The 72,089-nt window shown below is 34.9% G+C and overlaps 5 protein-coding genes across 11 annotated transcripts; 2 read left to right on the top strand and 3 right to left on the bottom strand.

Annotated features, from left to right (window-relative positions):
* Positions 1-17,450: 17,450 nt before the first annotated feature.
* LOC131654925 (uncharacterized) lies at positions 17,451-18,383 on the bottom strand. Its single transcript, XM_058924850.1, has 3 exons — positions 18,159-18,383; positions 17,952-18,069; positions 17,451-17,688 (listed from the first exon to the last, which is right to left on the bottom strand). Exons 1-3 carry the CDS (start codon positions 18,268-18,270, stop codon positions 17,586-17,588), a joined length of 333 nt encoding a protein of 110 aa, XP_058780833.1. The 5' UTR covers positions 18,271-18,383; the 3' UTR covers positions 17,451-17,585.
* A 20,221-nt stretch (positions 18,384-38,604) lies between these two features.
* Positions 38,605-40,753, top strand: LOC131657570 (uncharacterized). The gene is made up of 6 exons (XM_058926954.1): positions 38,605-38,745; positions 39,477-39,744; positions 39,893-40,114; positions 40,226-40,316; positions 40,404-40,542; positions 40,631-40,753. Exons 1-6 carry the CDS (start codon positions 38,605-38,607, stop codon positions 40,751-40,753), a joined length of 984 nt encoding a protein of 327 aa, XP_058782937.1.
* A 4,845-nt stretch (positions 40,754-45,598) lies between these two features.
* Positions 45,599-47,346, bottom strand: LOC131654924 (WUSCHEL-related homeobox 8-like). The gene is made up of 2 exons (XM_058924849.1): positions 46,579-47,346; positions 45,599-46,502 (listed from the first exon to the last, which is right to left on the bottom strand). The coding sequence occupies exons 1-2, from the start codon at positions 47,174-47,176 to the stop codon at positions 46,441-46,443; spliced, it is 660 nt and encodes a 219-aa protein (XP_058780832.1). The 5' UTR covers positions 47,177-47,346; the 3' UTR covers positions 45,599-46,440.
* Positions 47,347-55,918: 8,572 nt separating this feature from the next.
* On the top strand, positions 55,919-66,767 carry LOC131660338 (putative 12-oxophytodienoate reductase 11). Of its 7 annotated transcripts, none has more exons than XM_058929564.1 (7): positions 55,919-56,101; positions 56,259-56,358; positions 60,816-60,961; positions 64,906-65,028; positions 65,112-65,252; positions 65,448-65,578; positions 65,707-66,767. In XM_058929564.1, the coding sequence occupies exons 3-7, from the start codon at positions 60,954-60,956 to the stop codon at positions 66,459-66,461; spliced, it is 1,158 nt and encodes a 385-aa protein (XP_058785547.1). In that variant the 5' UTR covers positions 55,919-56,101; positions 56,259-56,358; positions 60,816-60,953; the 3' UTR covers positions 66,462-66,767. The 7 variants fall into 7 exon arrangements, with proteins under 7 accessions (XP_058785547.1, XP_058785545.1, XP_058785546.1 ...); XM_058929562.1 differs by having other exon boundaries at positions 59,243-60,961; XM_058929563.1 differs by having other exon boundaries at positions 56,262-60,961.
* A 3,126-nt stretch (positions 66,768-69,893) lies between these two features.
* LOC131660337 (HMG1/2-like protein) lies at positions 69,894-71,797 on the bottom strand. Its single transcript, XM_058929560.1, has 8 exons — positions 71,629-71,797; positions 71,478-71,532; positions 71,131-71,250; positions 70,776-70,833; positions 70,645-70,689; positions 70,477-70,557; positions 70,297-70,392; positions 69,894-70,209 (listed from the first exon to the last, which is right to left on the bottom strand). Exons 2-8 carry the CDS (start codon positions 71,522-71,524, stop codon positions 70,192-70,194), a joined length of 465 nt encoding a protein of 154 aa, XP_058785543.1. The 5' UTR covers positions 71,525-71,532; positions 71,629-71,797; the 3' UTR covers positions 69,894-70,191.
* Positions 71,798-72,089: the final 292 nt, after the last annotated feature.

The raw sequence follows: 72,089 nt of genomic DNA, 5'->3' as shown, positions 1-72,089 counted from the left end.
CTAAGATTCAAAACTAGGGTTTTTGCCTGAAAAGTCAACTCAACTTTGACTGATCATAACTCTCTCATCCTTCATCCAAAAAATGTCAACCAAAGCTCATTTTGAAGGAAATTCAATTATCTTTCAAATGCAATTGATCCCATGGTCATAGCATTCACCATTTGAAAAATATGGCCAAAGACATTACAGGTCATTTTCAAAGTCAACAAAAAGACACTTTTTTCAAATGGACACACAAGGAGAACCAAAAATCATTTTGATATGAGACCAAAGACATTGGTTAGAGGACTCTTTGAGGTTTCCAAAAAGTGCAAGATCTCCTTCATATGACAAAAATTGAAGGATTTACACCTTGTTGAAGTTGGCTAAATTTTGGGAAAATGCATGAAATCAACATTGCTCAAAAATGTTTTTTTTCCAAAAGATGCCAAGTTTTTATGGTCCAAACATCTTTGCCATGTTACTATGGGCCTCCCACGACCAAGACAAAGCCCACATCTATATTATCCATTTTTGACATAATTTTATCTTATTTTAAGATTAAAATTAAAGGAAATTGCATGGATAATTGGTGGCTTGATCTCCAAGCATGACTCACCTCCAAAGTATTCAATTTTCTGCAGAAGATTGATGCCCAAGGCAAGAGCATTGAATGTAGTCAAGGCTTGGTCAAAAATTCAAAGTTTTTTATTATTAAAGAACCAAAACTTTCAACAAAGGCAACCAAGTTTCTTGCTTCACTTCCAAGCAGCCTATGGGCTATAAAAGGAGTAGCATACTTCAGCAACAGAGAGAGACACGAAGAGATAGCAAGAGTATAGCAAAGAAACCTCTAAAAATTCTCAAAATTCTCCATACTTTGTAACTTTCGAATTATATATTTCAATCACTATCAATACAAACCAATTGCTCTAATCATCTCCTGGCACTTAATATAGTAAGTTAGAAGCAATAACCATGGCTACATACTCATAGAATACGTATTTCAAAAATAACATATTCATGCATATTATCAACTTGTGATATCTAAACTATAAGCTTATCTAAACACAATCTAATGCCTTTGCCATCCATTTGAGATCATATGGGGTAGATCTAACGTTTAACATGTGAGTTTAAAGCCCTGAATCGTGGGGTGCCATGGTTGAAGCTCAAAGCTTCAACCTCTTCGTGTTCATACTTAACGTGGTCAAATGAGAAAACTAACCTCACCATTGGACTCAGGAGGTCATCTTTAGTAGATCTGGGTCCTTGTGGTTTTTATTTTCATGCGTTTTTGTAGGTTTCAAAAATCCAGAAATTCGAAGGTGAAATCCGCAGGTAAAATTGCAGGTAAGTTCGCAGCTAAATCCGCAGGTAACTTGGAGAAGATGATGAATAGTGTTGTTGAATGTTTGACTGCACGCGTGGACGCATCTGGCTTCTCCATTGGCCAGCTTTGGCGCGTGTGGACCCCATCAAGAGTTTGAATTCATTTTGAATTCAGTGCATGCAGTCTTATCATTATGTCATGCTCTCTTCAATCTGGGCCATAGATCTTCATTAAAAATGAATCCAACACACCATAACACACAACCACACCATGCACCTTCATCTGACTTCCACACCAGATTAGTATCCTTTTTAATTTTCTATTTTATTTTATTTTTATTTGCAAAAATAATTAAAAATAGTTAAAAAATCCCAAAAAATTCACAAAAAATATTTTAAACTTCTAAAATAATATATTATTTTTATGAAACAAAAATATTTTATTTTTCTTCAAAATTTCAATATTTTTCATAATTAATTAGTATGTATTTATATATTTGCTTATTAATTATTCTAGCCAATCAAAAAATCATAAAAAAAATTGTTCTTTGTGTTAAATATTGTTTATATATCATAAACTAATTTTGTACATATTTAGGATAATTTTATCATCAAGTTTTAATTATTTGTGTAATTATTTGCATAATTATGTTTTAATTAACTTAAAAAATCCAAAAACAAATTTCAAAAATTCCAAAAAAATTAGTTTTGTTCTAAAATCAATTAACAAACATTTTGTACATATTCTAAACTTATTTTCTAAGTTTGATCATTTTTTCATCTTTTCTTTATTTTAAAATTAATTAATCATGCATTAATTATATTTAAAATAAATCACAAAAATACAAAAATATGCCTTTTATTTCTTGCAATTTAAAATTCCTAGATAAATGTATAGGATGTCAAATTCATGTAAATAGGCTAGTTTACATTTCCCGCACAATCGATGTAATAGCGTAGATTTACTTTCTGCACTTTACATTTCCGCATTTTAATTTCCAGCACCCATATAAACTGCGTGTATGTCAAAGATAAAACTGAACCGTCAGATCACTAACTTCAAAGATAAATACCTGAATTCAATCACAATCACATTTGCACCTCCTAGGGTAACCCCTTTTCACTCTTTTCAAAATCAAAGTTACATTTCTACTGTTTCGAGTACAAAATCGAACCTTTTGTTTATATCCGACGAATGGATAGATTTTTAAAGGGAACAAGGATAAAGACCTCCTAACTCAGGGTAGACCTCCTAGTTTGCTTGCTCAAAATCAAAACAAACAAAATTCTCATATACTGTTGTTTTTCAAAATAAACTTTCCAAAAGACAATATTTTGTATACATCCAGACACGGATCATTACAAAATTAACAATCTTTTCAAAACGTCTTTCGAAAGATAAAAAAGCATTTGTATATATCCGCACAAGGATCATTACAAATTCTATTTGCAAAGGTATTTCAAAAACACAGGTAAAGCATTCCGAATCAATTGAAAAGTAAAGCAAATGAGCTAAGCAAACTAAAGAGCCCATGGATAACCATGGATACAAAGGGTGCTAACACCTTCCCTTTGTATAACCTACCCCCTTACCCAGAATCTCTCAAAGGTCTTTTTTCTGTTTCTTTTATAAACCTTTCCTTCATTGGATAAAATAAAAGGTCGGTGGCGACTCTGTAAACTTTTTTTCAAAAAATGACGCGAAAGCGTCCGATCAACAAAAAAAGAGTCAGTTCACGTATCCCACCCACGGGAGGGGTATGGCCCGAAAGGACGGTCCACAGTACTCTATAGGTTTCTTTGTTTTGTTTTTTTTTATTCCATGTTATTGAGAGGTTCTGTTGTGAAATAGGTGGGACCTAAGGTGTTTGTTTGATTATGCTCGCAAAGATCATCGCGATCCTCTGCATACATATCCCTTAGAGGGAATCAGAGCATCTGTAGCTCGGGGTCTACGGGTGCTAAGGTTTGAATGGTTTTTTTTGTGTTTTGTTTTGCTCGCCAAGGATCGACCTTGTGCCTACGTATTCTCAAAGGGATGTTGAGAAAGTCAGAGCAATCGTAGTTCCCACTTATGCTAGTGGAAGCAAAGGAAAATAGACAAATGTCGTCTAAATGCTAGATGTATCTAATCTATATCATCACATACATCTGTTTGTTTTTTGTTTGAAAATCTTTTCATTATAAGCCCGGGGCCATGCCACTTAGGGTGCTTAGAATGATAAAGATGTTTTTGTTTAACCAGCCTTGTGGCAAAAGTTTCAATGAAGTCAGCCTTGTGACAAAAACTTTGATTAATCAGCCAGCCTTGTGGCAAAAGTTTCAATGAAGTCAGCCTTGTGACAAAAACTTTGATTAATCATCCAGTACGGTGGTAAAACAGTTTGATTGATTAGCCAGCCTTGTGGCAAAAAGTTTGATTGATTGATTGATTGTTTGTGATGATATAGAAAAGATACTCCTAGCATAGAGATGAAAAATGTCTAATCTCCTAGGGTATTTGATTTGGATATTGGGGGATGCTTATAAGAAGCCCGTGGGTCCTTGTACGAAGCCCAAGAGGAGGCTATCCGAGGGTCCTTGCATTGTAAGCCCAAGAGGAGGCTATGGGAGGGACAATCCAGGGTCCTTGCATTGTAAGCCCAAGAGGAGGCTATGGGAGGGTCACTCGTTTGTACAAAGCCCAAGGGGATGCATGGTATAGTTGGTTTGAGCTCTTAGAGCGATTTCACCGGAAAACCATACTCTATGTCCTAACCTAAACTAGGGAGATTCTTTGCACGAAGCCCAATAGGAGGCTATGGGGAACCTAGTGTTGTACTAAGTTGAATAAGCATATAACACAATCACAAGTATGAACAAGTACGAACAAATATGAACAAGTACATGAACAAATATGAACAGTTATACATACATGACAAAGTGTGTGTGTATATAATGGAGTTTATGAAGCAAATATACCTGTAAGCATGATCCATTTGTATACACAGGGCTCGGGACTTATACTCGGAGAGAAGTCCACTTGAGTTTATTCAAAGCTATGTAAACAGGTATTTACAAAGGGGCTTGGGACTTATACCTACATGGAGGCCCGTGGTATATTTTTGGGAAGATTTAAAGAAAACCTTCATTTTTGGTTTGTTATTCAAAGTTAAAAAAACAGATTGAGATATGTACAAAAATGTGTGTGTACAATGAAATACCTAATTTCATGTACAGGAATGGGTATGTACAAAAGGGCTTGGGACTTATACCTACATGGAGGCCCATGGTATATTGAAAAGCTTTGTTTCTTTGAAGTTTGGTTGTTTTGAAAATGATTTGAAAATTGTTTGAAAAGATTTTATTTTGAAGAAGTTTTATTGTTTAAAGAAGAAAAAACTGTATAAAAGGAAAAAGGAGTGGGTCTTATACTCTCTAATATTCGAGAGGCCCCACATCGTTTTGAAAATCAATTGATCAATTAAAAAGATTTAATCAGTAGTTTCAAAAAGAAATGGTTTATCGTTTTTTTTTGAAAAGAAACGCGATTGCTCGTTTTAAAACGATTTGAATTTTGAAAGAAGTCAATTTAATCAAGATAAACAAAAGATTATCCTCAATTAACACTTAGATGATTAGGGTTTGCTTCAAAAAATATTTACAAGTGATTAACTTTGAAAATCAAATGAAAAATAATATTTAAAAGTATTAAAATTACTTAAAAACAAGTCATTTTAAAACTATTAAAAAATGTATCAAATAAATATTTTTTGATGATTTTTTTTGATATTCTTAAAATATATGTGTTAAACAAGAAGTGTGTAAAAAATGAATGAAAAATGAATTAATTTCATTGGTTAAATAATTAATTAAAGTTGTTAAAGAAAATGAAGAAAAAATAGTGTAAAAAAAATGGTTTGGCCCCTAGGAGTGTTGAACTCGTGACCTTGAGGTTATTATCCAAAAACTTAGCCAACTGGACCACGCGCGTGGTCTGTTAATACTTGCAACGAATTAAAATATATTTTGAGATGATTTCCAAATTTCAGTTTCAAAAATATGGCGCCAAGAACACAACCCTAATATGAATTTGAAAATTCTGAAAACTGGATTGTTTTGATCAAGTGAATAGCCTATCTTGCTCGATTTTCCACAAGGAACATGATGGTATCATTTAATTTCATTTATTTTCACTCTAAGATCATTAATTTTCTGATGAACACGAAGAACCCTAATTCCCTAATTCAATCTGAAATCGTGTTTGTGCAAGATAATTGGCAATTGATTGAGGGTTAATGATCCATGCATGTGCAGAAACAAGATAGTATGGCAGTTTTTCATTTATGATGCATGTATGATAGAGTTTGAAGTTCAAGAGAGCTTACCTTAAAAATGTCAAAACTGGAAATCGAATTCTGCAAATGAGGGATTCCAGATGTTGTTTCTTGATCTGAACACCTTCAGTGGACCTTATGGAACATGTTTGAAGTCTTGGAATGAACTGAAAACCTTTTGATCAGTTTGTGGCACCCGATCTGCAGAGCTATGGTGTGAGGATCGAATTTGATGATTTTGATGTTTCAGATCATGGATGATGATTGGGATAGTTCATATATGGTACATGGATGGTGTTTGGATGATTAACTTGGTCAGAAATGAGCTTAAATAAAATTTGGCATGATAAGTCTCATGTTATGCATATTTGGAAAGTGAGGTAGTGATTTTGAGTTTTAGGTGTTTTTGGGGTGTATGGATGGTTCAAACACATCATATGTGATGTTTATGGTTTGTGGGAAGCATCACTTTGGTCAGAACTTGCAAGGGATGGAACTTGCATTTTCTCCTCTTTGAAACTTTATGAAACTTGTAATTCAAGAAAGAAGAGAGAAACCTATCTTTTGTGAGGTTTTGGTGTGAATTTGAATGAGGTAAGGACCTCTATTTATAGGCCAAGGTTTCTGAATACAAAGCTTTGCAAGTTGATCAAGAATTGGTGATTTGGCATTTGAAGATAAAATGGAATCTTTACATTTAATGCACATGGTTAAAAGTGACTAAACCATGGTTAAAACTCTAGCTTCTTATCCTCTTCCATTCTGATCTCAAATCAGAAAAATATCTCCAATTATTGCATCTATGCATCATTACTTGGATCATTTGGCAAAATGGTTCATAACTTTGGCAAAATGACTTGAAATTTCAAGTGAAAAGTTCACTAATGTCAAAATTCAAAACCATGGCTACACTCCATATTTTTTCATGCTCTTTGACATTTTGGAAAGCTCATGTTACACACTTCAAAATCCTAGTTGAAAGTTTCCTCAAGTCTCTTAAGGAAATGGGTGAAAAAGTTCCATGAACTTTGAAGAAAATGAAGTTTTAAGTGAAATTTTCATAAGATACCAACTTTGAAGCTCCATATCTCTTAAATGGTTGATCTTATGGAAAAAAATTATATGTGTCAAAGTTGTTTATTGGATCAAAATCTACAACTTTCATGTTGGAAGTTTTTTTCAGTTTGTAGGTGAAATTTTGAGTTATTCCATCCCCTCCAAAGTTTGGAAAAAACCATGAAAAACACTTAGAAAAATTTCTAAGTATGAAAAGTCAAACTTTTGACTTTTTGATTCTTGATTGATTTTCTTGATTTTTCTTGATCAAATGACTTCTCATATTATATTGATGATTTAAAACTTCAAAAGTCATGGTTGACCAAAATTCCTCAAAAGTCAATGGTGTTCTTGTACAGTTGACTTTTTCAGTCGAACCGCGTTTCTGGAGATTTCAAATGAAACAGGCTACCCTCACCAAATGAATGGTATGAATGAATCATATTGAAGCATTAGAGGATATTGAGCCATGGTTTGAGTTGTGGCACCATGTCCTGATTAAAAAGTCAGTTGTTCAGTGAATTAGGTCAAAAACCCTAATTGTCGACCTGATGAAATTGATGTCTGTGGATCTTGAATTGAGACACAATCTTCATTGGATATTATCATAGGGATTATTTGAAGATGATTGAAACCTTTGATTGACTTCCTGGGGGTTTTTAGGGTTTCCCAAATGTGATCCCTGATTTCAGTCCCTGATAGTTCAAAACCCTGATCTGAGGATTTGTCTGATCAATCTTTGTGTAGGAGATGTTATGAGCCAATGGATTAGGTCAAAATGATGCACTTGAGGTCTTGATATCATGTCCCAAGCCATTAGGTCAAATTCTGAGCAAAAGTCAGGAGTGTGCTGTCTTCAGTCAAAATCCTAATTCAGTCGATTCAAAGTTGTTGGGCTTGTTGAAATGAATCTCTGAGGACCAAATGTTGATTATTGATGAAGATGATTCATTTGAGATGAAGGGAGAACAAAACCCTAGTTGATTGTTGCTTGTACTGATGAGTGATTTCTTGATTAAATCCCTGCTGAGTCACAAGTAGCAAACACAAACTATGCAATTTGTTAGAGATGCAAATGATGCATATGCAATGATATGAGGTGGTATCTTAGGTCAAAAATTGGGGTATGACAGATGCCCCTATTTAAGTTTCTTCAACCTGAGATATGAAGATTGAAAATCTTCGTTTTGATAGGGTGGAAGAGACTTAAATATCAGAAGACGCGAATTTTGGACCTAAGATACCAAAATTGCGAATGATGCAAGGATATCTTTACCGAGGGGATATCAAGAACTGACTCCACTGGGGAGAAGAGACCGGGAAGGATGTCTCCATCCGTTTTAGGAAGAGAATCTGTTTTTCCTTCGGGAAAGCAAGTGTATGCTTCACCTGGGAATGATAGCTTTGTAAGGAAAGCTTACCTATCGACATTATCGACTATCAGCATGGGGATAGACTTGTTTAATAATGCGAAGGTGAAAGGTATGAAACTGTATTACCGACTATCAGCATGGTGATAGACTTGACAAGGTAAAAAGAGTTTCAAAGGTTCGGTTAATATTACCGACTATCAGCCTTATGATAGACATGTTGAATAATATAACCAGAACAAAAAAGGTACCGACTACCAGCCTCGTGATAGTGGTTCTGAAGACAAGATCAATTATCAGCCGAGTGATAAAATGATTTTGGAGACTTTGCTAGGGGAATTACTGGATATTCAGCCTTGTGAACAGTAATAAGGCCCTGATTGTCAAATGGTCTTCATGATTGATTTCCTTGAGAGGAAAAATCTTTTGGAAGAGACATAAGCTGCTCAGATGATGAGGCTATTGCTTATGGTTCAATTTTCTCTTGACTCTATTTGGAGAATCGGAATTTGAATCTTTGGTAAAGACAGGGTTCTAACCATGAATGAATTGGAAAGAAACAGTCAAACAAAACTTTGTACCCATGAGGAATGAACTCAACTGGGGATTTTCTCCTTTGTTTTGAGAGGAGAAACTAAAGCAACCTTCTTCCACGAGGAATGATCTCAGTGGGGAACTGGAGAAAGAAGATGTTCTTTCTGCTTATGGGTGACAACCTACTGGAGAGATGACACGCCCATACTTGTTTCTTTTTTCTTTTCTTTCTTCTTTTTTCTTTCTCTTCCTTTTTCTCTTTTTTTTTGGGATAGATATATCCTGAACAAGTGATTATTGAAGCAAACATTGAAAAATGCAAGAATGCATAAATGATGCAAATATGTATGAATGATGAATGTCATGAATGTAGCATGCATACTGACGAAACTGACAGACAATGAAGTATATACTGGAGAAGGACCGACGTCGCAATACAACTAGATACTTGGCAAATGTTTTTCAACACGTTGTAGATAGCACGGGTGATGAATGGTGCTGCATGTTTTAAACTTCTCTGGGGAAGATGAGCATCTTTTCTCATTGAGATGAAAGAACCTCCTCACTGGAGATGGAAAATCTTCTTCACTGGGGATAAAAGACCCTCTTCACTGGGGATAGCAGAGCTTTTCCTATCATAATCTTTGATTCACCCTACGGAGATAGCTGTTGATGTTCCTTCTGTTGTTCACAGCTCAAAGGAAAATTTCGCTTTTTATTTTGAAAAAGAAAAGTAAATTCATTTAAAACTTTTTCTTTTTTTTCAAAAACGAATAACACAGTTAAAGCGTCATTTTGCAAGCTAAAAGAAATTAGAAATTGCAAACAAATGGGCACAAGGCTCAAATTTATTTAATAGGATGGTAATCAGCTAAAGGCATGATTCCATGGAGTATTTACAAAAGTTGGAAATGGTAATTATGCGGAAAAGGCTACATTGAAAGCAATAACCACTATTTCCCCCAACAACTTTGAGTTCCAACTGTGCTTGTTGCTTCAGATTGGTGATGATTTGATTGAAGATCCTTTGATGAAAAAGACTCCTCAGGTGACGAAGTACGGACTGATGCAGTTACTTTGTCATAAATCCCTAATTTTTGCCTAGATTGCCCTTTCAGGTTTTCAATCTACCAGGATGAATTTTTTTTCTGTTTATTGTCTCTAATTTTTGCCTGGACCGCCCTTTCAGGTTTTCAGTCCACCGAGACGCTCATTTTTGCCTAAGTCGCCCTTTGCGGGTTTTCAACTTACCGAGCTGTTCTTTTGTATCTTTTTTAGACAAAGTATTTCTTGACTGCATCAGCATTCACAGGATGTGGGAGTTCATCACCATCCATGGTTGCAAGAGTCATGGCGCCGCCAGAAAATGTTCTTTTGACAACATACGGGCCTTCGTAATTAGGAGACCATTTGCCCCTAGAATCTGGTTGAAAAGACAAGATCTTTTTAAGCACGAGGTCGCCTTCTTGAAATTCACGAGGTCGAACCTTTTTGTTGAAGGCTTGTTTCATCCTTGCTTGGTATAACTGTCCATGGCATAGAGCAGTCATACGTTTTTCTTCGATTAAGTTCAACTGATCGTATCTGCTTTGACACCATTCAGCCTCTGATAACTTAGTCTCCATGAGGACTCTCATTGACGGGATTTCAACTTCTACGGGGAGCACAGCTTCCATGCCGTATACTAGAGAAAAGGGAGTTGCCCCTGTTGAAGTACGCACTGAAGTACGGTACCCATGTAAAGCAAATGGCAGCATTTCATGCCAGTCTTTGTAAGTGACGACCATTTTCTGGACGATCTTCTTAATGTTCTTGTTGGCAGCTTCAACGGCGCCGTTCATTTTGGGTCTGTAAGGAGAAGAGTTATGATGCTCAATCTTGAATTCCTCACACAGTTCTTTCATCATCTTGTTGTTCAAGTTCGAACCATTGTCAGTAATGATCTTGCTGGGAACACCATATCGGCAAATGATGTTATTCTTGATAAACCTCACAACCACTTGTCTTGTAACGTTGGCATAAGATGCTGCTTCGACCCATTTGGTGAAGTAATCAATTGCCACTAAGATGAAACGATGACCGTTTGAAGCTTTCGGTTCGATCATTCCGATCATGTCGATACCCCACATGGAGAAAGGCCATGGAGATGAGAGAACGTTGAGTAGAGTCGGTGGCACATGGATCTTATCTGCGTAGATCTGGCACTTGTGACATCTCTTCACGTGTTTGTAACAGTCAGATTCCATTGTCAACCAATAGTATCCTGCTCTTAAGATCTTTTTGGACATTGCATGCCCATTTGAATGAGTTCCAAAGGACCCTTCATGCACTTCATGCATTAACATGTCTGCTTCGTGTCTGTCCACGCATCTGAGCAAAACCATGTCGAAATTTCTTTTGTATAGCACATCTCCGTTCAGGAAGAAACTGCCAGAAAGCCTCCTTAGAGTTTTCTTATCTTTGTTTGATGCCCCAAGTGGGTACTCTTGAGTTTGAAGGAAGCGTTTGATGTCGTGGAACCACGGTTTATCATCGATGACTGCTTCAGTTGCAAACACATAGGCGGGCCTTTCAAGGCGCGTGATTCTGACTGTAGGCATATCGTTCCAATGATTGACTTTGAACATGGAAGATAGAGTAGCCAAGGCGTCTGCCATTCGATTCTGATCTCGAGGTATATGATGCAATTCAACCTTGTTGAAGAAAGTCAAAAGACGTCTTGCATAATCTCTGTAAGGAATCAAGCCAGGGTGGTAAGTTTCCCATTTGTCTTTGATTTGGTTGATCACGAGGGCTGAATCTCCATATATGTCGAGGATCTTGATCCTTAAATCAATGGCTTCTTCGAGACCCATGATACAAGCTTCATATTCTGCGATGTTGTTGGTGCAATCAAATAGCAATCTGGCGGAGAATGGGATATGAGTACCCTTAGGAGTGATGATAATTGCCCCAATTCCATTGCCAAAAGCGTTTACTGCTCCATCGAAAATTAGGCCCCATCTTGATCCAGGCTCAGGACCTTCTTCAGGTAATGGTTCGTCACAATCTTTCATTTTCAAGTACAAGACATCTTCATCAGGAAAGTCAAACTTGAGAGATTGATATTCATTAATTGGTTGATGCGCCAAATGATCGGCGAGAATGCTTCCTTTGACCGCTTTTTGAGCACGGTATTCAATGTCATATTCAGATAACAGCATTTGCCATCGGGCAATCCTTCCTGTTAAGGCAGGCTTTTCAAAGACATACTTGATCGGATCCATTTTGGAGATTAACCAAGTAGTATTGTTGATCATGTACTGGCGGAGACGTTTTGAAGCCCAGGCCAAAGCACAACACGTTTTTTCGAGCATGGAGTAACGAGACTCACAATCTGTGAATTTCTTACTCAGGTAATAGATGGCATGCTCCTTCTTACCGGTTTCATCTTGCTGTCCAAGCATACAGCCCATGGATTCTTCCAACACAGTAAGGTACATGATTAATGGTCTTCCTTCAACTGGAGGAATCAATATTGGTGGTTCTAACAGGTACTCTTTGATACTGTCAAACGCTTTCTGGCAATCTTCAGTCCATACAACCCCTTGATCTTTGCGGAGAAGCTTGAAAATTGGCCCACAAGTAGCAGTCATTTGAGAGATAAATCTGGAGATGTAGTTCAATCGTCCGAGAAATCCTCTTACTTGCTTTTCAGTTTTTGGTGCAGGCATCTCTTGAATAGCTCTGACTTTGTCGGGATCTACTTCAATACCTCTTTGGCTGACAATGAAACCCAAGAGTTTTCCAGATCTAACCCCAAAAGTACATTTGTTAGGATTCAAGCGAAGCTGATATTTCCTTAGTCGTTGAAACAACTTCAAAAGGTATTCAATATGTTCTTCTTCTGTGCTGGACTTGGCTATCATGTCGTCCACATAAACTTCAATTTCTTTATGCATCATGTCATGGAAGAGAGTAGTCATTGCCCTTTGGTAAGTTGCGCCTGCATTCTTCAATCCAAACGGCATCACTTTGTAGCAAAAGGTACCCCATGGGGTGATGAAAGATGTCTTCTCCATGTCTTCAGGAGCCATCTTGATCTGATTATAACCGGAGAACCCGTCCATGAAGGAAAAGACGTTGAACTTAGCAGTGTTATCAACCAGCATGTCGATATGTGGTAATGGAAAGTCATCTTTTGGACTGGCCTTATTCAAGTCACGGTAGTCAACACACATTCTGACTTTGCCATCTTTCTTCGGAACTGGCACTATGTTGGCCAACCATTGAGGATACTCCGAGGTGACTAGAAAACCTGCGTCGAGCTGTTTTTGAACTTCTACTTTGATCTTGTTAGCCATATCAGGGTGAGTCCTTCGCAATTTCTGCTTAACTGGCGGACATTCTGGCTTCAATGGCAAGTAATGCTGAACAATATTGGTATCCAACCCAGGCATGTCTTGGTAGGACCAGGCAAACACGTCAACATATTCTTTGAGAAGGTCTGTCAACTTACTCTTGATATCAGCATCAAGCAGCGATCCAATGGTCACTTCTTTTTTGTCTTCTTCAGAACCCAAGTTGATCTTTTCTAAAGGCTCTTTGTGAGGCAGAATGGCTCTTTCCTCGTGCTTAAGTAATCGAGAGATCTCGTCCGGGATCTCCTCTTCTTCCTCTTCTTCGGCTTCGAACACAGGAAACTCAAAGTTGGGAGAGGGCATAGGGTTATTGCATTCAATGGGTTTATCAATAGTAAATCTGCACATGTGATTTATATTTATTTCAGAAAATTTATGAATGCAGGAGTGTATGCAGATTTTTTTTGAAAAGTTTTTTTTTTATTTTTTTTTTTTTAGGATTACCATTTCCAGAAAAAGCAAAAATAAAACATATAATGTAGGGAATTCAAAATGACACTTTATTTATGATTCATTTTTGAAACAAAGCCCTAAACACAAACTCATTTGTCTTGGGCAGGACAAAGAGGGAAACTTTTAAAACAAAGCCCTATACACAAAGTTATTTGGGCGGAACATTTAAAAGAAAAGCCCTATAAAACATCTCTCTGCTTTGGGCAAGGCAGGAGGTCAAAATAACAGCGAGGTGATTACTTTGAGCGGCGAACAACATTCGGAACGTCGACAGCCTTCCAGTAGCAACGAACTCCTCTGTGTATTATGTATTCAGGAAAGTTCTCCTCAGAATTATCTTCAGTATTGACATTGACCGCTGGTCGAGCAGGATTTGAAGGTCCTGGTTTGTCAACCTTGTTCTTTGTAGAGTTGAAACGGTCTTCTTCTACTTCTTGAAGAGCGTAAGACGAGTCACAATCTTCAGAATTTTCAGGATGTATTTCCCAGTCTTCAGGATGAAGAGACTCATTGTCAGCGACACTTTCTGAGTCAGTTGCGGGACCATCTTCCCCTTCATCTTCAAAAATGGCATTTATGTGATAATAACCATCTTCAGGATTATGAACCTTGGCAGATGCATTGAAGCTGAAATCTTCAGTAATTTCAGGCTGCTGAGAAAATTGACAGGGCTGATAAGCCTCTTCTGGTTGACTATTATATTCAAAGGGATCTCCCCATCCAGTTGGTTGGATGTCTTCAATCGCAATCTTTGAACTTTCAGGTGCAGTGTATTTCACCATATAATCAAATTTTCCACTTGGTTGTCCCAAGGTGTCCCAGATCTCTGCAGGAACAGGCTCAGTTTCTTTGCCTTTGGGTTTCTCCGAAGGAGGATATGGTTCTTCCTGAGATATATATCCCGAGTCATTGAGATAACATTTCCATTCTTCTTCAGGATCAGGTAGACCTTCTTCAATGCATTCTTCGATAAGGACATTAACCTCTTGAGGAATTGGGTTAAGGAATCCTCCACTAATGAATGTTTCTTTGATCGGTCGAAGGGTTTCATCCTTCTTGGTGCAGTTTGAGAATGTTGGTGAACATCCGAGACCTGCTCTGGTTTCATTCTTGGTCGGGATCACAACTTGCCCCCAGCCAGTGGTAGTTCCATCTTTCACTACTTTTACCGCCTCTTTGTAAGAAGAGATTGATGCTTTCTTCTTGGAAGATTCGTCTTCTAAAGAGAGACCTTGGAACTGAGTTCCTTCCACATCATCAGCACTAATGAAAGAGAAATTGGATAAATGGCTCACCATCAAGGCTTGTTCTCCACTTATTGTTACCAATTTTCCATTTGTTACAAATTTTAGCTTTTGATGGAGCGTCGAAGTTACTGCCCCTGCTTCATGGATCCATGGTCGTCCTAACAGACAGCTATAAGCAGCTTGAATGTCCATGACCTGGAAAGTGATTTGGAATGTATGTGGACCAATTGTCATGGGAAGGTTGACTTCGCCAATAACAGATTTTCGCGATCCATCAAATGCTTTGACAACTACACCACTGAACTTCATAGGCATTCCTTGGTAAGACAAGCGAGCAAGAGTCGTCTTTGGCATCACATTCAAGGAAGATCCGGTGTCTACCAACACATTGGACAAAGAGTCTGACTGACAGTTCATAGAAATGTGCAAAGCAAGATTGTGATTTTTACCCTCCTCGGGGAGTTCTTCATCACAGAAGCTTAAATTGTTACAAGCTGTTATGTTGGCTATTATCCCATCAAAGTGATCAACAGTCACATCATGATCTACAAAAGCTTGATCCAAGACCTTCATCAGGGCTTCCCTGTGGGCTTCTGAATTCAACAGCAATGAAAGTATTGAGATTTTTGAAGGAGTCTGCATAAGCTGATCCACAATCTTATATTCACTTCTTTTGATAAGCTTCAAAATTTCATCAAAATCAGGATTCACATTGGTTCCACTGGATTGACCAACATCAGTGTTTGTATTACTGACAGGAGTTTCCATAGGATTCCCCACTGGTGTATTAACAGGATTTTGCCCAGTTGCAGGAGCAACAGGCTGCTTTGAAGGTAGTGGAGTATACACACGTCCACTTCTTGTTACTCGACTCACATCAGCGATGTTTTCGACAGATGAGAGAGTTGGTAAAGGAACTTCTTGTCCATCCTTTATCATTGTTGCATTGTAGTTGTATGGAACTGCCTTGTCAGAGTCATAAGGAACAGGTCCAGGTAGACAAATGATCAAAGGAGCAATAGGAACCTTTGGCTTGTTGTAAGTAACTTCCATGCGCTCAGGCATGTTGAAATGAGGAACGATGACGTTAACTGTAGGCATTTCCGAGTTGATATCTGAGACTAAAAGCTCATGCGGATAACATCCTATCATGTTAACTTCATTTTCATCCCTATTTCTGTAGATCTCAATAGTACCATTATCTAGCAAAACTTGGAGATCTCTTCTCACAATTGAACACCCGTGAGGATCCACACAACATATTCTACATGAACCGTATTGATGCTGGCGAAAATTCTGCCCCCGACAAAGAGTAGCGTGCATTTGTACCAAATCTGCTCTTGAGAAGTTGATATTATAGACTCGGTATGGACCAGGACATCCATTCACCATGTTTACAACATGCCCTCCATGATTGGGCAGTGGATTTGCTTGCACATTTGGATTCAAATTTCTGAACGAGAGGAGATTAGATTTAACCAACCTCTGAACTTCATATTTCAAGGCTATGCAATGCTCAAGATCATGTCCAGGTGCTCCTTGATGATAAGGGCATGAGACCTCTGCTTTGTACCACCATGGGAGTTTCTCAGGTACTGGTGGTGGTGCTCTAGTTTGAACGAGACCTTTTTCAACCAGCGCAGGGTACAATTCTGTGTAGGTCATTGGAATCGGATCGAACTGTGGAGCTCTTTGCACACGATTCTGATTATTGTTGAACTGCTGAGCCTGTTGTCGAGGCTGTTGTTGTTGAAACTGCGGGGTAAATCCCGGATTTGGTGCTGTATTAACGACTGGCGCAATAGCAGCAATCTGTTGTCGACGATTGACGTTTCCTCTTGGCCTCCCTTGGGATACCATGTCAACACTTTGTTCCTTCTTCTTTGGGAAACCACTTCCGAACTTTTTGGTTCCACTCGAAGATCCACCTTCTTTAGTCAGACGTCCGGTTCAGACTCCTTCTTCTAGACGCATCCCCATGTTTACCATTTCGGTGAAATCACTTGGGGCACTAGCAATCATGCGTTCATAATGAAACGGACTGAGAGTATTCAAGAAGATCTTTGTCATCTCTTTCTCTTTTAACGGTGGATTAATCTGAGCAGCAGTTTCTCTCCATCGTTGGGCATACTCTTTGAAAGCTTCATGATCTTTCTGAGCCATGGACCGAAGCTGATCTCTGTCTGGAGCCATATCCGAGTTGTATTTGTATTGTCGGACAAAGGCCTCACCTAGATCGTTGAAAGTTCGAATATTGGTGCTATCCAAACCTGTGTACCACTTCAGTGCGGCACCAGTCAAACTGTCTTGAAAGTAATGGATAAGCAACTGATGACACTACAACAAAATTGGCTTTAAGCAACAACCAAAAACCGCGGCTTAATGTAAGAAAACCGTAGCATAAAGGTTTAGGAGGCGGTTTATCAGGCGTGGAGTAAACGGCCGTTGCCTATTCTCATAGAGGACGGTTTTTTCACTTTAGCCCACATTAATTGAAAAGCGCAGCCTATAATATGTGAACAGACCACGGTTTACCATGACAATTTAGACTGCGGTTTTTTTTAGCCACAATTGTAGAACCGTTGCCTCATATATAAGCTATGGTTATAAAAAATTTTAAGCCACAATTTATGTTTATTTTTGGCCACGCTGTAAGACCGTTGCATTAGGTTTTTTATTTTTAAAAAAAAATATAAAACACATATTGTTGAAATTATTGAATATGCAATAAAATTTTAAAATAAAATATCCAGAAAATTACTATTGTGCATAATATATTGGAACCTTGTTAATAAGTAAAACACAACACTCAATTTGTAACCTTACAAATCTGTGTAAACAAAAAATCATGGTGAATATATCAAACCATTATATAACATTGCATTCATTGTATTGAGATCATGATAATAATAATTTTTTTATGGGATGATAATAATCATTTTGAAGACTGTTCATCATATCAAAAATCATTGTCATCTTGGGAATATTCTTCGTTTCTAACCTGTAAATATAAAAATAATATATATCAAAATTAAAATTAATCAAAGAAACAAATCAAAATAAAAAAAGAAATAAATCAAAATCTCTAGATTCTAGAAAAGGAAAAAAAATAACAAATCAAAGTCAAAAGAAATAATATATAAAATAAACTCTTTCAATATCTCTGTTTCTAATTTGCTTCTCAATTAGAGCTTATAATCAAATCATGACAGAATCTTTAAAAGTTAATAAACAAAAGGACAAAAATAATTTTAAAAAACATACCTTCTCGTTCCACAAGGAGACTTTCCAGTATTGGTTTGAAAAACACTAGTTGGCATCCTAACATATCTCTTCACTCTAAAGCGCAAATTCTTGGCACCACAAACAAAATCATCATAAACTAATAACACCAACAACAAAAAGATTTCAGTTTGTAATGATATCAACAAAAACATAAAGAATGAAACATGAAAGAAGCGATGAAAGTACCCTTTTCCAGATTTTTGATTCGCTTGGTTGGAAGAAAAGATGATCGTGATCTTATGGATACATTGATCCTGAAAATCCTCCAAATCAGGCTTCGTGGGTTTTGCAGTAGCATGCGCCGTTTCCTAAAAACCTAGATCATGGTTGATACACGATCAGATGAAGGTGAGATAGTTGGGTATGGATAGATTTTTAGGTTAAAATAATAGGCCCAACCCATCTCACTCTTATTTTAGTAAACTTGTATTTTTATTTTTATTTTAATAAAAAAACCATATGCTTTTAAAAAGATATGAAATATAATATATCATTCTATTGCACACAATCTTTAATTCAAATAAAAACTAAATTTACCTATTTTATAAATATAAGAAAATATATTACAAATACTATAAACAAAATTTATCAAATTTATAATAAATTATGCTTTAACTATTTTATAACAAATTAAATTTCATTATGGATTGTCACTACTTTTATAAAAATAAAATTTTCTCTTTTTTAAAATTTAATTTATTTTAGAATGAATTTTGATACAATTAATTTCATTTCAATTAAAATAATAAATTTTAAAAATTTGAAATTTATTTTCTCAAGACCATGTATTTTAAATTGTGTTGTGTAGTTAAGAAATAAGAAATATCTACGTAACATTGTCAAATAAGAAACTCATGTTGCTTTTTATTTGAAATTCTTTTAAATTAAAACATGTGTATAAAAATGTAACAGGATGTAAAATTGTCATAAACTCAAGTTGGCTTTGATGGTAGCAAGGATATTGATGAAAGCTTTATAATAAAAATGCAGGTGATCGATCCATATGGGGTTCAATTTTTTAAATCACATATATATTTAAGAGAGGGATTAATGTTTGGATTGACAGGACAGGGGTTCGAACCCCCGTGGTATCATATATATATATATATATAAAGTGTATATATTTTATTTTAAAAGAAAAAAGAAAAAAATGGTGCAACCGTAGTCTTTAAGGCAAAACCACACTTTACAGCCGCTGCCTTTTCAAATAAGAAATAACTACGTTTCCATAATTGTGGTTATAAGTAAATAAGCGACGGTTATCTAATAAGCACAGTTGCAAAACCGTAGTTAAAAGTGAATATGCTACGATTTTATAAAAAAAAGTTAGAAACTTGCCTACATCTAAAAAACTGCGGCTTTTACCCCTTTAGGCTACGGTTATTTAGACGTTGCCTATTCGTCCGTTGCCTAAAGTAAAAAATGTTGTAGTGTGATTATCTGCATAAGTAGACATCTTTCTGGCATACATCACAAGATGACTTTGTGGACAAGAACTACCTTTGTACTTCTCAAAGTCAGGGACCTTGAACTTAGCCGGTATTTGTACACTGGGAACCAAACATAGCTCCTGGGCATTCTTTCCAAACAAATCTTTTCCACGGATAGCTTTAACTTCCAACTGCATCTTGTTAAACTGCTCTTGGAGATCTCCCACAAGATTACGCTGATTTGTGCTATCACCTTGATCATGATAAATCTCATTGCCATCATAAGGAACAGTGTGAACCGTAGGGGTCGGAACTGTCATAGTGGGTTGAGAAAGTGCCATAGTGATTTGGGAAAAAGTTACCCCTGAATGTGGAATAAATGCCGAACCTTGTGCAGCAGGTGCTTCAGTTGTAGCTGTTTGAACCCCAGAGAAATTATGACGGAAACCTGTACCAAAGCTGAAAGGCGGGCCCCAACCTTCTGGCATAGAGAAAGATGGAATACCGAATGCAACCGTAGAAACTGGAGTAGTGACTTCAGATGTTACTGTTGCTTGACTGTTGGGTGGCGGCGGCTGATCCTGTGCGGCCATTAAGGAGTCAACCAGAGTAGTGAGACTTTCCAACTTTTCCTGAAGAGTGGTCACTGTACCACGAAGCTCAATATTCTCTTGTTCAGAGTGTTCCATTACTCTTCTTCTGCTTGAACGAGTATTGTATCTGTGATCTGATTGCGAGCGCGGTCGAGAAATTTTGAGACGCGACAGCTTGACGATCTAATGGAGAAAGATCCAAAAGATGAGACTCTATATAACAGACTCGATATGCAGAATGATGTATGCAAAAAGAAAATTTATGATTTTTCCAAACATTTTAAAGATTATTTTCTTTGCAAATATTTGAACACAAACAATTCTTTTATTGAAATAATGGGAAATGTTACAACATTGGAGCGTAGCTCCTTACAGAATCAAATGATACATGAAAATCTAAACAAATCCTAAACATCTTCATCAGACGAAGAACCAAATGCATTGTGCAGCTTGAGCTTCATGATTTCTTTCCCATAGTAAGCTTTCAACTTGGCCTTTTCAGCTCTCAGCTTGTCAACCACATTCTTCCAATTGTCAGGAGTTGGAGCGTTGCTTGTTGAGCCTTCAAGCTTTTTCTTGCTTTCTTTGATGTATCTTCTGATTGCGGCATCTTTCCGACGGATCTTCTCATCTTTGTTCATGAGCCATCCATCTTGATAATAGAGAGTTTCTTCATGTCTTTGAGACCAACGTAAACCTTCCCGGTTTTCCGTGAAAATGGGAGACTTAGGTAAGTGTGAAACAATCCATTTAAACAACAGAGGTGCACAACATACAATAATTCCACCACCTTGGTGATTCCTATGATGGACAGAGAAATACATGTCACCAAGCAGAGTCGGAACGGGATTTCCATTCAAAAAGACCTTTATAGCATTGATATCAACAAAGTCGTCGATATTGGGAAACAGAACCAACCCATAGATGAGCAAGGCTAGTACAGCTTCAAAAGCTATCATGCTACCAGTCTCGATGAAATCAAAGGCTCTCTTTATTAGAAACTGTGAAGGCAAACCTGGAAGGTTTCCTTTGGTAGTCCAATTACTCTCTATTTCAGATTTCTTCAAATGGGTACCTGTTGCAATGACTGGTGACTTAGGAATGGCTTCCAAACCATTGAAAGGTATTTTGTCAGACACAGGAATACCCAAAAGATTGGCATATTCTTCCAAGGTTGGTACCAACTGATAGTCTGGAAAGGTAAAACACCGGTAGACGGGATCATAAAACTGAACCAGAGTTTTGAGAAGTCCTTCATCAACATGAGTGTTCAAGATAGGCAAAAGCTTTCCATGGCTTTTCCTAAAATCGGAAGGATCTTGTACAAAAGATGCTAACTCTTTCAGTCTTTCTACATTAGGAGCTTTGAAACCGTACCTCTTGGTATGCCTTTTTACCCACTCCATAACCTAATCCTATAATGTTTGCAAAGAAAATTCTCTAATTGTTTGGAAAAAATCATGTTTTTATGGAAAAAGATTTTTATTTTTTATTTTTTTATGGATGTATGAATGCATGGATGCATGGATGCCACATATTCAAACATGGTAAAGCGAACATGGTAACGCAATGTCATACCCCAAAATTTGCCTATTATATTTCATGATAATTGAGCTCTATTAATCTCCACAGGCTCACCCTCCTCCTAAGTAATGAAGGTGAAAGTATCTTTTAGAAGACTCTTTGAGGTTTCTAAAATGTACAAAAAACGCCTTCATGTGATAAAAAAATGAGAGAGATAGGACTTGTACAAGTTGATCGATTTTCAAGGAAGGCGTAAAAACCTAAGTGAAGAAGTTTGCATTTTTTAAGTAATGGGCCATGGATAATGGATTGTTCACGTGATTTTAAGGTTAAAGAAAGCCCAAAGACCACTTGGATTGTATTTTATGATTTTATTTTATTTGATTTTAGGATTTATTCATATAAATTCATTATTAAATCAAATAAAATCAAATAAATCCAAATAAATTCAAAAAAAATCATGGAAAATCATCATTGATTAAATGAGGTCCAAATTCATCCAAAATGGATCGTGAAAGTTGCATGAAATAGAATGCAATCCAAAAAAGGGAAGATTTCATACACTTTCAAACCAATTATTTTTCCATTCAAGACGATGTTTCTTTCCATTTTCTTTTAAACCCTAATTCGTGCTACTATATAATCATAACATTGCAGCTCTTGCAGCCACGAACCCTAGCCTCCAAGTGACTACCAAAACCTTACGAAAAAAAAAAGAAAAAAAGTGCAAATCGTGTTCTTCATAGCAGCCTCACTCAGGTCAAAAAAAAAACATCCAATCATCCTCCTAAGGTAAGTTAGAATAAGCATGAACTAATACATGACCCATGTCACGTGAATACATACGCCATAATCATCCATATTATATCTTCTTTTTTTTTAATTTCGTTTTCGTATTTTTATTATGTTTTAATGAGATATTATGATTTGTTTGAGTTTATGATGCATTTTAGAGTGGAAAGGAACGATCGTTGGTGAATTCAGGGGCCAGAAACATGAGATGCCATGGTTAGGGCTTAAGAACACGAGTTGTTCATTTTCCATCATGCAGGCCGATTCACTGAAAACAAACCTCACCATCGAATTCAGAAGGTCCCTTTTAGTGGATCTAGTCACCATTAGCCATTGTCTAACGTGTTGTTTTTGAGCTTTCGTGTTTTTAGATTTTGGTTAGAAAATCCGCAGAAAATTTCGTGGAAAGAATCGCAGCTGAATCCGCATGTCTGGAGCTTGAAGACAATGAATAGTAGCCTGGGAAACGTTGGTTCCACGCGTGATGATGTGAATGGCCAGTCAGCGCGTTCGGCTTCTCTCTCACACTATGATTGGTTGGTCAACACCTCATGGGGCCCACGCGCGCGCTTGTTTTGAAAACCAAAGGAGAACATTGTTACAAATATTATCCAACGAACGTGATTCAATTTCAGCGAAAAATCAATGGCTCGCATGGCTAAAGATGATTGTTGGCAATATGAATGTCATCAGTTCGATCCCTACTGGCCACAGTTGGTCATATTTTGCTTTTTCTTTTTGTTTTCTTTATCTCCTAACCTAATTTCCTCACCTTTTTTCTATTTTTATTAATCTAACATAATTAAATTAAAACTAATTAATATTAAGTAATTTATTTTAGGTTTCAGTAAATTAATTAGTTTAGTTATGACTAAATAATTAAAAAAAAAATAATAAAAAACTTAGTTAACTTCTAAAATTTAAATTAATTAGTAATTTTTTTTTTTAGTTTTTTTTTAATGTATTTTGTTTATATACTTTAACTAACTTATTAGATTTAGGTTAATTAAATTGTTTAAATAACTTAATAATTAATTTTAAATTTAGGATCTTATTTTAACTAATTAATTAATCATCAAATCTCAAATTTTCTCCCGATTTCTTCTCTCATCTCAAAATCTCGTGTATGACGCATGTTTGATTTATTTTATGTTTTCTTTAGACATTAGAATGTATATAGGTCCAAATGTAAAAAAATCATAGTGAACCTATTTATTTTCTCGCACTTTTAAATTCCTATATTTTATTGTGTATATTGCTTAGATGTATGATAAATAGGGTGTGTATGGCAAGATAAATAAATCGTTAGCTCACATTAAAAATAAGATAAATATAATTGAATACAACACATTTGCACGCACTCACCCTTAGGGTACGCCCCTCTCGGTTGCCTTACGATTATATGGTCGTGTCCCTCGAATGTAGAGGTATCTTAGCAAACGATGACCCTTGAAAATATCATCATAGAAAAGATCTTAGTCCCTCGATGACCCTCGATCGTTGCCTACGGTAAAAGATCTTGTCCCTCGGAGTCCCTTCAGAAAATGATGATAGTCCCGCTAGAATGCTAAGGTTCCTTTACGTGTTGCCTTCAACGACCTCGATGACCCTTCGGCGTCCCGAACACGTCCAATATAAACAAGGATTTCCTACTTCTACATAGTATGGATAATCCTAGGAACCGTAAAAAGTATGGAAAAAGATCAATTAGTTAGGGTAGTGTTCTTAATCAGCCTAGCTCAACAAAATATCTTTTCAACACTCTTTCGAAAAACTAAGGCTACGCATTTACGCTAAAGTCCTTACGCCCATTTTTCAACTCAAAACAAACAAACATTGAGCTAAGCAAATTAAGAGCCCGTAGATAACTACGGATGAAAAGGGTGCTTGCACCTTCCCTTTTCATAACTTACCCCCCGAGCCCGTTTTCTTTTTAAAAGGTCTTTTTCTGTACTTTTTACCTTTCCTAAAATTGGACAAAATAAAAGTCGGTGGCGACTCATGCTCACCGCAACATTGTTGCTTATTAAAATAAAAGTCAGTTCACCGAGTTACAGAACTGGCGACTCTGCTGGGGAGTCTTTAAGAGGGGTTTACCTTAGGGCTTAGTTCATTGTAAATGTTTTTAATTGTTTGTTTGTATACTTTATTTTTAAGGGAAATGCTTGGGTTTGTTATTGTGTGGAAGATCCTACACCCGGATCTGAGTACCTTAGGTAAATGGCATGAGATCAAGGAGACTGCACAGCGTATACTGATGTTGTTGATCTGATGGCCATCGTTAGTGTGACACATTGGTTTGTCCTGGTGTTCCTTGGGATCCGACTCGAGGAAATGCTTGGCTACCGCGTGGTGTCATTAAGCACTAATTCGCCCCTAGAACCTTAGTTGAACTAAACCTTGGCCTTTTAGAAAGTAGCGAGATGGCTGGCTTTGGTTCCGACTGAAGTTGGTTGATACTCGAAGCTACACTCATATGGACTGGACTTTCAGGACCTTTTCGGTTGGTGATTCGATCGCCGAACTGAAATAAGCGCCTTCGAGAAAGGTCAATGATATGAGCTCCCTAGAACCCGATATATATCTAGGACAGGTTGAACCAACTAAACTTCAGTGGGAGGGTACTTACCTTTGAACTTCATGCAAGCCTTTAAACCTAAGGCTACTTGTGTGACTTGTTTGTATTCATTATCTAATCGTTGGTTTTCTTGCAAGGTTTGTTTATACTCTAATCGTTTGGTTTCCTTACAGGATTTGTTCATACCCTAACAGGTTTTGTGTGTAGGACTTACTTGTCCATATTACCTTATGCTTTTACCTAACATGCTGACTAACCTTTTTCAAAGATCTTAGGGATTCATAGCACATACTTTCCAGGTACTATGGAAGGACTATCAAGAGCCTAAATTTATATCAAGGGGCAAGAGGATTTATTTTCCTCTAGCCAGATGCCTTCAAACTCAAGGGTACAATACCTATCAAGGGGCAAGAGGATTTATTTTCCTCTAGCCACATGCCTTCAAACTCAAGGGTAAAATTCCTATCAAGGGGCAAGAGGATTTATTTTCCTCTAGCCAAATGTCTTCAAACTCAAGGGTACAGTTCTTATCAAGGGGCAAGAGGATTTATTTTCCTTTAGCCACATGCTCTTAAGCTCAAAAGTACCGTACCCTGAATCAGAGGCTATGACCCACTGGATATGGTGAGCTTGATTCTTAAAGAAGGACGTTCAAAGATGGAAGTCGAAGTTCTTCAACAAAGCTGCAACTACATTTCAATGTTGCAAATTGGGTTCCAAAAAGATCCTTGAAAACATTGCATATGCATTTGCATACAAATCATTGCATAACAGGTTTCCAGACAACAAGCTTCTCATTTTCTACCTCAAATCCCTAAAGCTTGATACTTAAAACTCCTTTGTGGCTTCGTCAGAATCTTCTTCTTAGAAGTAATCTGTAGTTCATATACGAACGCTGGGTTTGGTTTCCTCTCTGGGGCACTTGGTCAGTCGATCGATAATTGCCAACCAGTCCGAGATAAGGTACAAGACTTGATTGATGCAAAGGCTATCATATTCACATCTGCAGGCCAGATTTGAAGTTCTCCTTCGACTCAATGGACCTTCTGAAGCAATAAGTCCATACGGAGAAAATCTCCTCAATGTTGGCAATTCGTAATTTCTCATGCATTTTCATGCGTAATCTTTCTTGTTCTTGTTCAACACTGTTTATATGCAATACTTGTTTGCTTTTGAACTATAATAATGATGCATTTGATATGTTTGTCTTGAAAAAATTCATTCGCTCCCGCTCTAATATGTTTTTCTTTGCTTGTGATACCAAATTCTCGGTGATAAAGCATGATAACTCTGAAGGGAGAATGACGAACATGTAATATCCATAATCTCAAATGGTGTGCTTTCGAGTAAAACCCTGTTGATGATGTACAGGCATTGTTTCAAATCCAAACACTGGAGATATAAGGAAGTTAATCCCTTGTCAACCCCTTTGAGCCTTGAAGTAGGAGTTTCTTTTCTATACGAAAAACCCTCACATTTAACCCAGGGGCAGGGTAGTGTTCAGTTAACCTGATTGAGTGTTCAAAATTCAGCAGGAGCTCGCATCTAAGGATACAACAATGGTTATCCTTCAAAAGGTTGAGGAAAAGTCGAGACCACAATGGTCATCTCTCGCAATGGGAGGTTAAAATATGACGATACAACAACGACTATCCCTCGTCGACCAAGAAATGAGGCAGTCACAATCTTTCCAACAAATCGAAGACGTCTCAGGATCATACGACTTGTTCCAAAAAAAAAAAAAAAAAAGAGAACGAATCGAAAAAAGAAAAAAGAAAGCCCGCTAAGTCAATAACTTGAAAAAAATGACTTAGGTAAAAGCTAGGGCATCCCGCTGGACTTCAAACTCGGAATTCAAAAGAATTTGTCCAGGCAAAAGTTAGGAAAACAAAAAAGAGTCTCAACAAAAGGGGCAAATTCGCGTGACTATAAATTCAAGGTCGTGTGATCAGACACCAAATACAAAAGGTAGAGTGACTGCCATGTCTAAACACCTCATCGATTCCTTAATCGTCTCAAACTCCTCTTGAAGGATGAATGCTCGCATCGAGTTAACTGAACTTAGGTTGGAGAACATCACGAAGGGGGTGGGCACTGATAAAATTTTGAGCCTAAAAATCCTTTTTTCTAAAAAACCGTGAACCTGGCCACGTTATAACCCTCAAAAGTCCTAATTGAAGCAGGGTTAATTCGAAAGCGTACTATAACGAGAATACGGTAAACTGACTCCTAGGAGCTCTGCTAAAACGCTTGAGTTGGTATCACACCACCTTTCACAAAAAAAGAATCGATGTTTTGACATCCTTTCAAAAATTTCCTTTTTAAACTTCAAGACAAACATGAACTTTGCATTAGAATTATATTTCTCATACTAAACATTCTTTGCATATGAACAAGTACTTGACACCAGGAAAGCTTCCATCGTGAACAGCAGACAAAAAGTTTAATCCTCTCAAGTGACAAGTTGGCTTCAGAACTCCGTTGAGTTCGAGCGAGAATATCCCAAATACTGGTCACCCTCAAGGGCACAAAAACAGTTGAATACCCTTTTGAGTAAGAATTCATATATCTGGGGCAATCAGGTCAAGATTCAAAGACTCCCTCGGAAGTGTTGATTAGTCAGGGGCATTATTCCCAGGTTCATGATACTGGGGCATGTTGCTTATGATAGCACAAAATCTCAGAAAGTTTTCTCGACAGACAAAGTTGCTTTAGAAATACATCGAAAAGCACAAATATCTCTTGCGCCTAACTCAGTGAGCTAAAGGCTAATGTTTATAAGGGCTATTCCATGCTATTATCCCATTTATCTGGGGCAGTCAAGTCGAGATTCAAATAATCTCTCAAAGGCGTTGAACAATCAGGGATTTATTTTCCCTGCAAAACACTGATACAATTTACTATCATCATTAATAACATTTGCATTCATACATCATACATCTCATGGCATATACATAACAGTCTCATTCATTTCAAAAAAACATACAATACATACATCATGACATTGCATAAAACCAACTTTATGTTTCAGGTCGACCAATCGGTCAGGCAACTATCATCAACAAAATTAAATGCAACCCAAAGTATGGCTCTTTCAGATATGGTCTAATGAATGACTCGTTCTGACATCCTTCATCAGATATGGTCTAATGTACGACTCGTTCTGATATATTCCTCTTCAGATATAGTTGAATGAATAACTCGTTCTGATGTCCTACTTCCAGATATGGTCTAATGTACGACCCGTTCTGGTATTCCTCTTCAGATATAGTTGAATGAATAACTCGTTCTGATGTCCTACTTCCAGATATGGTCTAATGTACGACTCGTTCTGGTATTCCTCTTCAGATATGGTTTAATGAATAACTCGTTCTGATGTCCTACTTCCAGATATGGTCTAATGTACGACCCGTTCTGGTATTCCTCTTCAGATATAGTTGAATGAATAACTCGTTCTGATGTCCTACTTCCAGATATGGTCTAATGTACGACCCGTTCTGGTAGTCCTCTTCAGATATGGTTTAATGAATAACTCGTTCTGATGTCCTACTTCCAGATATGGTCTAATGTACGACCCGTTCTGGTATTCCTCTTCAGATATGGTTTAATGAATAACTCGTTCTGATTTCCTACTTCCAGATATGGTCTAATGTACGAATCGTTCTGGTATCCTTCATCAGATATGGTCTAATATATGGTCCAATGAATGACTCGTTCTGGCGCTCTCTACTGGATATAGTCTAATGAATGGCTCGTTACGATATTCTTCTTCAGATAGAGTCTAATGAATGACTCACTCTCTCAAATATATTATATGGTTCACTCTTCAAAGGAAGTCTAATGTACGACTCACTCTTTCGGATGTAGTCTAATATACGGCTCTTACCGATAGTTCCTTCAGGTTCCAACAAACACTTATCAATGCTTCAAGCTCAGATATAGTCTAATGTACGACTCATTCTGACTTTCATATTATTAATAGCTGGATGGCATCTTTAAGCCCATCTCTGAAAAGTCCCTATCTCAACAAGGGCAAATTTATGGGCATTCTAGTGTTCAATCCTCTTTCACCTTCAGATTCCGACTGGCACACAAGCCAATCTACATCCTCAGGTTTAAGAAGATTGAACAGGGGCAGCTGTCATACCCCAAAATTTGCCTATTATATTTCATGATAATTGAGCTCAGTTAATCTCCACAGGCTCACCCTCCTCCTAAGTAATGAAGGTGAAAGTATCTTTTAGAAGACTCTTTGAGGTTTCTAAAATGTACAAAAAACGCCTTCATGTGATAAAAAAATGAGAGAGATAGGACTTGTACAAGTTGATCGATTTTCAAGGAAGGCGTAAAAACCTAAGTGAAGAAGTTTGCATTTTTTAAGTAATGGGCCATGGATAATGGATTGTTCACGTGATTTTAAGGTTAAAGAAAGCCCAAAGACCACTTGGATTATATTTTATGATTTTATTTTATTTTATTTTAGGATTTATTCATATAAATTCATTATTAAATCAAATAAAATCAAATAAATCCAAATAAATTCAAAAAAAATCATGGAAAATCATCATTGATTAAATGAGGTCCAAATTCATCCAAAATGGATCGTGAAAGTTGCATGAAATAGAATGCAATCCAAAAAAGGGAAGATTTCATACACTTTCAAACCAATTATTTTTCCATTCAAGACGATGTTTCTTTCCATTTTCTTTTAAACCCTAATTCGTGCTACTATATAATCATAACATTGCAGCTCTTGCAGCCACGAACCCTAGCCTCCAAGTGACTACCAAAACCTTACGAAAAAAAAAAGAAAAAAAGTGCAAATCGTGTTCTTCATAGCAGCCTCACTCAGGTAAAAAAAAAACATCCAATCATCCTCCTAAGGTAAGTTAGAATAAGCATGAACTAATACATGACCCATGTCACGTGAATACATACGCCATAATCATCCATATTATATCTTCTTTTTTTTAATTTCGTTTTCGTATTTTTATTATGTTTTAATGAGATATTATGATTTGTTTGAGTTTATGATGCATTTTAGAGTGGAAAGGAACGATCGTTGGTGAATTCAGGGGCCAGAAACATGAGATGCCATGGTTAGGGCTTAAGAACACGAGTTGTTCATTTTCCATCATGCAGGCCGATTCACTGAAAACAAACCTCACCATCGAATTCAGAAGGTCCCTTTTAGTGGATCTGGTCACCATTAGCCATTGTCTAACGTGTTGTTTTTGAGCTTTCGTGTTTTTAGATTTTGGTTAGAAAATCCGCAGGAAATTTCGTGGAAAGAATCGCAGCTGAATCCGCATGTCTGGAGCTTGAAGACAATGAATAGTAGCCTGGGAAACGTTGGTTCCACGCGTGATGATGTGAATGGCCAGTCAGCGCGTTCGGCTTCTCTCTCACACTATGATTGGTTGGTCAACACCTCATGGGGCCCACGCGCGCGCTTGTTTTGAAAACCAAAGGAGAACATTGTTACAAATATTATCCAACGAACGTGATTCAATTTCAGCGAAAAATCAATGGCTCGCATGGCTAAAGATGATTGTTGGCAATATGAATGTCATCAGTTCGATCCCTACTGGCCACAGTTGGTCATATTTTGCTTTTTCTTTTTGTTTTCTTTATCTCCTAACCTAATTTCCTCACCTTTTTTCTATTTTTATTAATCTAACATAATTAAATTAAAACTAATTAATATTAAGTAATTTATTTTAGGTTTCAGTAAATTAATTAGTTTAGTTATGACTAAATAATTAAAAAAAAATAATAAAAAACTTAGTTAACTTCTAAAATTTAAATTAATTAGTAATTTTTTTTTTTAGTTTTTTTTTAATGTATTTTGTTTATATAATTTAACTAACTTATTAGATTTAGGTTAATTAAATTGTTTAAATAACTTAATAATTAATTTTAAATTTAGGATCTTATTTTAACTAATTAATTAATCATCAAATCTCAAATTTTCTCCCGATTTCTTCTCTCATCTCAAAATCTCGTGTATGACGCATGTTTGATTTATTTTATGTTTTCTTTAGACATTAGAATGTATATAGGTCCAAATGTAAAAAAATCATAGTGAACCTATTTATTTTCTCGCACTTTTAAATTCCTATATTTTATTGTGTATATTGCTTAGATGTATGATAAATAGGGTGTGTATGGCAAGATAAATAAATCGTTAGCTCACATTAAAAATAAGATAAATATAATTGAGTACAACACATTTGCACGTACTCACCCTTAGGGTACGCCCCTCTCGGTTGCCTTACGATTATATGGTCGTGTCCCTCGAATGTAGAGGTATCTTAGCAAACGATGACCCTTGAAAATATCATCATAGAAAAGATCTTAGTCCCTCGATGACCCTCGATCGTTGCCTACGGTAAAAGATCTTGTCCCTCGGAGTCCCTTCAGAAAATGATGATAGTCCCGCTAGAATGCTAAGGTTCCTTTACGTGTTGCCTTCAACGACCTCGATGACCCTTCGGCGTCCCGAACACGTCCAATATAAACAAGGATTTCCTACTTCTACATAGTATGGATAATCCTAGGAACCGTAAAAAGTATGGAAAAAGATCAATTAGTTAGGGTAGTGTTCTTAATCAGCCTAGCTCAACAAAATATCTTTTCAACACTCTTTCGAAAAACTAAGGCTACGCATTTACGCTAAAGTCCTTACGCCCATTTTTCAACTCAAAACAAACAAACATTGAGCTAAGCAAATTAAGAGCCCGTAGATAACTACGGATGAAAAGGGTGCTTGCACCTTCCCTTTTCATAACTTACCCCCCGAGCCCGTTTTCTTTTTAAAAGGTCTTTTTCTGTACTTTTTACCTTTCCTAAAATTGGACAAAATAAAAGTCGGTGGCGACTCATGCTCACCGCAACATTGTTGCTTATTAAAATAAAAGTCAGTTCACCGAGTTACACGCAAACATGGTACTGTAAACATGGCAACACAAACATGGTAACACAAACATGGTACACACAGGTTCAAAGGTCCAGCGTCACGAGCATGAGGTCAGAGAACCAAATATGGGATAGTTCTAGTTAATCACCTGTACAACATGTTCTACTGATACGTCAGAGTCTACATTTTTCTTTCGGATATTACCGGCTTTCCACAATTAAACTCATGAGCCAACAATATTCTCAAGAAAAACTCGTCTGAGTGTGGTTCTCCGCATGACAACTAATCCAAGTCTTCACCTGAATAGTTTCTGCACCACAACCTAATAAGGCCAGGATGGGTTGGGGTTCTACAGCCAACTCAGCTTCTACAGTTCAATGAAAGCAACAATGTCTTCGCAATTAACTCGCTAAACATATATTACAAACAAGGAACCTCCACTGAGCGGAAGGATTCTCACGTGCGCCTGCACATGACTATACCCTCCACCTAATTTCTTATGTGTACTTAATCCGGGTTAGGATTTGTCCATAATGTATCACTTGTAACAGAACCACGCAAGTAACAGAACCAGAACCACACATATAACAAAAAATGAAAAATAAAGCAAATAGAATTAACCCTTCCTTTGGAAACAATAAAAAGATTTTCCCCAGTGAAGTCGCCATTTTTCTGTCGCGGGGAAAAATCGTTGTCTTTTCTAAATAAGACACCTGATGCCTTCTTTGGGCTCGAGTGCTCAAAAAATGATTTTTCTTTTGTACGGACCAAACTTTTTATTGTTTCCAAAAGAGGAAAAGGAAAAAAGCTGCAATAACCTAAAAGTGGGGAGAGATCTTGGGTAAGAGGGTTGGTTATACGAAGGGAAGGTATTAGCACCCAACGTATCTATAGTACTCTATAGGTTTCTTTGTTTTGTTTTTTTTTATTCCATGTTATTGAGAGGTTCTGTTGTGAAATAGGTGGGACCTAAGGTGTTTGTTTGATTATGCTCGCAAAGATCATCGCGATCCTCTGCATACATATCCCTTAGAGGGAATCAGAGCATCTGTAGCTCGGGGTCTACGGGTGCTAAGGTTTGAATGGTTTTTTTTGTGTTTTGTTTTGCTCGCCAAGGATCGACCTTGTGCCTACGTATTCTCAAAGGGATGTTGAGAAAGTCAGAGCAATCGTAGTTCCCACTTATGCTAGTGGAAGCAAAGGAAAATAGACAAATGTCGTCTAAATGCTAGATGTATCTAATCTATATCATCACATACATCTGTTTGTTTTTTGTTTGAAAATCTTTTCATTATAAGCCCGGGGCCATGCCACTTAGGGTGCTTAGAATGATAAAGATGTTTTTGTTTAACCAGCCTTGTGGCAAAAGTTTCAATGAAGTCAGCCTTGTGACAAAAACTTTGATTAATCAGCCAGCCTTGTGGCAAAAGTTTCAATGAAGTCAGCCTTGTGACAAAAACTTTGATTAATCATCCAGTACGGTGGTAAAACAGTTTGATTGATTAGCCAGCCTTGTGGCAAAAAGTTTGATTGATTGATTGATTGTTTGTGATGATATAGAAAAGATACTCCTAGCATAGAGATGAAAAATGTCTAATCTCCTAGGGTATTTGATTTGGATATTGGGGGATGCTTATAAGAAGCCCGTGGGTCCTTGTACGAAGCCCAAGAGGAGGCTATCCGAGGGTCCTTGCATTGTAAGCCCAAGAGGAGGCTATGGGAGGGACAATCCAGGGTCCTTGCATTGTAAGCCCAAGAGGAGGCTATGGGAGGGTCACTCGTTTGTACAAAGCCCAAGGGGAGGCATGGTATAGTTGGTTTGAGCTCTTAGAGCGATTTCACCGGGAAACCATACTCTATGTCCTAACCTAAACTAGGGAGATTCTTTGCACGAAGCCCAATAGGAGGCTATGGGGAACCTAGTGTTGTACTAAGTTGAATAAGCATATAACACAATCACAAGTATGAACAAGTACGAACAAATATGAACAAGTACATGAACAAATATGAACAGTTATACATACATGACAAAGTGTGTGTATATAATGGAGTTTATGAAGGAAATATACCTGTAAGCATGATCCATTTGTATACACAGGGCTCGGGACTTATACTCGGGGAGAAGTCCACTTGAGTTTATTCAAAGCTATGTAAACAGGTATTTACAAAGGGGCTTGGGACTTATACCTACATGGAGGCCCGTGGTATATTTTTGGGAAGATTTAAAGAAAACCTTCATTTTTGGTTTGTTATTCAAAGTTAAAAAAACAGATTGAGATATGTACAAAAATGTGTGTGTACAATGAAATACCTAATTTCATGTACAGGAATGGGTATGTACAAAAGGGCTTGGGACTTATACCTACATGGAGGCCCATGGTATATTGAAAAGCTTTGTTTCTTTGAAGTTTGGTTGTTTTGAAAATGATTTGAAAATTGTTTGAAAAGATTTTATTTTGAAGAAGTTTTATTGTTTAAAGAAGAAAAAACTGTATAAAAGGAAAAAGGAGTGGGTCTTATACTCTCTAATATTCGAGAGGCCCCACATCGTTTTGAAAATCAATTGATCAATTAAAAAGATTTAATCAGTAGTTTCAAAAAGAAATGGTTTATCGTTTTTTTTTGAAAAGAAACGCGATTGCTCGTTTTAAAATGATTTGAATTTTGAAAGAAGTCAATTTAATCAAGATAAACAAAAGATTATCCTCAATTAACACTTAGATGATTAGGGTTTGCTTCAAAAAATATTTACAAGTGATTAACTTTGAAAATCAAATGAAAAATAATATTTAAAAGTATTAAAATTACTTAAAAACAAGTCATTTTAAAACTATTAAAAAATGTATCAAATAAATATTTTTTGATGATTTTTTTTGATATTCTTAAAATATATGTGTTAAACAAGAAGTGTGTAAAAAATGAATGAAAAATGAATTAATTTCATTGGTTAAATAATTAATTAAAGTTGTTAAAGAAAATGAAGAAAAAATAGTGTAAAAAAAATGGTTTGGCCCCTAGGAGTGTTGAACTCGTGACCTTGAGGTTATTATCCAAAAACTTAGCCAACTGGACCACGCGCGTGGTCTGTTAATACTTGCAACGAATTAAAATATATTTTGAGATGATTTCCAAATTTCAGTTTCAAAAATATGGCGCCAAGAACACAACCCTAATATGAATTTGAAAATTCTGAAAACTGGATTGTTTTGATCAAGTGAATAGCCTATCTTGCTCGATTTTCCACAAGGAACATGATGGTATCATTTAATTTCATTTATTTTCACTCTAAGATCATTAATTTTCTGATGAACACGAAGAACCCTAATTCCCTAATTCAATCTGAAATCGTGTTTGTGCAAGATAATTGGCAATTGATTGAGGGTTAATGATCCATGCATGTGCAGAAACAAGATTGTATGGCAGTTTTTCATTTATGATGCATGTATGATAGAGTTTGAAGTTCAAGAGAGCTTACCTTAAAAATGTCAAAACTAGAAATCGAATTCTGCAAATGAGGGATTCCAGATGTTGTTTCTTGATCTGAACACCTTCAGTGGACCTTATGGAACATGTTTGAAGTCTTGGAATGAACTGAAAACCTTTTGATCAGTTTGTGGCACCCGATCTGCAGAGCTATGGTGTGAGGATCGAATTTGATGATTTTGATGTTTCAGATCATGGATGATGATTGGGATAGTTCATATATGGTACATGGATGGTGTTTGGATGATTAACTTGGTCAGAAATGAGCTTAAATAAAATTTGGCATGATAAGTCTCATGTTATGCATATTTGGAAAGTGAGGTAGTGATTTTGAGTTTTTGGGGTGTATGGATGGTTCAAACACATCATATGTGATGTTTATGGTTTGTGGGAAGCATCACTTTGGTCAGAACTTGCAAGGGATGGAACTTGCATTTTCTCCTCTTTGAAACTTTATGAAACTTGTAATTCAAGAAAGAAGAGAGAAACCTATCTTTTGTGAGGTTTTGGTGTGAATTTGAATGAGGTAAGGACCTCTATTTATAGGCCAAGGTTTCTGAATACAAAGCTTTGCAAGTTGATCAAGAATTGGTGATTTGGCATTTGAAGATAAAATGGAATCTTTACATTTAATGCACATGGTTAAAAGTGACTAAACCATGGTTAAAACTCTAGCTTCTTATCCTCTTCCATTCTGATCTCAAATCAGAAAAATATCTCCAATTATTGCATCTATGCATCATTACTTGGATCATTTGGCAAAATGGTTCATAACTTTGGCAAAATGACTTGAAATTTCAAGTGAAAAGTTCACTAATGTCAAAATTCAAAACCATGGCTACACTCCATATTTTTTCATGCTCTTTGACATTTTGGAAAGCTCATGTTACACACTTCAAAATCCTAGTTGAAAGTTTCCTCAAGTCTCTTAAGGAAATGGGTGAAAAAGTTCCATGAACTTTGAAGAAAATGAAGTTTTAAGTGAAATTTTCATAAGATACAAACTTTGAAGCTCCATATCTCTTAAATGGTTGATCTTATGGAAAAAAATTATATGTGTCAAAGTTGTTTATTGGATCAAAATCTACAACTTTCATGTTGGAAGTTTTTTTCAGTTTGTAGGTGAAATTTTGAGTTATTCCCCTCCAAAGTTTGGAAAAAACCATGAAAAACACTTAGAAAAATTTCTAAGTATGAAAAGTCAAACTTTTGACTTTTTGATTCTTGATTGATTTTCTTGATTTTTCTTGATCAAATGACTTCTCATATTATATTGATGATTTAAAACTTCAAAAGTCATGGTTGACCAAAATTCCTCAAAAGTCAATGGTGTTCTTGTACAGTTGACTTTTTCAGTCGAACCGCGTTTCTGGAGATTTCAAATGAAACAGGCTACCCTCACCAAATGAATGGTATGAATGAATCATATTGAAGCATTAGAGGATATTGAGCCATGGTTTGAGTTGTGGCACCATGTCCTGATTAAAAAGTCAGTTGTTCAGTGAATTAGGTCAAAAACCCTAATTGTCGACCTGATGAAATTGATGTCTGTGGATCTTGAATTGAGACACAATCTTCATTGGATATTATCATAGGGATTATTTGAAGATGATTGAAACCTTTGATTGACTTCCTGGGGGTTTTTAGGGTTTCCCAAATGTGATCCCTGATTTCAGTCCCTGATAGTTCAAAACCCTGATCTGAGGATTTGTCTGATCAATCTTTGTGTAGGAGATGTTATGAGCCAATGGATTAGGTCAAAATGATGCACTTGAGGTCTTGATATCATGTCCCAAGCCATTAGGTCAAATTCTGAGCAAAAGTCAGGAGTGTGCTGTCTTCAGTCAAAATCCTAATTCAGTCGATTCAAAGCTGTTGGGCTTGTTGAAATGAATCTCTGAGGACCAAATGTTGATTATTGATGAAGATGATTCATTTGAGATGAAGGGAGAACAAAACCCTAGTTGATTGTTGCTTGTACTGATGAGTGATTTCTTGATTAAATCCCTGCTGAGTCACAAGTAGCAAACACAAACTATGCAATTTGTTAGAGATGCAAATGATGCATATGCAATGATATGAGGTGGTATCTTAGGTCAAAAATTGGGGTATGACAGTCCTCTGAGCTAATTAACACTTGATAGACTCGCCCTTAAAGCTAAGTGACGCTTGAAGGACTCGCCCCAAGTTTCACTTGAGGGAGTCATCCTCTAAGCTACACCTAAAAACTTGTCCCCTAATCTTCATCTCAGGGTTGCGCTTCCCTAAAAAGAGATCTATGTCTCATATATTTCATTCATCTTTCTCTTCACAAGAATTGTGCTTGGGGGACAATGGACTTAGAGAAATTTGATTGGGCCTATCGAGAGCATGATCCATAAATTAGTTGTCCCAAGAAGAATTCACCAGGCGTTATATATTTCTTTATAATGTATTTTATATTGTTTTTATTATAATCAACCAAAATTAGTTTTTCCATTATAAATGCTCTTACAAGTTATAATCATCTCAGTTTTTCCTCATGTAGTGGTAAAATTAAAGAATGAAATTAGTCGAGGAAAATTTAAAGTGAGTGGACAACATCGAACACACTATTTTGGAGGAGAGATCATTGCCCTTAGATAAGTAGTACATCTACATGCCATGTAAGACTTAGAACCATCAAGCTACGAACGTTAAAAAAAGGTTTCATGGAAGGTAACCCATAGAAGGTATTTCTACCTTTCAAATTAAATTATGCTTATCTACTATCCTAACCATTACTATTAGATTGACCACTTTTCCTATTCTACCCTTCTACTCAAAAAAAATTACACTACACAAAGGCTATTTCGGTAAACTGCTAATCATAGTAGTAGTTCTTATAAGCCTTGAGACTTTTTGTTTGTTAAATACAATTTTGGCCCTTCCTTTATTAATGCATTACGTTAGCTTTTCATATGTAACCAAGGATAACAATGTAACAAACTATAAATTTTGGACATATCCATGACAAGTGTTTGCTACTCATTGGTTCCTACCTAAAGTACAATTTTTTCACTTCCACTTTTTCTCTCCCCTCCTTCCTAAGCACTGACGGTGGTACAAGCAATTACCTTTTCTTCTTAACACTCAAACAATACTTAGCAAACTTCCTTTTGCTCACTCTCTCCAAGCAAGCAAACTCATTTCTCACTCTCTCCCAGCGCACTCATCTCCTTCCTCAAGGTTGTTTTTTTCTGGTTTTGATATAACGTCGTGCTAACGTACTTGACCATGCCTTTGCCTCAGTTTCTAATACTTGCTCTTTTTTCTACAGATTACTTCAAGAACAATGTTAAGGGCTCCGATATGCATCAAGGATTTGGTCAAAGGAAACCAAGTTTGGAAGATGCAAATAAGGGTTGTTGATTTATGGGTCGTTAAGGAGAAAACCGGACAGAAACACATCGAGTTGGTCATTCAGGATGTGAAGGTTTGGTTTTCTTTATCTCAAATTGCTTTATCTTTGTCTATTGTTTGTTAACTTTGCTGCCGTGTGTTGTTGGTTTCTCTGTAACATGAATAAAACCTTAAAATCTACTATGACATTTTTAAAAACTTCACTCTTGGTCTGTTCTTTGAGTGCTTTCTGTTTGTCTATATATTGGAAAGTACATATCTGTTGGTTGTGTTTCTCTTTGGCTATGTTTGTCTATTTTTCGGGAACTCTATATTTGGTTGTCTAATGTTTTTGCTTCCATTCAAGTTCTTTGTCTTACCCTGTCACTTACCTAAATAAACCCATACGAAATGTCTCCATTAAACAATATTATTGGATTCACAATATAAAGTTCTTAACTTTCTTTGTTTAACTAACTTTGATTCCATGTACTATGTTTGTCTATATATTGGAAAGTACATGTCTGTTTGTTGTGTTTCTCTTTGCCTATGTTTGTCTACTTTTCAGGAACTCCAGATCTGGTTGTCTAATGTTTTTGCTTCCATTCAAGTTCTTTGTCTTACCCTGTTTGTTACCTAAATAAACCCATACGAAATGATAATCTTTTGTTCCATTAAACATCTTTTGAGTAGTGTATGGTCTTGGTCTGTCTCCATTAAACAATATTATTGGATTCACAATATAAAGTTCTTAAGTTTCTTTGTTTAACTAAGTTTGATTCCATGTACTATGTTTTATTAATGTTTTGGCCTTCATTGGCACAGGGTGATCAAATTCATGTCACCACTCAGAGCCGAGATTTCAAAGATTGGAATGATCAAGTGAAAGAACGTGAAACATATACACTTCATAATGGAGAGCCTGTTGTTAATGATGGAGCCTTAAAAGTTTGTTCTAACCCACTCAAGATTGTCTTCAATGGAGGGACTGCCATGACAAAGGTGCCGTTTCCCGACATACCCCATCACAAATATAACTTTCACCCCATAGAAAACTTTCTCAAAGGAAGCTTCAAGGCTGATTTGTTTTATGGTGAGTATGCAAGTTAGCATATAGGGGTTTATTTATTTTTACACGAGCCTGAGATGCATTATGTTGTTTGTACAGATTACCAACTTTGCATATGCATATAGGTTGTCTCTCTGGCCTTTCTCTGACCTAATAATAACTTAAATTACAGATGTCATAGGTGTTTTACATGAAGTGCTTAGGACACAGATGGGGGGAGATGGTAGGAAGTCTTGCGTGAATATCACTTTACGTGATGTTGAAGGAAACGTGATTGAGGTTGTGTTATGGGATGATTACTGCAAGCAATTCTCGGCCTACAATACCTCTAGCACACAGAAAAAAAGTCCTACAATCATTGTCTTGACACATGCATGGTGCAAGCCAAACAAAGGTTTAATCCAATATTTTCCTAATCAGTTTTTCATTCTTGCATCACACTGAACTTAAGCATTATTATATCTTTTAAATGTTTCTTAATATGTAAGTTTATTATGTATAACAGTTTCTGGTTTACCATCTCTCTCTAATGCATGGAATGGTTCTCGACTTCTCATCAACGTGGAACATCCACAAGTGGAAGAATTCAAAGCTAGGTAATTCCAACCGTTGCTAAAGTATCATGCTTACCTATTTTATTCCACTTGAAAACATCTACAATGTCAAACTGTTTCCACTTTCAGCTATGTTGCAAGTGATTCATCCAATGCCCCTGCGCTTTCCTTGTCCTTAACCTCAGAATCATCTCTTCAATCCGCTAACAAGAATTGGAAGAGTCTCGACGAGGTCAAAAGTATCCGTGCAATTGCTGAGTTAAGAAAGGTTTGTATTTTTTTTGTTCTTCCATAATATGCCATATAATACTTCATTGGTTATGAATGAGTGACATGTTAATGTTTTTACCCTTAAGGATTATTTTGCAACCACTATTGGAACTACAAAGTATTTCAAAACGTCAAAGTTTGGCTGGTTTTTTGAAGCATGCCCAGGCTGTAAAGCTTCTAACAAGTCACAAGGCTGCAAAGTTTGGTAGTCGGTGATATTGACACGGCGGAGATGAGGGATATTATTATGCAAACAAAAGGAGGAAGACTTAAAAGAATCAATGAGCTTCATGCCAGTTACATGGCTTTTCAGTATCCTTTGATATTTCCGTATGGTGAGGACGGTTATAGGCCTGACGTAGCTCATAGAGACTTGCCGATATACGAAAATAGCGTAAGAAATAGGCTTACAATTAGAGAATGGCTTGCATTTCGCATTCAGAACAGGAAGAATGAAGCGAAGACTTTGTTGTCATCACAGAGGTTATTCCAGGAATTTCTGTGCGATGGTTACACAATGTTAGAATCAGAGAAATTGGAATGGCTTCGAAAGAACCAACCAAAGCTTAGGGTCTGCAAGTATAGTTCTCTAAATGAAGAAGGCGATCAGAGTCAAACCACAGGGTCAAACATAGGTAAAAGAGTTGTTTTTCCATCTTCGTTTGTGGGTGGTCGTAGATTTATGGATCAATTGTACTACGATGGGATGGCTATCTGTAGTAAAGTTGGGTTTCCTGATTTGTTCATTACATTTACCTGCAATCCTAACTGGCCTGAGATTCAAAGAGTTCTTAATCCACTTCATTTGAAACCACAAGATCGACCGGACATCATTTCAAGAATATTCAAAATCAAGTTTGATCAATTGTTATCCGATTTAACCAAGAAAGGGGTACTAGGAAAAGTTCTTGCTTGTGAGTCAATTATTACCTTTGTCTTTTAATTTATTGTTATACTACTATTAATAGACTAGGATACTGTGCTGATATCGTTGTCATTTTCTTTGGCTAGATATGTACACCATTGAATTTCAAAAGAGAGGATTGCCACATGCCCATATATTGATCTTTCTGCATCCTTCAAACAAATATCCAAGACCTGAGGACATTGACAAGATCATTAGTGCGGAAGTGCCTGATCCCCTGACACACCCACGGTTGTACAATTTGGTAAAAAATCATATGGTCCATGGTCCTTGTGGTTTGGCAAATGTTCTCTCACCTTGCATGAAAGACAGTAAATGCTCCAAGTTTTACCCCAAGAAATTTCAACCTGCAACTATAGTGGACCAAGATGGTTATCCTGTTTATAGGAGAAGAAATAACGGACACACAATAGAGAAAAACAGTGTAATCTTTCATAGTGGTCATGTTGTTCCTCACAACCCAAGTTTGTTGTTGAAGTACGAAGCCCATATCAACATGGAATGGTGCAATCAAAGTACTTCCATCAAATACCTTTTCAAATACATAAACAAAGGTTCGGATCGAATTTCTGCTGTCATACAAGGTGAAGAAAAAGACAACGTTGACGAGATCAAGCAATATTTGGATTGTCGTTACATCTCTCCAAGTGAGGCATGTTGGAGGATATTTTCTTATTCTATACATGGTAGAAAGCCAGCCGTAGAGAGATTGTATTTTCACATGGAAGGTGAAAACTCCGTATTCTACAAAGACTACGAGCAAGTTGGTGATGTTTTACTCAAACCAAGTGTAATCGAGTCAATGTTCACTTCTTGGTTTGAGGCCAACAAAACTTACGAAGATGCTAGATTACTAACTTATGGTGATTTTGTTTCTAAGTTTGTTTACCATAAACGAAGTCGAAGTTGGAAACCAAGGAAGCGAGGATATACAATTGGTCGGCTTATTTGGGTCCCTCAAAGCACAGGTGAATTGTTTTATTTAAGGATGATGCTCACGGTAAAAAAAAGGCCCTTTGTGTTACAAAGACATCAAGACTGTGGATGGTAAAAAACATAAAACTTTTAGAGGAGCGTGCTTTGCAATGGGATTTCTACAAGATGATCGAGAATTTGTGGAGGCAATAAAAGAGGCACATGTTTGGGGTTCCGGAGTCTTTTTACGGAAATTGTTTGTTACTATGTTGTTATCATCATCCATGAATAGACCAGAGCATGTGTGGAGGAAGACTTGGATGTATTTATCAGATGGAATTCTTTACGAACAACGATTATTGGCCGAAGATCAAGGTATTTCATCTTTGCTAAGTTGTTTTATGTATATATGATTTTTTAAGTATATTGTAATTTAGGATCCTTTAGTGCTTAAACAACAATTCTGGAAATATGCTTATTTATGTTGGTCATCGGTATATATCATTATGCACATAAACATAATTAGGAAAACAATAGCGGCGTTGCTGGAAAATATTTCATTCTTACCATTATTTCTGAGAAATAATAATTATATGTGAAACATGAGTGATATGTAAGTAGGGCTGCATACTTTTGAACACAAGTGCTATGAGATGCAAAACTTTATTTTTATTCAGAGTTTGTATTATATAGACATGGTAGCAAAACTATGCTTTAATGTGCTGGAAGATATTTCAAAGCTACTAATGTAGTAAAGGCCACATGGTTTCTTGGTATATTACACCCGTGCCATTTTTTGATACACTCATATGTAACTGAGGCTGCACGGTTTTGTTGGGCAGTGCTGTGACATGCAATATTTTGTTTTTATTGAGACTTTGTGTTATATAGACATGGTAGGAAAACAAAACTTTAATGTGATGGAACATATTTGAATTTGCTCTAATGTACTCAAGGCCACCTCGAATTTTGGTATACTCTCATTCATTCATACAGTAGTCAAAAATGTTTTCCTTTTGAAAAATCACATGTAAGTTTTGATTTAGCCATTAAACATATCTTTGGATGTGAAAATACAATTCTAACTTTTTAATTGTAGGTTTGACACTAACCGATGGGGAGCTAAAGGATTTGACGTTAATGGCTATTGAATCATTGTTGCAAAACAATAATAAAAGTTTGAAGGATTTCAAACCAATGCCATATCCAAAAGACTATATTGTTTCCTTTATAGGAAATAGGTTTCTTTACGAAGAGCGTCAATACAATGGTATCGAACAACAACAACTTTTTGCTGGTTTGTACTCTTCTCTTACAGGTAACGTAACCTTTCTTTATCTAGAGATTAAAATAATACTGAACCTATAGCAAATTTATTTTTTTTCATACATCTTTTATTTGTAGATGAACAAAGAGCAGTTTTTGAGGAAATTATGGATTGTGTAGAAAAGCAACAAGGTGGGGTTTTTTTCTTATATGGCTATAGTGGAACCGGCAAGACCTTTATGTGGAACACTTTATCAGCAGCACTTAGGTCTAAGAAAAAATTGTATTGCCTGTTGCTTCAAGTGGGATTGCAAGTTTGTTGTTACCAGGTGGAAGAACAGCTCATTCTAGGTTTAAGATTCCTGTCCCTACTTTAGAAACTTCTATCTGCAACATAAACAAAAAAGATGATCTTGCTGAGCTTCTAAAGATGACAGATCTAATTATATGGGATGAAGCTCCTATGGCTAACAAATTTTGCTTTGAGTCTCTTGATAAATCCTTGAAAGATCTCATGAGTGGGAGTACACCTTCTTGTGACAATATATTTGGAGGTAAGGTTGTTGTCTTTGGTGGTGACTTCAGACAAATTCTCCCCGTTATACCAAGAGGTACTAGATCTGATATTATCCATGCAACAATCAATTCTTCTTATATTTGGGATCACTGTAAAGTGTTGAGGCTTACAAAAAAACATGCGCTTGCAAACTGGTGCTACTACTTCTACTGCTCATGATATTAGGAGCTTTTCAGAGTGGATTTTGAAAATTGGAGATGGGACCATGTGTGAGCCCAATGATGGTTATGCAAGTATTTCTATTCCAGAAGAGTTTTTAATTTCAAGCTTCTCCGATCCCATCAAGGCAATTGTTGAGGATACATACCCATATCTCATTCATAACTATCTTGATTTCAACTACCTCCAAAGTCGTGCAATTTTAGCTTCAACAATTGAAGTGGTAGATGATATCAACCAATATATTACAAACCTTCTTCCAGGTATTTTAGTTGCACTTATTCCTAAATTTTTTCACTTATTATTTACTCTTTACTAACTTGTGATTTTATATAATTTTACTATTTTGCAACTTTTTTAGGAGAAGAGAAGGAATACTTCAGTAGTGATTCTATAGATAAATCTGATTCAACTAACTTTGATGCATATGAGCATGTCACACCGGAGTTCCTAAATGCTCTTAAAACTTCAGGATTACCTAATCATTCCATCAAGGTGAAAGTTGGTGCCACAATTATGTTAATGCGCAATCTTGATCAGTCGGAAGGCTTGTGCAATGGTACACGACTAACTGTAACCAGACTTGCCTCTCATGTCATTGAAGCTAAGATAATTTCTGGAAAAAATATTGGTAACCTCATTTATATTCCTAGAATGTCTTTGTCCCCCTCACAATCACCATGGCCATTTAAATTGGTGAGACGCCAATTCCCTATTATCGTTTCCTTTGCCATGACAATTAACAAGTCTCAAGGGCAATCTCTAGACAACGTGGGTTTGTATTTGCCAAAAGATGTTTTTAGTCATGGTCAATTATATGTGGCTATCTCTAGAGTTAAATCCAAAAAGGGATTAAAGATTCTTATTCATGACAAAGGAATAGAACCAATGACTACCACCACTAATGTTGTGTTCAAAGAAGTGTTCCAAAACATATGAGGGTAATTCTCTTTTGCTAGACCCATTTTATTAGTCCATGAAAAGTTGTAATCGTTTAATTGTGATTTCATTACTTTGACATTTATCTTTGTATCGTGTGACATTTTTAGGTCCAAGCCTCCAATTCATTTTGAAGATTCAAATGCCAACTCTATAGAATTTAAGAAGCCATGTTAAGAACTTTTGTAATTTCCATTTAATAACAATATTATCATTGGTTTATGAAAAGCCATTTTTGTCTTAACATTATTGACTACTGTATTATCATTTGATAAGTACTACAAGATTCTTGATTTACACTTTACCTTAACAATGAGGCTTATATACAAATTTCTATTACCCGTGCGGGAGCACGGGTCACTGACTAGTTAGTTTTTAAATTTAAATTTAAATTTCATGGAAAGAAGTTATTATCAGAGTGAGATTGGGTAGAGTTAAGGTGAGAAAATGTGGCTGGAAACTGGTTTTAGGCGTATATACACAAGGAAATGGCGTACGTACGCTATCCTTCTTGTGAACCATTCTACCAATTGGCGGATGTACGTAAGGAATGGGTGTAGCCCAAAAGATGAAAAATTATTACCCTTTCTGGTGATAGAGCATACGCATGTCCAGGTGTGCAAGTGCTATATACCTTCGCGTGCATACTGAAGAGTGAAGAGTAATGATTATGATACTAAAATATTAAGTAATGATATGAATAATGGAAAGGGAGGCTGTAGTGATTAAGGTGTGATAACATGAAAAACAAGAAATGATCCATAGTAGCAATACTTATACAGCAAGTCATGGAAAGTGCTGAATTCATGAGGTAGAAATTAATGTCACAACTATATATGTGCTAGAAATTGCTGAACAGAGTCAGAGTCTTCATCAGTTAGTAAGACACAAACTGTGATATTAGGCTCTATATGATATTACAAGTAACTGAGACAAAGTTACAAGATGTTAATAAACATTGAAGCCTGATTATGAAATTATACTCATATAAATACACATATGCCACTTCATTTCTGGTTCATCAACATCTTTAAATGGAAATTTTTTACGTATAACAGTACCATCAAAAAGCTAAGAAATCGCTCTGAGAATTTCTTTCTTTAACCATTCATTTCTCAAAGGATGTAAGAACTATAACAGCCTGCAACTTCAATTTTACCCAACAACTGCTCAAATCCTGCATAAACACACCAATTTATTAACCTAATAATATAACTGAATGAACACAACAAACTCAAAGATTCCATTAATACCTATATCAGGACTCTGAATATACATATCCTTTACCCTAACCGGCGATAAATTCTCAAACGATTGAACATGCTCGCTTCCTCCGCGCATTACTTTCTCTTTCGGCGACTCATCTTCCGTCTCCACCTCCGCCTCAACCTGATTCGTTGCATGAACCGATTGCTTCCGCTTCGACCGAGCTCTTCTATTCTGAAACCAGTTATAAACATTAGTCTCCGATATCTGCCCATGCTGTCCAAGCTCAACAGCTATATCTTTAATCTTCTGTTTCGTAGGAGTTCCATTTCCTTCATCGAATATCCGTTCGAGTATCTGAAGCTGGAGAGGAGTCGGAGTCCATCGCTGCCGTGATGAGAGCTTGTGTCCAACTCCAGAGCACGCCATGAGTGGATCACAGTACAGATTACCTAGTCTCAGTCCAGCGAGGTCGTGTTGTGTGGTGATGGATTTGTGCATCTGAATGAGCTGATCGGAGATGGTTGTGTAGATGGAAATCTGTTGCCGGAGAAGCTCCAGTTGTTCGTCGGTCATCACTTTTACGTAGAGGCTTTCTCCGATAATGGCATTCGATTTTGAGATACTCTCGTTTTCTGCATCCATTTTTCTTTTTCTTCTCTGCAGATCAACTGGAACTGGAGTTTGTATTTGGATTTGAGAAAGAAGAATTTCGTTTGCGTTTTGCAGTTTTTCAAGTCAAACAAACCAAAAGAGCGCAGTTTCTTGCGCAATTTAGAAAGACTCCCGCAAATCACGCCATTCTTTCTTCTTCCCTTTCACTTTCACATTTTACAGTCTTATCTTATTAATGGTATTATTTATTAATTAATAATCAGATATTAATAGTTAATAAATTAATTGTAAAAATATATTAAAAAATAATTAAAAATAAAAATAGCATTATTTATTAGTATAATTGAATATTATTATATATAAATATTTGAATTTGAATTTATAATTATGTTAATGATTACTAATACAAAGAAAAAATTATTCATAGTACTATGATTTACGAGACCTCGCAATTTATTTTAACTTGACTAATATATAAGAAAGAGACATAAGGGATGCCAAGTCCGGGGAAGGAGTTGCTACCTTTCCTATTGCGTAACTTTGGTGCCTTTAGAGCATCTCTAATGGGGAGAACATTATTGGTTGCTTGTGTCATATTTTGTTAGTCCAAATTGTCACATTGCATTTAAGAAATCCATAAGCTACCTAAACTATTTGTGCTCCAAAGATAATTATAAATAAGCAATGTATATTAGGCCCCACAAATTTCTATTATTATATTTGTATTTAAGTTGACAATCACATTCTATTACTATTTCAATTGAATTGCCTCAAAAATAATAATATTTAATGTTAAGGTTTTATCTTTTCAAGTTGCTTCATGAAGCTTTATCCCTTATTTTTAAGCAATCAATAGTGTCACATCATCATACTCCAATAGCAAACAAAAGCTAAGGAATAGAACTAAAAAGCTAAGCAATCTCTAAGCTCCCATTATTAGAGATGCTCTTAGTAGTAAAAGCAATGCCACATGTATATCAATAAATAATAAAATAATTGATTTTGGTGAGAGAAAATGGTTGAATAGAGAAAGATAAACTCAAAGGTATCCAAAGGCATATGGCTCAAAGGTAGCCAATCCTTTCCCTGCCAAGTACATAGCATAAAGATCACATGCTGCAAAACAAACGCAAAACCGCAATCAACAATCTCACCAAATCGCCTATACAATACCCATATTAATCCAGTACCACAATCTCCAAAAAACAACCAACACACTAAAAACTGCCACAATTAGCTTACAAACTGATCAATTCACCCATCATTGCGCAAACTGTGTTGATTATCACATACAAAACAACAATTCTGCCATAATTATCTGAGAAAACAGAAATATAATAGTTGACGGCGATACTCCACAATGCCCCGCACCGGTCAAACACCAAACATGCGCCAACTGCATTAATGATAAACTGCTATAAAAGACTGGCAACACGACACCTCTTCTGAATCCCACACAGCTCACCCCTGACATTTAGCTTGAACACCCGTTGCACTCTTTTGGATTTGTAATCCATTGAATAAAAGCATAATTGAAACCACACACCTTACTTTTGATCCACTTCCAAGATGCTAATTGAATGTCTTCAATGAAGGATGATTTGCCTCTTCTAGAACTTCCAAAAATTATCTCGTTTCGCCTCCTTTATATTTTCCAAACATACGTGAACAAAATGATGTTGAGTCTCTCTTTAATGACCCTTCCGCCACTATGAAGTCCTTCGAACTGAAGTAAATTCAGCAAAACAGAATTATGTAAAACAATAGAGTAATTTAGCCAACTTAGTATCTCACTCCATGCCACCAGCAATATCGAACACTCGAAAAAAATGTGAGCAATATTCTCTTCCTTTCTACATCTGAACCTGCATCAGAAAGAGAAGAATGTTAAGATGCATCCAATATGTCTCTTTTGATCAAAATGTTGCTGGTCAGAATTTTATTGTAGCAACCTCTAAACTAGGAGCAAAACTTTAAGAAGAACTAGTTTACTCCAAGCAACTATACAAGCCTTACTTTCAATACCACCCGCACCTAAGCTCTCCATGATTAAGGAAGGGTTAAATATATTTTTAGTCCCTATAAATATGCGACTCTTTAACTTTTGTCCCTCTAAAATTTTTCTTCCAATAATGGTCCTCGCAAATTTTTTCATCCACAATTTTGGTCTCTGCCGTCAACTTTCATTAACGGAGGCTGACGTGGCACGCCACGTGGAAGACAGCTTAGCAAAAATCTAAAAATATTGAAATTGCAGGGGTTTTAAACCTCTTCAAAACTAACCCAGAAAAAAATATTAGTTCTGAACTTTTCTCAAACCTCTTGCAAGCAAGTTTGGCAACACATAAGTTCTGAACTTTTCTTAATTGATAATAATGTCTGGTTTCTGAGCTTTTCTTAGTTGTGCATTTCTCACCCCATTTTCTGCTTGGTTCCACCCTCTCGGTCTCAGTTCCTGCACAGTGGATTTTGCATCAAAAAATTATCACAAATCCATCAAAATGCATGCTAATATATGCAGAAGCTCATGAAAAGTTACTTCTGTAGATAGTCAAATCATTTCTTGAAGAAACTATGCGAAATCAGCACCTAGGCGTGGAGATCTTAGTAGCAACCAATTGACTTTAATGTCACCAATATAAAGAAAGACACTTAAATTATGAAGTTAATATTCCAATAAGAGAAGGGAAAAAATGAACATTGCATAAATATCAGTGATCAATTGCGGATCCCAGAACGTTCAAGAAGGCCTTAATATCTTGAACAAGCTTTCAATTTCGCAATCAATTGACAAGAAAATAAAATGCAACATTTCGTCATTTCCCACCCTATAATTTGAGCATAATTTATTGTGAACTAAACTTGGTCATCAGCATGATGTGCAATATGCAGCGCTCCAATCTAGTGTTTGGCACAAAAATCATGAAAGACTTGGTACCTAAAGCTCAAAGAAATCAAAATCCACAATTAGCACACTTTTATAGAAGCTTTTAGCACATACATCTAAGAGCCTGTTAACTTTTATGTTTTCATTTTCACTTTAACTAATAAGCTAAGCATAAGAGAATATAGATCTAATATTTTCTTCACTATTTAATGAAGACTTGAAATGTTTTTGGAAAGTAAGCGAGCCATAATATTTTATGGATTAAATACGTTTTTAGTCCCTATAAATATGCGACCCTACATTTTTAGTCCCTATAAATTTTTCTTTCAATGAATAGTCCTTTTAAAAAATTTATGCATTCAAAACTTATGTTGCCAAACTTGCTTTCAAGGTGTTCGACAAAAGTTCAGAATTAAGATTTTTCTTTTTTCTTTTGGGTTAGTTTAAAGGAGGTTTAAAACCCCCGCTATTTCAAATGTTTTCAGATTTTTGTTAAGCATTCTTCCACGCAGCGTGTCACGTCAACCTCCGTTAGTGGAAACTAACGGGAAGGACCAATATTGGGGACGGAAAAGTTTGCGAGGACCAATAACGGGAAGGACCATGTGATTGATTGCTTGGTTATGTCTTTAGTACACATTTCATGATTGTTTCTTTGAGCTTGCTTGTTGTTTATTCTTGCATGTCTCTTCTTTGTTTCTTATTTACCATGCTCCCTTAGGACTTGACTTCATCTTGTGCAAGATAAGTCATTAGAACTTAGGATTTCTATCCAGGCATGACAACTTTTAGGGATCTTTAGTATCCCCTTTTAGAAGTAACCACTGGATGTTCTAAATCCTTTTACCATAACTTTCCATGCTTTGTTGTCCATAGATTTGAGAAACTAAATCATCATTGACTTCTAATAATCAAAGTTTGTTCCATTCAACGCAGGTGGTTTGTAAACTGATCCTCCATCTTTCATTGTCTCCATTTGAGTATAATTTATCTTCCCGGGAGCTCACCCAACGGGCTAGGGTGCCTACTCTGATGCCAATTGAAATTATGTTCCTCATAGGAAAAATGTAGAATATGATGCTTCGACACTAGGTTTGACAAGATATACCATTATTAACATAGATATAACAGATTGAATTATGCAAGTTAACAAGACTGAAAAACAGTAAATAACACATATAATTGGTTACCCAATTCGGTGAAACCATAACTACGTTTAGAGGGTTGAGTCCATAACCCAAATAAAGTACATTCAACATTAGTAGCTTAGTAAATCTGACATACAAGCAACAATAAACTCTATGTTGTTCGATCCTTTGTTCATAACACTACCCTATGACTTTCTATTATGAACCTCCCCTTAAATCTGAGAAACCACTCACTTTCTTTCTCTATCACACAACTCGTGATAGGTTATTATAACCACTAAACCCTAGTGATCAAATTCTCAAATAACATGTTTGAATGATGTTGAACATTAAAACTCAACTAGACAAACCTTTTATGCCAAGTTACTGAAATGTAGAGACATACATATAGATTTTAACACTAATCATATTAGGGAATTAGCGTGGAATACACGACACAAACCTAGAACTCTAAAAGATCTTCAATGAATACTTGAATGCTTTAATTCCAATACTTGTTGTGTCCTCCTAATGTAGGAATAATCTTCTTAGCTTTTTCGCTATGGATATGCATTTTCATTTGGTCCAAATAATGCATATTCAGTTGGATATTTGATATGTTCCTAGATTATCTCCAACCATAAAATATGATTTTGTTTGCTACAATCTCAAATTTAAATCTCTTTAAATATGATTTGATCTTCACAGTTGTCCAACAAATCATATAATCATATTGTTATCTTAATAATAATAAAATCTGATCCAATCTTTGATCTGAGATTCTTCCAAAATGCAACAACAGATGCCTAATGTGCCAGGCCCAGATGTCGAGCAACATGATAGGACATCGTGTCCAACATGTGTTTATTATGCACCTTCATACATCTTTAGCAAGCTATATCAATCTTGAACACTTCTTCCATATTGTTGATTTGCAAAATGAAACCAACCCAAATGATCATTTCACAGAGAACTTCACCTGGTCGGGTTTTCCCTAAGCTAGATACACTCAAAATCACCATTTGGAATCAACTCACCTCATTTTCACAAGCATATAGGTCAAACGCACAAGGATTCCTTGAATCTCCTTCTATTTCTGAGGTCGTGGCTAACACCAAAAGATCCTTTTGGATGATTTCTTTCATCTGTTTTGCTCTATCTACGTTAACAGTCACTTATAACGACCATCCTTCCATGTCATAGTAAGTCACTTTCAAATGGGTTGAAGATGCCACTACATCTAGTGTCTCTATAAAGGATCTCCCTATGATACCTTTAAAGGTGCTCCAACACAGGATTATCAGAAAATTGAGAATCAATTTTCTTTCACGATCTCCTTCCCCAACAATCACTACCATATCCACATCTACTTGAGGACGAGTGATCGAAACATTGAATACTAGTAGATTTTCTCCTCCATATGAACTCATATCCATTTGGTGGATACCTATCAGATCCATCGTGTTTGAGTAGAGGACGTTACACAAATGTCGTTCATTCATGAGGAATCCAGTTAGGTTGCGATCAACTATGGTGATCACCCGAATTAGAGGTAGATCAACATTTGGAATTCCATTGATCTTATCGCAATCTATAAATCCTTATTTCGATTGATTTTTTCTTCACCAAATCTCTACACCAGCTACAAGTATAAGGTGGTTTGATGAAGGATATATGCTAGATGATGCGATGTTGTAGAATTCGTCATCCAGTAATGCTTGCTAAGTTGTTGATTCAGGAGATGTATTAGTGATTCAAGTCATAGCTATCAGAATTAGTATCTCTTGTTCTCTTGTTGTGGTTACATATCTGATTTTGGATCAAGATTGACCTGAAGATGAAAAATAGCGGGAATTAGATGTCTTTTCCCACATACGGGACTAATGTTTTGTTTGAGGACCATAAATAGATATAGTTGGAGAACAGATGATGTTGAACAGTAGCTTCAATCTCCTTTACGGTGGCACGGGATGGACCTGCATGGTTAGCACTCCAACGCCCAAGTCATTTCAAGGTTTAAAATGAGTCTCATGAAAGTGGAGATCATGGATAGTACCTTGCTCTTAACGTGTGAACTGTTTTTATACTTTGAGTCAAGTAGAATGGATTTAAGATGGATTGGGCCTCGGTCAATTAGACTTTTGGCTGTTCTAGAATGATAATGATTTCGTTTGGTAAGGTTAAATAAGGAGTACATCGGAAAATCCAAAGTTAACATAATCCTTAACATGTTTTAATTATTAACTTTAATCCTTTTCTATGCACCATTCCATATTTAAATCAAAATTTAAAAGTTTTTTTCAATTTATAATATGGTAAATTTAATAAAGAAAAATACTCGCAGTTCTTAAGATTGATACTTGAAGATTCCCTTTCGTCTTAATCAATTGTAATGATTTATTACACTTGTAAAATCACCCATAAAAAACCCATTTTGTGGTGTTATTATCTTCCACTGAAACTCAATACACCATGTCAGCTTCTTCCGGCCTTGACCTAAGATTATGAAAATGATTATGAAGATTTTGGAACAACTTGTGGATGAATCGGAAAGGAAAAACATGGTTGTTCCTGTCTCGAAGTATACATGAGAGAAGGTCACAAATTCATTAGAAGATAGAATAAAATACTAATTTGTCATTACAAAGGTGGGCCACATAAGTGATTAACTTGCTTAAGTATAAGTAGATTTAGCTATTAGATGGTCACCTGATTCCTTCAAATAAAGAAATCAAAGGCAAGACGTATTTAAAGTGACACAAATCCTATAACCCTAAAAATACAATTGTGTTATTTTTTAAAGGTCCATTCAAAAGGCCATCAAGGAAGATAGGTTAAATTGACCGATAAAGGGATAGAAAATATGGTCATTGATAATGGTTCTTTTTCCATCCATGAATATAACTATGGTATCTTTCTCACAATCTATAAGGTTTAAAATGTTTGGGAAAGATAAGTAGAGAGTTAAGCAAGTATGAAAGATTAAAATCAATTAATATAATCCCTACAAGGAAACTAAAAAGAGAATGAGAGATGTGTGTTTGATAGGTTTTCTAGTATGTTGGTCTCATTGCTTGATATATATATATATATATATATATATATATATATATATATATATATATATATATATATATATATATATATGTGTGTGTGTGTGTGTATGTGTATATATAACTAACAAGCCACTCGTGATAGGATAACTTACAAAAGATCTAGGTAAATCATACATTGTTATGGAGAGTTCTTGGTTGTTTAGGGATTCTTACACCAACGTTAGGGGAAAGGTCAACTAGTCGTTCCAGCTCATAGCCAACTGACATTGCCCAAAATTAACAAAAATCACATACCTGGAGAAAAAAGAGGGTAGATTGGGTTACCATTGTCAAGAACAATGAGATGTTGATAGCTCATCGTATGGTGAAGCCTCTAGCCTATGTACCTATAGGTAACTACGTAATAAGCGGGATGGTCGGGCCTAAAACCCATCATATATCCATCCTCACCAAAATGCAAAAGAAGAGGTAGTAGAGAATTTGATCTATACGAAAGATAAAGCAAGCTCTATAAGGGGACATATTTTTTGAAGACACTGAGTGGTTGCCTTAATCGAAGCTAAAGAAATCATGAACAAGTTATTTGAGAGTCTCACTCAAGAGGTGATCATGTATCTGAAGCTATAGTTCATCAAAGTTTCAATTAACAGCGGGATGCTCAATCGAGTATTCGTGGAAGAAAGTATTGTCCTAAATTTTATGTCATTAGTACTATGAAGAAGTTAAGAAAATAACATGGGAAACATGATCCCAACCAATACGAAGATACCTTCACAGACATAATATATAACACACTTGAAGTACTCATAGTCAATGTTGTGATGGGGCCAAAATATAACTTATTTGTGATAGATGAAAAACATTTGTGCTCTTTCATCTTAGACTGTGATTAGATCCAATCATTGAATGTGTGTGCCTTCAACATTTCATCGAATACTCATGTTATGAGTAGATGATTGGATAAAAACTATAGAACCTAACAACATCCCCTTCTCTCCTAAAAATTAAAAATTAGATGTTTCCTCACAAATATAACAAAGTTGTCAAAAGTTACACTATTTTTACTAAAATAACTTTATTAGTAACACTTTGGAAGTAATATACACAATAAATTTTAAAGAACATAATTAAAATAATAATAATAAATATTTTCATATTAAAAATAAGAATAATAATAAATATTTTTATATTAAAAATAAGAATAATATTTATTTAAAAATAAATCTTATTAATTAAAGTTACACTTATTTTAAAATAGTAAAAAAAAATTAGTTAGTTGTAGTACAATCAAAAGTTAGGCAAGAATCTTGCCGCAAGATCCACCCCTATGTTACACACGTTTAAATCATGGACATAACAGTTAATGGAAGTGAGTGGTTGAGAAGTGTATGTGAGATAATGGGATATGATTGATAAGTTGTGCCAATCCTACTTTGATAAACATACCAGACCAATCAAATATCAACACAAAAATAGTCTTGGCACAATGAAATATCGACACAAATATATACATAATAGGCAAGATATAATCACGACATGACAATTAATTTAACATACTAACCTACTAGGTTGCCTCGTGATGTGTTGGTGTTAGTCTCTTAAGCTATCTTTGGCCCATATAATATGTTTTTTTAAGGATTCCCAAAGTTTCATGGCCAATGGAAAGATATTATATTTTATATATCCACTTGAAATTTTTTGAGAAAAAGACAAAGAAGTATCATAACCGTAATTTTCTTGTTTGTCTCATTATTTGAAGAGACTTATTATAAGAATAAGGTGGGAAGAGTTAAGATAACTATAAAGCCACTATGAAAGAAGAGAAGAAGAAAGTGTTAGAAGGGAGAGATATGAACATGGCAAAATTTAATCTATCTCATCACAGGTAAACAATTCATTATTACATAAAATTTGAACTATATCTTTTAAATTTATAGGTAACTTTTATTATTGAACTAACACTTAATATACAATCACTCATACATTTTATTATATAGTTTAATTGTTTTTTTTTTGTTTTCATTGTTTTTTGTGTTCATTAGTAGTTGAAGGTCCCCAAATTCACCTTATTTCTGGAAGAGAAGGAGATCAAGTGGAAGCATTTCTTTTGCTAACTTTAGCATGCTGGAAAAGAATCATATGGTATATGTTTTAAACAATTTAATTACCTCATGTTTAGTATTACATTTTTTATAAAGAAAATACCCCAAAAATATAATTAATCGAAATATTCTCTATTTTGTCTACAATTAAGAAAACCAAACGCCATCTCCATTAGTGAGATTTTTCTTCAATGAGAGGTTGAACTTAAATATCGTTATTAGAGTTTGACCTAACTCATCCTTACAAAACCGGTTAGTAAGGTGAGGAGAGTCCCTCTATATATATTCTTTCAATACTCTATCTCCAACCAATTGGGAGTTTTAGAATCTTCCTAATACACCCCCTCACGCCCAGCACTTTTTTTTTGGGCTTGGTGCGTGGATATTAACGGTGGGCGGCCCATGGTCCGATCGATAGGCTCTGATACCATATTAAGAAGTGTGGTTAGGCCTAACTCAACCCTACAAAACCGGCTTGTAAGGTGGGGATTGTCCCCACTTATAAGGACATGTTCAGGCCATATATTGTCCGATGTGGGACTTTTAACACCCCCCCCCCCCCCCCCCCCCCCCCCCCCCCCCACGCCCAGGACTAGACAACTGGAGCGTGGAAATAAATGGTGGGTGGCCCGATAGCGGAAATCATAGAAGGTGGCCCACCGGATCTTAAACGAGGCTCTGATACCATATTAGAGTTTGACCTAACTCATCCTTACAAAACCGGTTAGTAAGGTGAGGAGTGTCCCTCTATATATATTCTTTCAATGCTCTATCTCCAACCAATGTGGGACTTTTAGGATCTTCCTAATATATGTGGCATATATCATAAAAAATGAAATATGTGGCATATATAAGACAATTCTTTACCCATTTTAGTAATTGACAAATGAAATATGTGGCATATATCATAAAAAATACTTCTTTATTTGACTAGGTTAATGTATGTTAAACGACATTCTATAACAAGTTCTTAAAAGTTTTTAAAAAAATTCTAGTAGTGAAATGATAATTTCATTAGTAATTAAAAATTGAAAAGTTACTTTGTTAACAAAAAAAATAGAGGATAAAAAAGATGGTACTAAATACTATTAGATAACCATTATATTTTTTTTTATCTAAGAGCACTTAGATGAGATGATAAGAGATAATTTTTAACTTAATCAGAGGTTATGGGCTTGATCTGACTCTAAATATGCAGTATTGTTAAATTCTTTTAGAGAGAATTTTGCCACGTAAAATTGCGCGCAAAATATATCTTGTTTTTAAAAAAAATCTATATTTTTTACTAAACATCCATGATACAATGTCAACCTTGATATTGAGAACCAAAGTTTTATATAAAAGTATTCTTAAGTATACAATTATAAATAAAATAAATCTAATATGTTTGTAAATTATATGAATGTAGATAGTTGTTACTGTTGATGAATAAATTATCCCTAATTTTCTGTGCATGTATATAATGTGGGGTCAATGAGTTTATATAGATTACAATTAGGCAAGAAAATATATATGATGTGGGGTCAGCTGCCCCCATAGCTCACTAAGTAGATCCGTCCTTGCTCTCTTCATTTTTTATTATAACTAAAAATCTACTTTTTAAATATATTTAATAATTAATGTATCTAAATTACATATAGTTCTAATACATTAATGATTCAATGTATCTAAAAAGTGGACTTTTACTTATAATAAGGAATGGAGGGCGTACCTTTTATTTCTTAGAAAAGTCAACTCTTAACCAGTGCTCTTGGAGCACTCATTAGCATTTTCCTAAAAGATAATAAAAAATAACAACAGTTGCATATCTTTTAAGATTTGGAATATCAATGTTGAGAGAACATAGAATCAGTGTTTTAAAAATTGGACCGGACCGGCCGGTCGGATCGGTTGAACCGGGAACCGGTCAGGTAACCGGTCTGGTTCAATTGCTGGATCGGATATGTCATTGAACCGGTGTGAACCGGTAAAACCGGAAAAACCAGCGGTTTTCCAGAACCGGTGGTTTAAATGCATTTTTAATTTTTTTTATTTTAAAAATTTAAAACAAAATCATTTTAATGAAAATTTAAAATAAAAATAAAAATAAAAAATAAAAAACAAAAAATAAAAAAGAAAATAAAATAATAATAAAGATGTTTCGGATGCGGTTAATTTTGTTGCAGATGATTTTGATATTGAAAAAGGAAATACCAACAATGAAATAATTTTTTCTTCTTAGAAATTAAATTAAATTTAGTAGACAATGAAGTTACTTTATTATATTTTATTCAATAGATTATTTTGCGATTAAATTTTGTTTGCAAATATATACTTTGTAATTTTGTACTATTTTATTATGTGTGATATTTATGTTTAAAATTTGAATTTAAATTATAAACTTGTAAATTTATATAGAATATGATATTTTAAAAAAATTTAAGTGTCAGTTATATATTGTAGAGACTGAATCATCATGTTCGACATGGTTTATACCTATATAGTTTTGTTATAACGACCGGTCTATTCAGCCGAGTTATCCAGTTTAATCCGGTTTAGTCATACGGTTCGATCAGTGACACAGTGGTTCGACCAACAAACCAGTGACCCAGTACCCTCACCGATTTAATGTCCGGTCCGGTTTTTAAAACACTACATAGAATGAGATGATTACCATCCTCATCATTCTCTTAGTTTTGCCTAGTATGTCAATCTATAATTAATTCGTTACAAATAGAAAATTAATTTAATACTAGATTATCAATTATAGCAAAAAAATGTTAATTAATCAAAAGAGAAGTAAGATTCTAACAACTGTGACATAAGTATCAAATTGTGATACTTGTTGAGATCTAAAGAATAGTATATGTTTCGTACTTGAATCAGAACTAGTGGTTATTAATGATGTAAGACCCTAAAAGTGATGATGTTGATCTTCGATACAGTGGCGCAGGACGAACTTGCAAGATTATCGCTTCAACGCTCAAGTCAGTTACAGGGTCTAATATGAGTGTAGTGAAAGATAGAGATCATAAAGTGTACCTTGTATCTCACGTGTAATGACTATATACGCAATAATTCCTATTTGACCATGCATGGTTAGGCTTCCGTGTTAGACTTTTGGCCGGTCCAGAACTGTTACCCCCAAGGCTTGTCGAGGGCTTGCTAGCCAAGAAGTCTTTCAAAGTCGTGGTTGACATCTTAATACTGTGTCAGAACATAATTATAAGTGGGAAAACCACTGAGTAGTTACATAAGTAAAGGGGAAAAGCGCATTAAATGTATTTCTATCATTGAAACGTCTCGCCGATTTTTTAGGCGCATGGCTGTAGGCTCACAGGTTAGGGCATTAAGCTTTTTCTCTAAGGCATTTAGGTGAACTTGAATTCGCTTATATTCCTAAAGTAAAATTTGATTGTTGATTTGTAATTTTGTGTTTTCCATTGATCAGCCTCGTTGCTCGATATCCTATATATTAAGGTCTCTTGAAACTTTGGGAGAACTTTTTCCATTTTTTAGAATCAATTTCTTTTTGCAAGTGTAATTTCCTTCCTTTTTAAGAGGATTTTTTTTAGGGTTTTCCTTCTCCAAAATAAAGCTTTTCATTTTGCATTTAATCTCTACCCTCTTCTTCAAATTCTACTATCTCTGAGTACCCTTCTCACCCTTAGCTTATTTCATATTTCCCAATATTTACTTTGTCATGGCTAATATAAGTACTTACTTTGTCATGGATAATATAAATGACCACTCCATAAGTTTGTCTAGTGACTCTGGGACTAGTGATTATTCCCCTCTAGTTAGGGCATAAACATTTTCTAGTTCAGATTCACCTTTTTTAGCTAACGATCATTCAGTTACAGTCATTATAATTGTGTTTGATAATTCTGAGTTTGGGAGGTTTTTTAGTGGTTCTCTTAATAGGGAAACTTCCTTTAACAAGTCTTCCTTCGACGCTCTTCTTTTTATGGGGATGTGGAAGGTGATCACACATTCAGTTTTGTGCATGCTCCATTTGTAGTTGAGGGAGATTTAGCCTCCTCCTCTATGATTACCCCGAAGATGAACGCCTCTGCTTTGAACAGGGAAAAGGCTTAAAATTTCATCAAGACTTACCAAACTATTTGTGGCCAAGATCCAAGTGATGTCGAGATTAAGGACTATCTAGCATGTGGAACTTAGACTGATTGTGTCAATTGGATAAGGCCTTAGAGATGTCCCAGACAAACAAGATACCTCTGATAGTTGATTTGAGCAATTATAGTTGGGTGGACTTTAAGATATTGGGAATCCCTTCTGCTCTAAATGATCATGCAATGGTGAGTGAGACTAATATTAAATTCGGTTGTCCCTCTGATAAGTGCCAAAATATGGTAAATTGAGACACTTAATGAGGGCGCTTATGGACTTGTTTCACAAGTTTCTAGTATCAGAACTCCAACTATAGAGTAAATATTTGTTTTATTAGGATAACAAGCAGTTTTTACATTTTATTCCTAGTTTAAACTCATTGTGTAGGTGGTCATGCAAGTCACGTGATTGGATCAGCAAAGCAAGGAAGAAAAGTTTTAGCACCCTCGTTTAGCGAGCTCATAGCGAAGGCAGAGTGAGCCTCAGAAGCGAGGGCAAAGCGAGCTCGAGGCGAAGAAAAACTAAATGTCAAAGTTGTGAAAAATAATCATCCTCTCTTATTTAGCTCAAAGCGAGGACATGCATAATGTTTTACAAAAAAAAATGTTTAAAAAATACAAACATTATTAATTTTAAATATAAAATTATAAAAGAAGGCCAAAATTGTATAACTTAACATAGAGACTAATTTCGTAATTCAAATAAAATAGAGAGGCGAAACTATAATAAAACTCAAATCTTTTAAGAAAGAGTTTTATCGCGCATTGTTTCCCCTCCACTTGAATTCTTATCTAAAAAAGAATTACTTAGTTATTTTAATTGATCGATTATAATATGTCAATTATATTTTATTCAAATTTCAATATTTTACGTTATTTTTCAGATTTAAAGAGTATCCTTGAGGTGTGCAACTCATTTACAAAACAATAATTTATCATTAGTTTTATATCCTATATAAATAAGATTTATTATGATATATTAATTATAATTTATTATAAATATTTTATACTAATTATAATTTATTATAAATTATATATGATACAAAAGTACATCATTTAGAAATGACTTAAAATTTAAAAAAAGAAAGTAATTTCTTTTTTTATCTATCGTCTTCTAATTTTATAATGGTATTAATTAATATTTTGTCCAAATCATGTTTAATAATGTATTAATAGCGTGTCCAAATCATGTAAAAATATAATTAATTGAAATGTTAATGCTAAAACAGTGGTTGAGTCAGAAATTTTAGAGAGCCAGGGAAAAAATTTTACACCTTGTTTTTATTAATTTTACATCTTGTTTCTACTAATTTTACTCTTGATTTTGTCTAAAAAAATTAGACTTGATTTTTTCCAAAATTTTCACACTATTTTTATTAATGTTGCATTTAATTTTGTCTAAAAAATACTATTTTGCCCCTGATGTTGTCTAAATATCGACTATTAGATGGGGAGTATGCAACGAAAAAGAAGGTTGAGTCCGGGCGGGTGCCCGGACTCGCTGTGCTGTAGCTCCGCCCATGTGCTAAGAGATTTATTTGATAAATAATTAAGATTCTTAAAAATATTTTTGAATTTTATTTGATTTAGAATTTTATAATTTTAAAATATAAAATAACGTGTTGAAATAATATGAAAGTGGATAATTTTTTAGTTGGTTATTTTTTATTTCCATGAGAATATATTTTTTATTTTTTATTTTTTATTCCTGTGTATTATTTATTTCAAGATTTTTTTTCTCCTTTTTCATATATCAGTCAAAAAAACTAGTAACAAACTCGTGCATACACACGGGTTCTGGTTTGATACGCGTATTTGTTTATAATTACATAATATATTTATTTTAAATAGAAGGTAAAAAAAGAAAAATTATTTAAATCAATAATAAATTTTTACTATATAAAATAATTAAATAAATAATTCTTTTTATGTATATATTTTTTATCATAAATATCATCTTTCATATATAAAAATATATAAATTAATAATAGATTTTTTTCCTTTTACAAATATTATTTATGTTCAGGTATCATTTGGAAAAATATTTAGATCAATTGTAAATTTTCGTATATAAAAATATTTAAATCAATAATAAATTTTTTTCACGTATACAATTTTTGAATCAAAATTTGTTGCCAGTCATAAGTCAATTTTTTTCACATTTAAAAAAATATCATTTTTGGATCATAAATATCATCTTTCGAATACAAAAATATTTAAATTAATAACATATTTTTTCCCGTATACAAATATTATTTATGTTTAGGTATCATTTAGAAAAATATTTGGATCAATAGTAAATTTTTGTATATAAAAATATTTAAATCAATAATAAATTTTTTTCCGTATACAGTTTTTTGATCACAAATATCATTTTTCATATATTAAAATATTTAGATCATTAATAGATTTTTCCCATATACAAATATTATTTATGTATATGTATCGTTTACAAAAATAAGAGAATCAATTGTAAATTTTCATATATAAAAATATTTAGATCAATAATAGTTTTTTTCATGTATCCCTTTTTTGAATAAATTTTTTTATCATAAATATCATTTTCTCGTGTATAAAAATATTTAGATCAATAATAAATTTTCGGGATAAATATACGTTATCCCAACCATACCCGAATCTCGCCTATATGACAGGGGGTAACGTATATTTATCTCTATATTTTTTTCGTATACAAATATTATTTTTATTGAGATGTCATTTATAAAAATATTTGAATCAATAGAATTTGATACTGATAGAATTTGACTATAAATAATAGCAGTATGTTACAATTGAATAAGTAATACTTTTTACCGTATGATAGAATTTGACTATATTCTATTTACATTGATAACATATATTTGTGAAATGACAGTAATAACAAATGGTTTTTCTAATATTTAGTTGTGTAAATATTATTTTAATTTTATAAACTTCATTGATGACATATATTAATATAATATTATTTTGAATCATATAAATTAAAGTTAATGATAAGTGACACATTTTTGTATTTTATCCAATAACACATATTTTTAAGTATATTTTTAAATTCATTTTAATTGAAATAATTTTTTTTTAAACTAAAATTATTATTATTTTCTTAAAAAAATATTTTATCTTAAAATAAAAATTATTTTAAATTATATTTCTTGGTTATTAATATTCATATACTAAAGTTAATTTTTAAAAATTAAATATTATTTTAAATGTAAATTAACAACCATTTAAATTGATAATATAGTTTTAAAAAGTGAAAAAGTGAAAAGTTAACAATCTTTTATTGAAATGTTTTGATTAATAATTTATTAGAAATAATAATAATAATAAAGTTATAAAAAATAAAAAGTGAAAAGTGAGTTCGAAAGTGAAAAGTGAAAAATAAAAAGTGAGTTGGAAAGTAAAAAGTGAAAAATGAAAAGTGAGTTGGAAAATTAAAAGTGAAAAGTGAGCTGAAAAAAATAAAAAATAAAAAATATTTTTTGCCCCCAAATTTTATATATAGACTAAGCTAACAAAAGAGTATTTTAATTATTTCCAGAACAACAACCTTTTTGATATTATAGATAATTATTTCCAGTTTTATGTTTTTTTGAAATCGTTTTTTTAGCACTGAAGCAAACAAGAGATAAAAAGATAAATTAAAATAATAAATACATAAAATAATTTAGATAACTGGTAAATAGTTTCTGAGAAAATAATAAATAGTATTAAAGAAAAAGTGAGTTCGAAAATGAAAAAGAGAAAAGTTAACCATCTTTTATTGAAATAATAATGATAAAGTTATAAAAAATAAAAAAGTGAAAAGTTAGTTCGAAAGTGAAAAGTAAAAAATAAAAAGTGAGTTGGAAAGTAAAAAGTGGAAAATGAAAAATGAGTTGGAAAATAAAAAGTGAAAAGTGAGTTAAAAAAAAAAATATTGCCCCCAAACTTTTAATATAGACTAAGCTAACAACAACTTTTTTGATATTATAGATAATTATTTCCAGTTTCTTAGAAATCTTTTTTTTAGCACTGAAACAAACAAGAGAGAAAAAGATAAATTAAAATAATAAATATCTAAAATATTCTAGATAAACGGTAAATAGTTTCTGAAAAAATAATAAATTGTATTAAAGTTATTAATATGTTCAAACAAATTAAAAAGGAATGATACTTTAGATTAAAAAATATTATTAATGAAATATTGATATGTTCAAACAACTTAAATGACATTTAAGATAAAAATATTTAACTGATATGTGCAGACAATGGAGTATAAGTTACAATGGAAGTAGTTTTTTTAATAGCAACAAATATATAAAGTGTTGCAACGGCACAAGAAATATCAAAACAGTAAAATAAAAACTGACGCACTAACAATAGATTTTGTGATCTGTAAGAAACCATATTTCCGTTTTAACAACTGAATCAAGTTAGTTTAGGTTTTTTTTTATAAGAAAATGAATAACTAATGAATATTATATATTTCATTTTAGAACAAAGTGGGAGAATAGGATGATTAAAGCTATGGAAGAAGAGAAGAAGAAAATGATGGAAGGAAAACAAGTGATACCCCTCCTCACCCCATACAACATGGGAAAATTTAATCTATCCCACAGGTAAAATAATTTATTTATTATATAGTTTTTTTTTTATATAGTTTACACAATTCTTAATTTATTTTTTTATTATGTCTTATTAGGATAGTTTTGGCACCATTAACAAGAACAAGGTCCTACAACTTTGTGGCTCAACCACATGCTGCTCTCTATTACTCTCAAAGAACAACAAAGGGTGGCTTCTTGATTGGGGAAGCCTCAGGGATCTCAGACACTGCACAAGGGTAATTCTCAATATCACGAGTCCTTTTAAATTTTTAAAAGTTTTATATTGGTTAGTTATTATTTAATCGTGACAAAATAAATAGTGTCACATTTGGTTATGGCTAGGTTTAGCCATGACAGATCGATTATGCAGAATTTCGAAGACGGCATAATCAGTCATATATTTTATAGCTTTTTTTTTCTTGTAATTGAAGGTATCCAAATACACCTGGTATTTGGAGAAGAGAGCAAGTAGAAGCATGGAAACCAATTGTTGAAGCTGTTCATAAAAAAGGAGGCATTTTCTTTTGTCAACTTTGGCATGCTGGAAGAGTATCCAATTATGGTATCTCAAAATTCACAAACTTCACAATTTTTAAACTTACATCATGGCGAAATATGAATCAACAGATCAATTGACGAATATAAAATATATTTCAAATTTTCAATGAATAATTATTTTCTTTTGAACAGGTTACCAACCGGGCGGACAACCTCCGATCTCGAGCACAGACAAGGCACTGAAAAAGGAAGGCAGCAGCTCTAAGTATCCGCCTCCTCGACGTCTGACTACCGCTGAAATCCCGAATGTTGTCAATGACTTCAAAATGGCAGCCAAGAACGCCATAGAAGCCGGTTTTGATGGAGTGGAGATACACGGCGCCAATGGATACTTGCTTGATCAATTCCTAAAAGACAAAGTAAACGATAGAGACGATAAGTACGGAGGAAGCTTAGAGAATCGCTGTCGCTTCCCGTTAGAGGTTGTTAAAGCGGTTGCTGATGAGATCGGAGCTGATAAAGTCGGTATTCGCCTCTCTCCTTTCGCTGATTACTGTGGCTGTGGAGACTCAAACCCTCAAGCTTTGGGAATTTACATGGCTAAGTCATTGAGTCAGATAGGAATTCTTTACTGTCATGTGATTGAGCCTAGGATGCAAACCATGTTTGATAAAGATGAGAGTGATGTGTCATTGATGCCGATGCGAAAGGCTTTCGATGGAACGTTTATTGTTGCTGGTGGATATGACAGGAGTGATGGAAACAAAGTGTTGGAGAATGGTGGTGCTGATATGGTTGCGTATGGTCGATTGTTTTTGGCGAATCCGGATTTGCCTAGAAGATTTGAGTTGAATGCTGAATTGAATAAGGCTGATAAGAGCACTTTTTACACCAGTGATCCTGTTGTTGGATATACAGATTATCCATTTCTTGAAAATGCTAGCTGAATTATGAGTTTTTTCTCCCATACTGTGTATCTTGATGATGAGTTTTCGTTGTTATTGAAATAAAAACTGGTTTGGTTATTGACTTTCTCATTTGTATTGAAATTGAAGTAACAACAATGGTACTGCAACTTGTAATTCGGCATTTGCCCTTTCATACTTTAGATTCCTAATTTCATAACTCTGTTTTGTATGCCCATTGCCTTGTGAACCAAGAAACCTCTTGGTATCAAGGGCATTGGTTCGATTAAAGTTTCCATCAACGACAAATGGAAGCACAGCCTCTAATAAATTCTCTGCAAATCTATAAATGTTTAAGGGAGAACACTATGATAAATTTTGCACCCAAATGAATGTATTATTGAGATTTTAAAATGTTCTTGAAATTGTAAAAAATGATTTGTTTGCATTAGAAGTCAATGCAACTGAGGCACAGAAGTTGCACATCGTGAATTGAGCAAAAAAAGTTGGAAAAGGTTTTTCCTGATCCATCAATATGTGGATCCAAATATTTTTTAGAATATTATTGAGGAAGAAACGACTAAGGGTGCATGGGATACACTCAAGATGTTGTATGGAGTATGAGAAATTGAAGAAGGTTAAGTAATAATTTTTGAAAAAGAAATATGAAAATATGTGAACGAATGATGGTAAGGCGGTTACAAATTTCTTCTTTAAGATTGGTGTTGTTGACCAATGAAATGAAGTCATGTGGTAAGAATACCAGTGAATTGAAGAATCCAAGGACATGTTTGAGATGAAGCTTGAAACGTAGCAAGCATCATTGAAGTCCTATGAGTTTAGGTTAAGGGAAATATGAGAAGAACACAGAACAAGACTTACAAGTCAAGTTCTTCAAAAAGGTGAAAGAATATGCCTCAAAGATCAATGAAGAATAAGTGAAATGATGAAGGTTCCGGAGAGAATTCAAAGAATTAAGGAGAGATAGTAAAGAATGGTGCCTCTCACAAAAAGAAATTCAATAAGAAGGTTGAAATGAATGAAGTGCAATGCTATTGTTGCAAGACGTTTGGCCATTATGCAAGAGATCATTACTTCAATAAATGATCCAATGCAAGTGACAAAGAAGAATCACAATTTGCACATACAAGCAATAGTGACTCTTATGAGGTGTTAATAATGGTCAATACATATTTTCCCTAAGGTAAGACCAATGTTTGATATCTTGACTCGGGTTGCAACTTGCAACAATCGCATGACATAAAACAAAAACTAGTTTAACAAGATTGATAAATAAATGAGAATGGCCATTAGGTTTGCTGATAATAAAAAAGTCACATAAGCATGGAAAACATTCTTGCAAAGAGTAAGGATGGAAAAGAAACAATAATAAGTGGTGTTTCCTTGAATAGCAAGTAACTTGATTTTTTTGGGTTAGCTGCTTGAAAAGAAATACACCATGAGGCTAAACAACAAGGAATTGAAAGGTGTTTGATGAAAATTCCAAACAAATTCTAAAATCACTTCTATTAAACAACAAAACTTGCAAAGTTTTGATCAACATGATTGACCATCAATATCTTGCATCAACCACTAATGAGGATAAAAATTGGATTTGACACCAGAGATATGACCATCTGAATTTTAAAAGTGTAAGTCTAATGCATATAAAGAAAATGATGTATGTTCTTCCACAAATGAAAATTCAAATACAGTTATGTGAAGAGTGTTGTGTGGCGGCCAAGCAGACAAGGAAGTCATTCAAGAATGATTTGCCTATGAAGTCAAAGCAAAAGTTGGAAATTGTTCATTCCAACATGTATAGGTCATTTAAAGTAAATTCAAAGAGAGGTAAGTGTTATTTTAAATCCTTAATAGCTAAATTTTATATATATATATATATATATATATATATATATATATATATATATATATATATATATATATATATATATATATATATATATATATATATATATATATATATATATATATATATATATATAGCTAAAGAAGTATCACAAGACCATAGTCTCTAGTAGTGCTTACCTAAGAGACTTGTGTTGTAATCACTAATGCCCCCGAATCTCATTCCTCCCTCGCATTTACTCTTAACCATTTTCTCCCAGCTCATCCAATGTATTTTCCACTTCTCATTTTTTGATCCCCACCAAAAGCTAGCTAGCATGGCTTTAAGCTCATGGCAAATTGTCTCTGGTAGCTTGTAACAACTAATTATGTAACTTGGTATAGCCTGTGCCACAACCTTTGTAATTACCTCCTGTCCTGCTCTTGACAGGAACTGCTCCTTCCACCCTTTTAGTTTCTTCCAAACCCTTTCAGCAATCAGCGCAAAAATCTTCTTTGATCTTCCAAACGTAACTAGAACCTCAGGTATTTTGTGAGTCAAAACCGTTCTAACACACATTCTCAAACATAAGTCTGTTTTGTCTTCCTCACAAACATTGTGACTAAAGGATACCTCCGACTTATCCATGGAGTCCTTGATATTACTTAGGCAAGCATAAATTTTCTATCTTTAGGTATCTTACATGATAAAGTGCCTCTTTCTCCTCCACTAACGTTGAGTTGGTATCCTCATCATAACTAGATAGAGTTTCAATTCAGCACCATGTATAATAGGTTTGGTCAGATTCATAGGTGAAGAGATATTAACATCTTCCATTCTTTGAAGTCAGATTCATAGGTGAAGAGATATTAACATCTTCCATTCTTTGAAGTCGTGTTCACACACTGCGGAACTGGATAAGAGTTGTGATAGTGATGTTTTCGGTACTACAGAGTACAAACCAACAAATCATTGATTAAAGTTTAGATTGAGATTGACTTGATTTTCCTTATGTTTTCTTTTATCTAAATAATCCATATGGGTTTTTAATATTTTAGCCTTTTTTTGGCAAAAAAAATCCTTATGCACTTCATTCAATAGGCTAAAACTCGCAACTGTTATCCAACGAAGGCAGTCACCAACTATCAGGTAAAGTAGTGGATTAACGCAGTGTCAAATAAATTTTAACTTTAACAAATAGGAATTGCTCCTGACTTCTAAAAAACCAATCACCCAAATCATACAAGAAAACAAAAACAACCAAAGAGGGGAAAATAAACTAACAAACAAAATGCAATGAATCACACCTCACCTATAAGGAGAAAAAAACCTAGCAAACCATTCGTTAATGAGGCAACCGCCCTTGAACTAAACTTACTAATACCAAGTTATGACTTCAACTCAATTAAAAAAGCTCAACACACTCACTATGTCTAATTGAGAACTTGTCAACTTGATTTACAGAGTTTAAATTGTGCAATATAGAACTATTGCCTGATCCAATACTACTCTCATAATTGAGAAACAAAAGCAAATTTCTAGGTAGTCCAAAACAATGACAAATAGTTAACAAAATAAGAGAAAACACAGATAATGATACACCAGACTGATACAGCACAGGAGAATGAAAAGCTAATAAGAAAATTATGTTAATACGAACATCAAGAGATTCCATCATGAAAAACTAAACACTCTACAAAAGATAAACACCTCTTAACTAAAGAGTTGGCCTTAAAATTACAAATAAAAGCTTGCTCCCTCATTTTAAACTATTCAAGTTTTGAACAGACAACATTAACTGAGAGAGCAGCAAAATATTTCTGGTAGCAAGATATGTTTATCAGGAAATGACCTAATCATCTACATAAGATGATCAAATCATCAACATAGCATCCTACATAAATGTTATCATCAACCAAATGTCTACTCGTCATCATCCTCCTACATGAAACATAAAGGAAATTGTCAACAAAGGGCATATAGTTGTCTCACATTAAGAAATCAACAAAAGAAAGTGATTCAACCAACCTCTTCACTTTCTTCCTCATCATCATTATCATCATGCACCTCAGATTCTGATTTCTCAGATTCTACTTCTTCTTCAACAGCAGCTGGGCCCTCGGCCTGACAAAAACAATAATTACCCATGAGAACATAGTTACATGATTTGCATGTTTAAATACAACCACTCAATTTTCACCCGCCCACCTGTTTCTTGGTATAGGACTTCATGTTCTTCTCATATTCAGCCTTCCTTTTCTCTGCCTTAGCAGCATATGGGGCTTTCTCCTGGATAATTCAGCCTCAATATGAGTTATCACAATAAAATACAATTATTGCAAGAAACACAAACTATGAATAAGTAATTGAGCATACAGCATCAGTCAATGACTTCCATTTTGCTCCAGCTGCTTTACCCACCTACAAACCGTATGAATACACAGATTAACAACCGCCCTTTATTTGCATGTGACGAAAATAGAACAACAACCACAAAAGTTACTTACTGCAGACACAGCTTTGTTGTCAGGGTTATCCTTTTTGAACTGCTTCCTAAAGTCCTCCCTTCAAAACCCACACAACTTTCAGAATAACCATCAAAACAAAAGCATAGAATAACATGTCAACATCATGTGGTCATAACTATTTTCACAAACTACAAAATAAGTCAAACAAACTTCACATGCATGAATTTTACTTTCACACATAAAAATACTCCAATTTTAAAATTGTACCAATCCTGATCCTAAGATATAAAAGTCAACAAGTGAATTACTATATAAATAATTTCACAATATTCCGTGAAAAAAGCGAAAACGCATCGAAAATCAAAAAGGAACGGAAGTGATAATATAAAATTACATGAAAACGAAGAAAGCACTTGGAGGCCTCTTTGGCTTGTTAGGGTCCTTTGGCTCTTTTCCCTTGGCTGGCTTCTTTCCGCCCTTGGTGGCGGGAGCACCCTTCTTATTCACCGCAAGCCTAACATCAAAACCAAAATCAAAATCAAAATCAACAATATCCACATGCAAAACATAAAATTCTTCTACCGAAACACACATCAAACTACTTTTCCCCAAATTTTCAGATCTTAGATCTGAAAAATACCAAACCCTAATTTATCAGTTTTTTTCAGTTTTCACGACCGATTCGCGAATTAAGAGAAATAAACGAGTTAACGATGAGATTAAACGACGATTGATACTTACTTCGTTTCAGCTTTCTTCGATTCACCCTTGGACTTTCCTCCTTTCATGATGAAACCTAAAAAATCAAACGATCGCGTTAGTTTTTCAGCGAAAGTGATAGAAAATCGGAGAAAACCGTGAAAAACGAGGGAGATTGAAGGAAAAAACGTACCGAACGGTGAAATGAGATATGAGAGACTAGGGTTTGGGGGAGAGGAAGAGAGAGAAGGTGTTTGTGAAAATGCGTTTGTTGTGAATGAGACTATGACATAAGGCTAGGCACAAATGCGGGTAGATATTAAAGGCCTTAAAGGGAAATTGAAATTCAATTGCGAATGAAATGAAAAATGAAGGGAATGGTAGGGGTTTAGGCGGGAATTTAAATTTAATGCCATGTCATTGATCCGTGTGAGTGTGCGTTATTGCTAAGCTTGTTTCTATTTTGTGTTTTCTATGTGCTTTCTCAATGATCGTTTCTACGTCGCCGGTGGTCTTTTTCACCTAGCTCCGGTTTTTTTTTGGGATTTGGGTTGGGCCTAGTTAAGTGTAGGCTCGGGACCATTTATTATTAGACTGGGTTTTGTCTGAAAATTTCCCATCTACCCCCACAATTTTAAAAATATCTCATTTAAT

Source organism: Vicia villosa, linkage group LG3 (assembly GCF_029867415.1).
Source record: "Vicia villosa cultivar HV-30 ecotype Madison, WI linkage group LG3, Vvil1.0, whole genome shotgun sequence".
Taxonomy (NCBI): domain Eukaryota; kingdom Viridiplantae; phylum Streptophyta; class Magnoliopsida; order Fabales; family Fabaceae; genus Vicia; species Vicia villosa.
The sequence above is the reverse complement of the archived record's forward strand: the minus strand, read 5'-3'. Positions and strand labels throughout refer to the sequence as shown.

Bases quoted from the DNA above. Each gene is read 5' to 3' on its own strand.
- LOC131654925 (XM_058924850.1), bottom strand. From the start codon at position 18,270: ATGCTACTGCAAAACCCACGAAGCCTGATTTGGAGGATTTTCAGGATC. The intron at 18,070-18,158 runs GTACTTTCATCG...TGGTGTTATTAG, and splicing joins AATCAAAAATCTGGAAAAGG to TTTATGATGATTTTGTTTGT. The intron at 17,689-17,951 runs GTATGTTTTTTA...TTATATTTACAG, and splicing joins TCTCCTTGTGGAACGAGAAG to GTTAGAAACGAAGAATATTC.
- LOC131657570 (XM_058926954.1), top strand. From the start codon at position 38,605: ATGTTAAGGGCTCCGATATGCATCAAGGATTTGGTCAAAGGAAACCAA. The intron at 38,746-39,476 runs GTTTGGTTTTCT...TCATTGGCACAG, and splicing joins TGGTCATTCAGGATGTGAAG to GGTGATCAAATTCATGTCAC. The intron at 40,115-40,225 runs GTTTAATCCAAT...TATGTATAACAG, and splicing joins ATGGTGCAAGCCAAACAAAG to TTTCTGGTTTACCATCTCTC.
- LOC131654924 (XM_058924849.1), bottom strand. From the start codon at position 47,176: ATGGATGCAGAAAACGAGAGTATCTCAAAATCGAATGCCATTATCGGA. The intron at 46,503-46,578 runs GTATTAATGGAA...GTGTTTATGCAG, and splicing joins TATTCAGAGTCCTGATATAG to GATTTGAGCAGTTGTTGGGT.
- LOC131660338 (XM_058929563.1), top strand. The intron at 65,029-65,111 runs GTAAAATAATTT...ATGTCTTATTAG, and splicing joins AAATTTAATCTATCCCACAG to GATAGTTTTGGCACCATTAA. The intron at 65,579-65,706 runs GTATCTCAAAAT...TCTTTTGAACAG, and splicing joins TGGAAGAGTATCCAATTATG to GTTACCAACCGGGCGGACAA.
- LOC131660337 (XM_058929560.1), bottom strand. From the start codon at position 71,524: ATGAAAGGAGGAAAGTCCAAGGGTGAATCGAAGAAAGCTGAAACGAA. The intron at 70,690-70,775 runs GTAAGTAACTTT...TACGGTTTGTAG, and splicing joins ACAACAAAGCTGTGTCTGCA to GTGGGTAAAGCAGCTGGAGC. The intron at 70,393-70,476 runs GTGGGCGGGTGA...TGTTTTTGTCAG, and splicing joins AGTCCTATACCAAGAAACAG to GCCGAGGGCCCAGCTGCTGT.